At 48.1% G+C, this 70,183-nt stretch overlaps 5 protein-coding genes across 6 annotated transcripts in view; 3 read left to right on the forward strand and 2 right to left on the reverse strand.

Annotated features, from left to right (window-relative positions):
• The window catches only part of LOC144118724 (uncharacterized), a 13,733-nt gene extending 13,670 nt beyond the window's left edge, over nt 1-63 (forward strand). The window contains exon 4 of the mRNA XM_077651570.1: nt 1-63. This exon is cut by the window's left edge and continues 420 nt beyond it. The gene's annotated coding sequence lies outside the window, so the exon portion shown is untranslated.
• Nucleotides 64-3,500: 3,437 nt separating this feature from the next.
• LOC144118725 (uncharacterized) lies at nt 3,501-21,092 on the forward strand. 2 transcript variants are annotated; one of them, XM_077651571.1, is made up of 5 exons: nt 3,501-3,539; nt 15,041-15,082; nt 16,651-16,801; nt 19,586-19,603; nt 20,702-21,092. In XM_077651571.1, the coding sequence occupies exons 1-5, from the start codon at nt 3,513-3,515 to the stop codon at nt 21,076-21,078; spliced, it is 615 nt and encodes a 204-aa protein (XP_077507697.1). In that variant the 5' UTR covers nt 3,501-3,512; the 3' UTR covers nt 21,079-21,092. The 2 variants fall into 2 exon arrangements, with proteins under 2 accessions (XP_077507697.1, XP_077507698.1); XM_077651572.1 differs by lacking the exon at nt 19,586-19,603.
• A 3,626-nt stretch (nt 21,093-24,718) lies between these two features.
• On the forward strand, nt 24,719-36,893 carry LOC144121501 (uncharacterized). The gene is made up of 11 exons (XM_077654733.1): nt 24,719-24,851; nt 26,218-26,406; nt 26,785-26,901; nt 27,986-28,089; nt 28,178-28,239; nt 30,996-31,099; nt 32,024-32,133; nt 33,356-33,451; nt 35,174-35,217; nt 35,466-35,559; nt 35,867-36,893. Exons 2-11 carry the CDS (start codon nt 26,291-26,293, stop codon nt 36,100-36,102), a joined length of 1,083 nt encoding a protein of 360 aa, XP_077510859.1. The 5' UTR covers nt 24,719-24,851; nt 26,218-26,290; the 3' UTR covers nt 36,103-36,893.
• A 1,609-nt stretch (nt 36,894-38,502) lies between these two features.
• On the reverse strand, nt 38,503-51,867 carry LOC144119822 (T-box transcription factor TBX6-like). Its single transcript, XM_077652352.1, has 6 exons — nt 51,602-51,867; nt 46,592-46,865; nt 44,530-44,676; nt 42,829-42,893; nt 41,588-41,643; nt 38,503-39,089 (listed from the first exon to the last, which is right to left on the reverse strand). The coding sequence occupies exons 1-6, from the start codon at nt 51,865-51,867 to the stop codon at nt 38,503-38,505; spliced, it is 1,395 nt and encodes a 464-aa protein (XP_077508478.1).
• A 12,460-nt stretch (nt 51,868-64,327) lies between these two features.
• LOC144121502 (2-phosphoxylose phosphatase 1) lies at nt 64,328-68,948 on the reverse strand. Its single transcript, XM_077654734.1, has 3 exons — nt 68,696-68,948; nt 68,385-68,549; nt 64,328-67,238 (listed from the first exon to the last, which is right to left on the reverse strand). Exons 1-3 carry the CDS (start codon nt 68,793-68,795, stop codon nt 65,992-65,994), a joined length of 1,512 nt encoding a protein of 503 aa, XP_077510860.1. The 5' UTR covers nt 68,796-68,948; the 3' UTR covers nt 64,328-65,991.
• Between the last annotated feature and the right edge of the window lie 1,235 nt (nt 68,949-70,183).

A 70,183-nucleotide genomic window follows, 5' to 3' on the forward strand; every position in this document is an offset into this window, starting at 1 on the left:
TTTGCGCACAATGCAGCCTCTGTGATGAATGTTGTGTTTAGTTATATTCCCAATAGGTCTGGCTGAGAGCACCCAGATGTGCGCGAGAATCTGATTTTGTAATTTTTTATGTTTCTCACGGAACATGACCTGGCCTGCACAGCCAGAGACACTTCTCCGGATGCCACTCTAAGCGCAGTGCCGGGCTCGTTCGACCCTTCATCATCCCACATCTACGTCATCCTGATTCAGTAAGACATCAGCATGCAGTCCGCTTAAAGGGAGGCAGCCACGACATTTCAGTCACTATAATAAAGGATATGATTTGTTTCATCAGCGTATCGGAAAGCCTTTAAGCGGGTTTCAATCGCCGCGGTGGCTCAGTGGTTAGGGCGCTCGACTACTGATCCGGAGTTCCCGGGTTCGAACCCGACCGCGGCGGCTGCGTTTTTATGGAGGAAAAACGCTAAGGCGCCCGTGTGCTGTGCGATGTCAGTGCCCATTAAAGATCCCCAGGTTGTCAAAATAAATTCCGGAGCCCTCCACTACGGCACCTCTTTCTTCCTTTCCTCTTTCACTCCCTCCTTTATCTCTTCCGTTAATTCGCGGTTCAGGTGTCCAACGATATATGAGACAGATACTGCGCCATTTCCTTTCCCCCCAAAACCAATTATTATTATTATTAATAATCGCCAGCATTTAGCGGAACGTAGTGTAATGTGGTTTTCAATAATGGCCGACAAGCAGCATGGACATTTTTATCTGCACTGACAATGCAGCACTGAAGGAAAGTGAAGGACACTGCACTGAAGGACAATGCAGCGAGCTATGGAAAGAAAAATGATAGACGTAACGTTAGGAGACCGGAAGCGGGCAGAGTGGATGAGGGAAGAAACGCGTGTTAATGACATCCTGGCCGAAATCAAGAGCAAGAAATGGGCATGCGAAGGCGAGATAACCGATCGTCATTAAGGGTGACGGAGTGGATTCCAAGAGAAGGTAAGCGTAGCAGGGGGCTGCAGAAAGTTAGGTGGGTGGATGAAGTTTAGAAATTTGCGGGGATTGCAGCTGGCACAGGGCATGGCTAAATGGCGAGATATGGGAGTGGTCTTTGCCCTGCAGTGGGCGTAGTCAGGCTGATGATGATGATTACTCTATGCCATCCTCGGCTGCGATTTTCTTCAGGTGGCCGGTTACCAGCATCATATATGCTCCGCCCGAATCAATTTCCTCGTCTGATTTACAATTTCGTTTGGACTTGGTCACACATAGCGCAGTGGACCAGTTTAGACAGACGAGAACAATAGAACAACCAACAGCACGGGCGCTAGTCCTGCTGGTTGGTCGTCTGTTTTTTATCGTCTGCTCGTGCTGTCCCGATGCACTGTCAATTTCCTCCTTTTTATATTAGATAAGATATCATTAATGCAACCCGCAGTTTACAACAGTCATTTCTGGGAGAAGCCGAGCCAGTAAGAATGCCAGAAAAATTTTCTCTCCGCTATCACGGAGAGCGGACGCCGGCGTCGAGGCGAGTGGACGCATCCTATGTGCACGCGCTCCGCAAATTTTCGATGTTTTCGTCGGTTTTGTCGTTTGTGCTCGCAAACTACTGAGCTATTTCAACGCCGGAAGTCTTCGCGACCACCGGGATACCACTCTTTCGGCAAGTGCAGCCCTCTTTTGCAATTTCTACAGACTTTTGGACTCACGCCACCCGGCCAGGCTGCTAAGCCTAACCTGGTGAGCGGCTCTTCGAGCCGCCCGCCGAGCGGACGCACAGGCTGGCTTGTCGCGGTGTAACTCAGCTGCGCCATGTCTCGCATGGAAGTAACTGTGGAAGGAGAGAGTATCCAGCCTGAAGAGCTCCACTCTCAAGTAGGTTGGTTTAAGGTTAATTATTCCAAAGTCAAGGCCCTCTCGAAGACAGGGGAGGGAGAGCAAGCTGGCTACCCGACCCGAGATGGGAGGCAAGACAAAGCTTCAGCGCACATAATGGCGATAAAGAGAGAGGGAAGGAAGCTGGCGAGGCAATCTGTTGGCACGCAGCAGACGCGCCTCTCCCCCGAGCTTCATAAAATAGTGCTCAGACCGAAAGGGGGTCTCAAACTGATCATGGAACGCACTGACGCAACAGTGGCGGACGCGGTGAAGATAGCGGCAGGTTTTAAGCCGGCGGAAGTTAAGGAAGATATCGTGCTCGTCAACCACAAGCAAAACTCGATTCTCATAGGCACTGACAGCCAGGAGAGGATGCAAAAGTACCTGAAAATCGGCTCCATTCCAACGCCAAAGGGACGCGTTGACGCGTTCGTCTACCTGGCTACTCCGGACGGCTGTGGGAAAGGAGTTATACATAGAATTCCGGTCTCGCACACCGTGGAATTCATTCAAGATATGTTGAAGTGCACGCGTAACCCGGAGGTGATGGGAGTCAGGAGACTTGGGCGTGAGTCTCGCAGCGTGTTGTTACTCTTTGAAGATGAGACAGTGCCGCACTGGACTCTGTGTATCTCTGTCACTTTATACGTTTCCCATTGCGGGATATTTTACTTTTCATTGAATTTGTACGCGCTCCAAGTGTGAGCTGTGCTCAAGCAGGAGGTGCATTCTAATGAAATATAAATCGCGACAAATGGGCAGGGCATTAAGCATTTTTTCTCCACGTTGGACTGTTCATTTGTCGGCTTAGACCGGAAGTGGAGGGGGCGGGGGAAAATTTAGAGCTGCAGTCGGAGGGCAGAGGCGGCAGTTTCTACGAGCTATATGCATAGTGCATGTGGCCAACGTCATAGCACACAGTAGTCGAAATTATGCGACTTTTTGATAACTAAACAGACTGTCTTAGTGCGTTCCTTCTTTCGGGAATACCTGCAGCGTGTTCGAGGCGAGCGCAGCTGCCATATTGTTATGAGGACATGCCATCAGCAGACACAGACAGGAGCACAGAAGAGACAGATTTACAGAATTGCGTCACGGCCGGTCCAATCCCCGTTCTGAAGAAGTTGGCCCGTTCCCCACACATCGTCCAGTGCGAACAGACAAACTATATCAGACAAGCGCAAGTTCCCTACCCTGAGACGTCTACAACCATTGCATACTCAACTGCTCAAGACAACCCCCCCACCCTCCCCGCTGTCGAATATGCGACGTTGTGACGTGAAAAGAAAAAAAAACGCATACGTAGTGCTGAGCATGTCACGACACTGCCATCAAGACAACCTCCTGCCGTTCCACGTCCGTTATTCCCGAGAAAGCTGGATCCCACCACCTGATCGCACCTCTTATCGCTGTGGTTGTTGGTGACTCGAAACACTCATGTTTAGGTAGCCACCTAACCGCCCTGACTCCAACCACAGCCCACCTATACTAAACTCGGTTACCCGGACTTGGGGCGTTAATTAATAGTTGTCCTCTCTCCCCCTTCGTGGTTGCATGCGATTTTTGATAAGGTTGTAAAAACGACCAGTCCGCTTTGCGTGGGCTCGAGGCAACCGTGTCTGCATGCTGTGAAGAAGACGGAGAAGAGGAACATGTCGGACCACATCGCCAGCTTGGAGGTACGTCCCTCTGGAAAACTCTCTGTGCACCCCAATTCTTGGCCGAGCCCCCTGTGTGGCCATGTGCCATTGTGAGAGGATAACGACAACAACTACGTCTTCCTGAAGTGTTGAGGCCCGGCTGTTTCCGCCACGTTCGCATGCACAGATGTATACGGAGGAGCTATCAGCAGCGCCACTTGTCGCAGAAGGCGTGATGATTTCGCCTTGTTAGTTGCCAAGCATGGTGCAAATAAGCATATCGGTAGCAAGTATACCGACTCCGCTCCAAACAATAACGGGCATGCTATATGCGAAGAGATGCCGTCCGGGTTTTCCCCGTGCCTTGCAACGGTGCTTTTATTTCAAATTTTGCGTCGACACCCTATGCGTATGTTGAGAACCGATGGCTTCTGTACTTGCTTGTTCCTAAACATTCTGTACGGGTGGTATCACTTGGTCCTTTGAGAGCTTTTATACAATACCCCACTGCCGGCATGCGTTCGGCTTGACGTCGCATGCGGAGGAAGCGGAATGACTGTCGCACACTGCTACGGATTCGACAAAAGAAAAAATTCGGGTTATGAAAGAAACATGCGCGTACTGCATGACGATAGTCATGTAGATTGTGACGCAACTAAACGCTGGATGAAAAGAGGCTTGCTTGTTAACAATGCTTCTTCTTGGCCCCGAAATGTCTTGGAATTTTTCAAGTGCCGCGGCTTACATTGTTGTTTCTTCCGAAACAAAATAAAGAAAACGAAAGTAAAGAGTAAGAAATATCTCAACAGCGGCTTCTGGCAGTGGCTGGTACAGGAGAGAAGCCGTGTCAGCATAGACTGCTTCTCTGTACGTGGAATCCACCGACCAGTAAGGTGGCTGGTAGATCTGAAACTGGTGGCATATAGTGAACCGAGCCTACCAGCCCGGAGCGCTAAGTGAGAGCACATATTTACCTTTTTGAGAAAAAAATTTTTCGTTGTGTAAGCAGTGCCAGTGTCACAATGCGAAAAAGCCGGCGTTTGTCTGTCTGTCTGTCTGTAGCCTAGGAAAATGAAGCCTCAACCCTCCAGAAGCTCCATCCACTTCCCACACACCCACCACCGCCAACCTCGATCCACCTCCTCGCCCCACCCCACCCACTTTCACCCTACAGAGGTGCCATCTACCACCCAGCCAACCAACTAGCTCTACATTCCAGAAGCGGCATCTACTACCAATGAGGCAGCCCGCCCACCCTGACACTCTCACCCAATGAACGGTGCGGCCTATTGCTGCAGAGGTACGTGACTGCCACAGCGTTGTCAATGCCAACGCATGCAGCGCACATTTGTCACTACCGCCACGTAGCTTAAAGCGCGACTGAGGCTTCCACTGACCCAAGGAGCCAGTTATGCGCCCTTCCGTACCTCAAAACCATTGGAATCTGAAATATGGTCAACGCCAACGCCACTGAACACAAAGAACGCCGACGGCCTATAGAAATAGAGGTGAGCGCTCGGTTTCGGCGGCGGCTGAGTGACGTCATAGCTGTCACCTGGTTTCTCCTCGGTTCTAAGTCAAACTCGAGCACATGGCGAAGAAGCTAGGGGGGAGAGTAGTAAAGATTTCGTTTTCAAAGATATGGGTGCTGGACGCGGGCCTGGTGGCTTCCTGGCCTTACGGGGCTAGGATCTAGGGGCGCTCACACATGTGGCGAGGGCTCCTTGTCATCGGGGGTATGTCTTGCTAACCCGTCGTCGTCGGCTCAAATGACGCGCTTGTTGGGACGCTCCTCCTTTCTGTCAATCTCTCACCTATCTCTTCCACCTCCCCTACTGTCTGCACTTGGCAGCGATAGTGGCTCAGCTTGAGCCCGTGCAGTTTAATTTTCGTTGTTCCTTCAGTCGCACATTTATGGCAGACGGCTTGAAGCCAGATGAGCGGCGACGGCCAGCGAGCAACAGCTTTCAACGTTGCTCCCGGCCCGTGCTTGGTACTTCCTCTTTTTGTAAGCGCCGCTCTGCGATGGCGCTACAGAGCTCCCACCGATATAGTCACTGGAAGCTTTGAAATTTTTACCAGTGACTACTCACCGAGACAACATGTCGAAAAAAAAAAGAGAAACGAAGGAAATGATTATCAAATCAGAGGGAACCAGAACACTAGGAATAAGAATATATAGTCATGTCTACGGATGTAGTCTGTGCCCGTTCGTACTCCAATGGTCAAGCAGGCTCGCAAGAAAAGGGCTTGTTTCGTAGGTCGCGGTTGGGTAAAACGCATTGGCAGGGGAGGCGGGTCTAGAGCGAGCTGAGGAGCTGTGAAACGTAGCGATGCTGCACCCGAACTCGGTACTGAAACGGTCGCGACGCTGCACGAGCACCAAGGATGCGAGGTGCTTATGCCGACAGTGCCGCCGGTGGATATTTCGTATGAAGAGACTATGTTGCATGCTTCCGAGGTCATCGGCTAGTGTGAACGGTGCAGGGCAGCTATTGTAGAGATACGCGGGTGTTGCCGGCTTATGTGACGTCGATGCAGCGTAGTCGTAGGAAGTCTTGACGCTGTAGGGTTCACTGAAAGAGGGCGAATAGCACGGCGACAAGCCCGTGACGTGGAGGGAACGAAGAGGTGGGCAGTGCGCGATGCTGCGCATGGGGCGGGTGCGGTAGGTGCGGTTGGAGAATTCGTAGTGGTGCAGCCATTGAACACGAGCATTGAGGTATGGATGAACGAGGGGCTGCGTTGCGGCGCGTCCAGGTGCCGAGTGTAGGGGAAGACGAAACAAACACCGAGGCGACGTGAGTCGCCACCGGCTCGACAACACGTACCAGAGAGGAGGTTGCGTTGCATAGATGACCGGGTCTAGTGACGTTGGGGTGTAGAACTCGACTGACGCAACCTCGCTGGCAAGCTAATCTGAGCAGATGGGGAGCACCCTTGCGGCAACGAGCCGAAGGACTGACACGAGACCAATGCTGCAGACTCACACAACTCGCAGGTCAGCCCGTGAACTACGCTAGGGCTTGGGAAGGGCGTCGGTGCTTCAGCGACTGCACACGGGGGACGGACAGCGCAGGCTGCGCTCCCTGGGATGTAAGTAAATAAGTGGTCTTTAATAAAATAATAGTAAGGTGGAGGAAGGGGATTTTTGCTGGCCTGGCATCTGCCATCGATACTGGGGCACCTGAGCTGGGCCAGCGGAAATGGGGGATAGCAGGAAGGGTGGAGGGGTGGAATGAGGGAGGTGTGGGGACAGGAAGAGAATATAGGGGGTAGGTAATATTCATAAATTATTCACACAATAAGAAATGTGTTCAGGTTGTGTGCGTGATTAGTTCAAGGTGGAGCAATAAAAACACACGCGCACGGCACTATGTTGATTACAGCTGCAGTGGCGCGTCCAGGTGTTACTCCCCTGGTTTGTCGAAGAGTCGGAAGGCGATAAACGAGTGAAAGGAATGCCGTAGAAGGCAATGACAGCCGCCTTCAGGCCAACGTCTCTGAGGGCGACTCTGGCTGTGGCGTTGCGGCCGCCGCAGTGGCTCAGTGGTTACGGTGCTCGGCTACTGACCCGGACTTACCGGGTTAGAACCCGACCACGGCGGCTGCGTTTTTATGGAGGCAAAACGATAAGGTACCCGTGTGCTGTGCGATGTCAGTGCACGTTAAAGATCCCCAGGTGGTCGAAATTATTCCGGAGCCCTCTACTACGGCACCTCTCTTCGTTTCTTCTTTCATTCCCTCCTTTATGCCTTCCCTTACGGCGCGGTTCAGGTGCCCAACGATATATGAGACAGGTACTGCGCCATTTACTTTCCCCAAAAACGAATTATTATTATTTTCCAATTTGGCTTTCTGGAATTATCTGCAGTGTTCGCGCGCTATTTGGAACCGAATTTGGTTGCATATCTACGCTTATATCGAGCAGGAAAACAGTTGTAAATATCACGTACGCTACAATAAATATTTACTGTCTTGTGTGAGCGCCTTTAGAGTCGTTTAAAAGAAATCAAGATGTTTAACAAATAAAAAATGCCTAATACTGTATGTCAGTATGGCTATCTATGGAAAGCGCCAGTCGCTCGACCACAAACGTAGCCAGGGAGATGCAGCCTTTCGCTTTCGACCAGGGTTAACCAAAGCGAAACCACCAGCAAATTTTTGTTAGTTTTTAGGCCCAACCTCCTGCTCTACCTGTCTTAATTATCAATCTTCGCAGTTCATCTCCTCGGTGAATTAGCAAGGTAATGTTATCAGCGAATCGCAGATTACTTGGGTATTCTCAATTACCAATTCCATATATATGCGCATTAGCCGATAAACGCTCTCACGTCATACCCTTAAGGCAGAGCTTAAAGGTCCTCCCTCTTTATTTTGTTTTTTAAATTGATCACGAGTTAGGTAGGTGGACTCCTTACTTCAGGACTCTGGTGGCTCTCGCTGATATCTGGACCCGTAGGTGATTTCACTTTGACCTTTTAGACCATTCCTTGTCAGGGCTGCCTCCCACTGCCCGCCGCCCCCTCCAATGTTTTCTCTCTCGCCGCGCAAAGCATCCAAGTTTCCAGCCGCACTTACTATGACATTTCATAGCACTGGCAGTGAGGCCAGGACAGGTATTCGTAAGTTCCCGTTAGTCTTTCTTTCATTTTTCTGTGCGCACCGGCGGCAGGCTCAGTGGCGTGGTGTACGTTGCCGAAATGCTCACTTTTGTCTTTCACAGAGAAGGAATTTGACAAAATCAGACGAGTTTTTGCATAATGAGTGTAGCCCGATTGATATGGGCTCACAGATCAACGATGCTGCTTTCTAGAAAATCAGCCTCGGCACGGAAAATCGAGCCACAGAGGTTCGCGGTACGCAAATGCCGCTCGGCAACGTAATGAATCATAGAGGCGTGGCTGACGTCTCTACACTGCTCATTTCACTCTTCTTGTCTCAGTTATCTTTAATTTGGCGAGACATTTCTTGCCTGGAGCAGCGCACGATGTGAGCAATAACCAACAAGCACAAGCTGTCCCCTTTGCCATAGTCGCGTCCTTACGCGAAGCGTAAACGGCTGGTTCGGTAGAAAAGCTGTCGGCGTAGACGCCACCGCGTGGCGGAAATAATAATACAAAATAATACAAAATAATAATATAAATGATAATAAAAAGAAATGTATCTAATTTGTGGTTCTAGTGATTGATGATTGATTGATGTCTAATAGGCGATGACGAGTTAGCGAAATTACTGAAATTAATTAATTGATCAATAATTAAATAAAAATAAAAAATTGAAAGAGGGGCTCAAAGGTTCAGTTTAGAAGGTGTAATTGATCAATGAAATAACTGAAAAAATGAAAAATGTTTTCCCGCCGAACTTATCACACGCGCAACCTGTACACATTTTTGTTGCGTAATACTGTGCAAATAGATTTTGTATATGACCTCTCCCCCTATCCTATCTTCCTGTCTCCCCTAACTTCAGCCCGTTATACTTAGTGGCACGCGCAGGCACAATTTAAGAGCGTTAGCTCTTACTCATCACGTTTCGACAATTCTTGCGCTCTGCTACCACACTGAGATCACGGTGCCATCTGTGGCAGCAACTAGAAAAGAGCATATATTGCATGCAGACTTGTAGCGCCATCTACAATACCATTGTACAAACAACCCCCTGCCGCGTACCAATGATGACGTCTCGGTGCAATATGGTGGATAGGGGTGGAACTATGTGAAAATGAAGTCAGGCGACGAAATGGCGGTATGGTTTCGGTTCCTCGAATCCAGGATGGCGGCCATTAATACTGGATGTGCGCTCCCATCCCTTTACCCCCTCACCTCCCAAAAATATCTTAGAACGGGAGTAAAACTCTCCCGTTACGGGACCGCTATATATTCCGCTCCTCTACATATACTCAGACAACAAGGGCACCCATCCGGGGACACTTGTGTACCGAATTTGGTAGACAAATAAAACCCTATGGGTTGTGGTGTAGAAACGACCACAAATAAATAATAGGTAAACATTGCATACATTCAATTACTAATTGAAGCGTTACCATATCGCACCTCAAGCCAAATTCTAGGCCCACCTTGACCCCCCAGAGAAGCAAGTTCCATTTGGGACATATCTTGAGGGGGTGTAACTGGACAACGGGCGCGTTCTTCTTCGCTTTCTTCGTCCAGTAAACCAAACAGCTAACGCTCTTCAACGCCTTCCAGACGGTGGCGGCGTGTTGAAAAGAAAATCTTCGCTACGCTAGTCAACACTGCGGTTCGCGCGAGCCGGCGTATGTCGGAGCACGAGTGACGTCATGCACGGCGTAGGTGGCCGCCCCCGACTCCGTCGCCTGACCTTTCGCCGCTGCCGCGCGTGAAGTCACGCGCGGCGCAGGTGGCAACTGCCGCGCGCTATGCGTCATCGTCTGACGTTCGCTGCAAGCGCGTGTTTATCGCGGAGGTGGACTACATAACTGTTTGCCAGAGAATAAGCCGCGGAGCGGCCGCTCGCCTTGGCAGAGGACGCAATGGAGGAGGAAGACGCGGCTGGTGGTAGGTTTATACCCCTGCCACACGGCGAGTTTCAATGGCCATCGAGTCGAGGGTTTTCGAAATTCTCAATCGCCATCGAACTCGAAGGAGTTGTGTCGCTGCTACACGGCAAATCTCAATGGCCATTGAAATGGCTCTCGTGTCTTACGCCAAGCTTGTGTGGCGCCACAATCGCTACTTTGGATTTTGCAAAAATAACAAAAATATTTGATAAATGTATACTAAACCTGAAATACACGCATACGCGCTAGTCGTTCAAAACCCTTTTCGTTCAAAACCCCATATGCAGACACTGTTGTCGCCACTCTAATACAAGACGAGCCAAAACCAAGCCTGTCGATTTGCGTCGGAGCGCTGCTTCGTCAGGCTTACCTGGGAAATCGCCTTGATATCTGAAAAACAAGAGCTATTGGTCTCTTGAAACTTTATGCGAGGGTAAGAATGGGCAAATCGAAGGCCAATACAACAGCTTAGAACACGATATTGCTTTTAGGGATTAACGACGAAGCTGTTATCGCTGTGAAGCGGGCGGGCTGCTCACCGCCATGTTGTCAACGCTAAGTACACAAGCAACGCAAAGACCGCAACGCCAAATTAATGCGCTTAATGCGCTTAAAACCAGTCTGATACAATTTTAAAATTTTTGTACAGACTGACTGCATTAAATTTTAGGTGAATAATGTTTGTTCATGCTTTTGTACTGTGAATGTGTCGTGTACGAAAGTGCGCTTGGTGCCGCTCGAAGCAACGCTAGCAACCTTGGGCAGCGCTCCAAGGCCCTCGAAATCTCGATGGAGCTCCGTGCTACTCCGTTGACTCGATAGACTACTGACTCGATGGCCATTGAAACTCCCGTGTTGCAGCGCTCGATCGCCTTTGAGTTGATAGACTATCGGTTAGAGGGCCCTCGAAAGTCTCGCGTGACAGAGGTATAAGACGCTTGGTGAGACGTTCTTCATGGATGCCTCGGGCGTCTCCGGCACGCGCTTAGCTCTCCGCTCTTCATTCTAACGCAGACGGGCAGCCTCACGCCACGCAGTTACTTCGGAGTCGGTAGCAGCAGCTTCCTGTAGGCTCTGAAGATTCCGCATGCTACACACGTGGCCACCAGCCGCGTCGTCGTCATCCATTGCGCCATCTGCCGAGGCGAGCGGCCGCGCCGCGGCTTATATCCCTTCCTTTTCTCAAAATCATCGGCGTCTAGAACGTTGTCAACGCCAATGAACACAACGAACGCCGACAGATTTCGCTTTGTATATCCTGGATTAGCTGAGCTAATCCACATTCGTTTTTTTTCGTTCTTTTTCCGTCCGGTAATAATTTCTGTCCCCCACCTCTTTCATTTCATTTCTGATCCGGAGTTCCCGGGTTCGAACCCGACCGCGGCGGCTGCGTTTTTATGGTGGAAAAACGCTAAGGCGCCCGTGTGCTGTGCGATGTCAGTGCACGTTAAAGATCCCCAGGTGGTCGAAATTATTCCGGAGCCCTCCACTACGGACCTATTCTTCTCTATCTTCTTTCACTCCCTCCTTTATCCCTTCCCTTACGGCGCGGTTCAGGTGTCCAACGATATATGAGACAGATACTGCGCCATTTTCCATTCCACCAAAAACCAATTATTATTATTATATTATTTCATTTCATTTCTCCATTCTGTCTGCTATCCTTTATTTCAGCTTCGCCGGCTCAGATGCTGGGGTGTCGATGGAGGCTGCCGGGGCTGGCGAGGATCTTGCCCTTCCTTTTTATTATTATTTTAATAAACCACTACTACTACTACTACTACTACTACTACTACTACTACTACTACTACTACTACTACTTTCCGCTGTGGTGGCTCAATGGTTGGGGCGCTCAGCTACTGGCCCGGAGTACCCGGGTTCGAACCCGACCGCGGCGGCCGCATTTTTATGGAGGCAAAACGCTAAGGCGCCCGTGTGCTGTGCGATGTCAGTGCATGTTAAAGATCCTCAGGTGGTCGAAATTATTCCTGCGCCCTCCACTACGGCACCTCTTTCTTCCTCTCTTCTTTCACTCCCTCCTTTATTGCTTCCCTTACAGCGCGGTTCAGGTGTCCAACGATAAATGAGAAATTACTGCGCCATTTCCTTTCCCCAAAACCAATTATTTTTATTATTATCTCCACTACGGCACCTCTTTCTTCCTTTCTTCTCTTGGTCCCTTATTTATCCCTTCCCTAACGGCGCCGTTGAGGTGTCCGCCGGTATGAGAGACAGGTACTGCGCCATTTCTTTTCCCCAAAAACCAATTTTCAATTTTTCATTTTCAGGGCCCCGCCGCGGTGGCTCAGTGGTTAGGGCGCTCGACTACTGATCCGGAGTTCCCGGGTTCGAACCCGACCGCGGCGGCTGCGTTTTTATGGAGGAAAAACGCTAAGGCGCCCGTGTGCTGTGCGATGTCAGTGCACGTTAAAGATCCCCAGGTGGTCGAAATTATTCCGGAGACCTCCACTACGGCACCTCTCTCTTCCTTTCTTCTTTCACTCCCTCCTTTATCCCTTCCCTTACGGCGCGGTTCAGGTGTCCAAATATATACGAGACAGATACTGCGCCATTTCCTTTCCCCAAAAAGCAATTATTATCATTATTATTTCACAGGTGCCCGTTACTGCTGCTGCTGCTACTGCTGTCGGGAACAGTGAAAAGAAAAGTGCACTGGCCTGCCCACTGGCTCAAGCTGAGCCACAACCGTTGCGACGTGCTCAAAGTAGCAGAGTCTAAAGATAGGAGAGGAAAGGGGAGGAAAGACGCGCGCGCGCAAATATGTCCCGAGCCGATCCCGGACGCAGGTGCCCGTTAAAAAGCAGCTTTCGCTCTTTAAACGAGCTGCGCAGTAGTTAAACCGCAGATAATTTTTTCATACCTCCAGATGTAATCATTCTCTATTTTGACAAAGAACGTGGTGCACAGACTTGAGCTTAGCTTCTTGGAGGATACGCAGAAGTCCTTCGTTTGAATTTTGAGAGTACAGTGGCTAGAAATACTAGCTAGTTCCTCGCACCTGTATGCGCTCAAAACAAGAGTATGCAGTTTGAAAGAAACTGCGCTCGACTTGATTCGACACTTTCCTGATGATGTCGTTTAACGAGGCAGCAGGCACGTTGTGAGGGGGCGATGTATTTGATTGTTTCGGTGTTATATACCCATCCATGATTCTTTAATGTGAACTGACATGCAAGCAAAATCTAATATTTGCCTCGAACGCTTCGCGAGTTCTACCTTGAACGATTAATAACTGGACGCCCCACTCCAGTTGTAACCAACACAGTGCTGTGCGCGTGTGTGATTTAATTCCTCTAAAATGAACTAATCACACGCACAACCTGGACACATTTCTTATTGTGTAAATAGTTTGTACATATTACTTCTCCCCTATCCTCTCTTCCTGTGCCCTCACCTCTTTCATTTCATTTCTGCATTCTGCCTGTTTTCCTTCATTTCCGCTGCCCCAGATCAGGTGCTTCCATATCGATGGCAGATGCCGGGGCCAGCAAAAATCTTTTCCTTCCTTTTTACTATTATTTTTAATAAAACCACCACTACCACCACTACCAATCTATCTACCTGCACCCTTCACAAGGCCTCCACCCACTGAGTCCGGCAGCAGCGGAACTAAAAAGCAACGGTGAAACCGAATTCAAAGACGCTGTGGGAAAGCCACCTGGGGATCTTTAACGTGCACTGACATCGCACAGCACGCGGGCGCCTTAGCGTTTTTCCTCCATAAAAACGAACCCGACCGCGGCGGCTGCGTTCTTATGGAGGCAAAACGCTAAGGCGCCCGTGTGCTGTGCGATGTCAGGTGGTCAGGTGGTGTGCTGTCAGATCCCCAGGTGGTCGAAATTATTCCGGAGCCCTCCACTACGGCACCTCTTTCTTCCTTTCGTCTTTCACTCCCTCCTTTATCCCTTCCATTACGGCGCGGTTGAGGTGTCCGCCGATACATGAGACAGATACTGCGCCATTTACTTTCCACAAAAACCAATTATTATTATTAGTGGGAAAGCCAGTTGCCCTCAGGAAGCACCACACACCTGCCACCTCATCACCTCACACCCACACAACGCCGCCCTCAACCCACCTTCACGCTGCAAAAAAATTCTGTCGCCTGTGTGAAGCCTGGGCTAGTAGTAAAAGTATTTTCATTAGAGCAAAATCATTGAGGCAATCATCGAGGGTTAGTCCAACTGCTTTCGCACGTCATCAAATGTCTGATCGTCCCGTAATTTTTTTTCTCTCTCTCTCTGTCTCTCAACCGCACGTTCCCACGGTGTCGAGTCCGCCAAAGAGGAAAGATAGATGTGAAACTGTGCTGAATAGCGCAACAAAACCTTCATCGCGGCTGCTGCATCGTATAATCACGAGCTTGGGATGTACTCAGGTGATTGAACCATGCAATATAAGCGTGATGACCAAAATAACATTATTGTCGAGAGCAAATCGTACTTATAGGAAAATAGGCAAATAGAAAGGGGTGGGGGGAGAAAATAAGCCATAACTGCCTGTAGTTAGAACAGAAAATATTCCCATTACGCAGCGCTTCGGTCGCTTCGCGGAAATCGCTGTGTACCACATGGCAAGGCGCTGGTCGGTGCCGGTGGCCAGAGCTGACCTGACGCGCACATACACACGCACGCACGCATGGTACACACGCACGCACACACGTACACGCACACTGCGCTTAGCCACTCTTCCCGTGTGCGAATACATTCAAAGCGCAGTGTAACTTGAGCACCTCTGGTTCCCCGTGCGGAAGCACGGCTCTGCGTGCGCCGTGTAAACGCTGCTCAGTCTGAGATGCACAATGTGTACGTACAGTGTAAACAAAAATTCCTCTTTTTTTAATTTCTATTTTGTTTGTACTGTGCACTAACGCTGTGCGCTAACTGCCCACACGCTCGAACATTCCATATGTGACCGCGAGAACTACAAAATAAAACTGTCTTATTGCACCGCCTGTTTCCTTTCTCCTCTGGCGCAGGTGCGCCACGATGCGCCCTCCGTCATACACAACCTGCCTCAGGTAAGAGAGCCTATCTTGGTCCTGTTGGCCAGGATCACTCCTGGCGTTTAAATCAGCACTGTTCTTAAATATTATTAACGAAAAGCATCCTTTTTTTGGCTCCTTTCATGTTTTTAGTATTTAGTATCCCGGTAACCCATAAACCACGAAATTCATTCTTTAACCGCCCCGTTTGGTGGGCTAGGTGTCCGAAAGCACTCTCGTTGTAGAGTGCAACACTCCGAGCACTGCTCGATTCTCCTTCGTTTGTTACCGACAAATCCTTCTTCTCACCTTCTACATATCGCCAATGCAATCGTGAATCACTAACTTACGCTCTGGATAACGATGCCTGGCTGCAGCTGTAGGCACGGCAACTGTATTAGTCAGGGGCGAAATGCATCATTGACTAGAAGGGCCCAAGTTCCCCCCTTTCCCCGAAAGGTATCCACCGAGCAGCCACGCGCGTGGCAGCTTATCGCGAAATCATGAGTTGGAATCACGGCCGTTGCCCCGCCGCGGTGGCTCAGTGGTTAGGGCGCTCGACTACTGATCCGGAGTTCCCGGGTTCGAACCCGACCGCGGCGGCTGCGTTTTTATGGAGGAAAAACGCTAAGGCGCCCGTGTGCTGTGCGATGTCAGTGCACGTTAAAGATCCCCAGGTGGTCGAAATTATTCCGGAGCCCTCCACTACGGCACGTATTCTTCCTTTCTTCTTTCACTCCCTCCTTTATCCCTTCCCTTACGGCGCGGTTCAGGTGTCGAAAGATATATGAGACAGATACTGCGCCATTTCCTTTCCCCAAAAACCAATTATTATTAATCACGGCCGCGGCTGTATTTCGGATGGCAGCGAAGCGCAAAATGCGTCCGAGTTCTGCGCGATATCGGTGCACGTTAAAACACCCCGGATGGTCGAAACAGTTTCCCTCCACTGGATTGAAAGGTCAACACTGCTAGCTGCAACCAACAAAAACTCGTCGCTGCTGCTATAGCGTGCTCTTGAGTCTATACGGCTCTACCTGCCGCATTGCTGGCAAAAAAATAAAAAGGAAACGATGGTCGACTTTTGTAGTTAGGCCAAATCCAAATTAGGTGCACTAGCACTGCGTGACCATTGTTTTGCAGTGTTTATTTTCCACCTGCCACATGTGACGTCATCACAACCTCCCAGGTATACACACACACACACACACACACGCGCGCGAGCGCGCCTCGCGTGCGGGCACACACACGCAAACGCCCCTGGGCAGGTTGCCCACAAAAACTCAGTGGGCAGGTGAGCAGCCCGCCATAAAACTGGCCTCAGACACACACACACAACGGCTAAATGCGGGGAATGGCCACTGTAACTGCTAGCGTCCTAAAAAAAAAAAAACTCTCACAGGGACACCTAATTCTATTATACGTTGGCAATTCGATAGCATATTAGCAGCTGTTGATGCCTTTCCCGGACGTGACATCGCTTCCGGTCATGACGTCACTTTCCTCCAGCCAATGGTAATGCTCAGGTCTGACACGTCACTTCCCTCCAGCCAGTTGTATACGGCCGACGGCGCATGTTGGCCCCATGGCACTTCTCACTACAGGAGGAGCTGCTGTACATGCGCATCAAGGGCCTCTCCTGGAAGGACGTGGAGGAGGCCGACAAGGCCCGGGCGCGCAGGAAGAAGGCGGCCGCCTACGCGGTCTTCCTCATGCTCAGCGGGCTCCTCTGCTTCCTCTTGGTCAGGGCATACCGTGAGTGTACTGCAGCTACCGGCCGCTTTCTTCGCTTGCATGGAGTGGAGGCGAAAAGTGGGAGAATTTTGCCTTCGTGCAAGCCCACCTGTCCTGTCACCGTTTCTTCGCATTCCAGACCACTATGTGCACACACACAAACCAGACCACGTAAACGCCCCTACTCCGCAGGTGGACAAAAAACGCCCTCATTTCCGCTTTTCATCTCTAACGCTCTCCCCCTCAGTTTGAAAACCCTCTTCCTTCATTACTCTCATGTGAAAAAATTTGGTGGCCGTACCTCGCCCTCACTTGTGGCAGTTTTAACGGCGTCCGAGTTTTTTTTTCTCGTGTCCGACAAATTGGTTAATTAACGAATAACTGTAGTATATATAATACATGTCTTCAACACATCATTTGGGCGAATGAATTTTGAACTGACTGGTGACGCTTTTATGGTTTATAAGAGCTCATACATATCGGAGCAGCGGTTAATCCGACCATATTGCTTGACTCGTAGTTTTCTCAATTTCGGAACCCCAAAACATGCTCCGTCGAGTACATGATGTAAGTGAATATATATAGGGCTGTTTCGATTCTTCGTGCGACCCCCCCCCCCCCCTCCCCCTTTACCACACTGTCCTCCATACCATCACCTCGTAATCTCTGCCCTCGTCAGCGATTTTAATACTGTAGCATTAAAAGCCTCATCGGAGAAAAAAGCCAGGCGTCGTCCGGCGTCGTCTGACATTAAATTCGCTGGTTGGTCCACGAGGTGCGTGACGTCCTGAGACCACGTGACATGGCCGAGTTGGCAGGTGCGCTGGTCACGTGAAATGGCCCAGCTCGGTGGCGGGATGGGCGAATTTTGCAGGCCCGCTTGATTGTGTACAGACGAGTCTAGACAGCTCCGCGTATCAGGCTGGTATGGAGCAAGAATCAACGCCGCGTGTGTGTACCGCAGTAAGAAATCCCTGCAAGGGGAGAGCCGACCATGTAAGTACGTCGCTGTTGATGCAGTATCGGTGGCTGCACATCTAATTTTCAACGTGCCATATAATTAAGTGTCCCCTTCCTTTTGCTATCGCCTCTCGCTACCTCGCTCCTACATTTGTGCCTTAATTTTTTCACCGCCCAGGCCAGGTGTACGAAGCTTCACTCACCTCTACGCGTGAGGATTAGGCCAGAAGAGGGCGAAGACGTCCTTAGTCTTTTGGAGGAAGAAGGTCAACTGTGTACTGAAACCCGCCCTTAAATTGGTAATGCATGGTATGTCGCGTGATCAAGAGAGCCGTGTTTTCCAATTTTTACATATGAATGACTTTTGCCGCTTGTTTACTGAAACTGTTGTATTTAAATATAAGTAGCAAAAAGATTTTTGTACACCATACGCTACCGTTCGAGACTTTCGTACTCGCTATCAATTTACATTACATACACTACTCACCACTCACTAGTTATGGCGAGTGCCAAGTGTTCTGAGCCAATCATCTAAAGAAAGTCTTTCTTTCACATTCGAAATAAAACGAAATCATGACTTGTTAAACTGCGGTGTTAATTTCTGTATTTGGTTTGATGGCATGCATTTTTTTTTCATGACGTACGTTTAATTTCTTTGTGTGTCGTTTCTGTTGCAGTTTTAAAAAATTTTTAGGCTTCGCCAGGCGCGCATATTTTTACACAGGAAATAAGCATTATTATTACTACAATGATGAGCTTTCGTGGGTATACTGTTATTCATAAAGACGCATGAGCCTCGGTCTCTCTTCCAAATAAGGCAGTTCAACGACGACGCTTCAAGTTCAGCGACGCCATTCACATGGCATAGCTACTATAGGGCGCCATTGAATCAGAATATCGCTGCCAGCACCTTAGTTTCCTTGCAGCAGCTTCGTTTCCTCACCATCTGCATAGAGGTCAGTACAGCGGGCTACCCTGCCCCATTCATGAATCAAGCATACACGCTCGAGCAGCGAGGTCCTGCATTCGCAATATTTCATGCCTAAAAAACTCAGCCTAGGATCACTCGAAGACAATGAATGGCTGGAAACTCAGTGACCACAGCGGATGCTCACAAGATTCCTAAATGATATGTTTGATCGGGCGCGTGAGTGGGTAGTGCCTGATGACGTGAAGGAATGCAGACTTTGAAAATACAGGATTAACAGACAACTGTAAGAACTCGCAAAATGCGTTGTTATTGATGCGAAAAGCTTCACTACGCTAGGTAAAGCAGTCATCGCGTAGGCCGGAGAACGACCTTGAACGAGCTTCAGCCCAACCAAGGATAGCCGTGAATGACCATATGTGGTACATTTACGGTGTCGAACCCTTGACCCCTGACCTTGACTCATTGCGTTTAGTTGACCCTTGATCTCTGACATTTGGCGACCTTTGGGTTGATTTTTGACCTTAAGAACATCCGATAGGGTGATGCGAAGTCACGTGATGACGTCCGATGGGGGTGTCGTAAGACCATGTGATACTACGTCATAGCCACGTGGTCGTGTGGGTATATAAAGAACGGCTGTCGAGAGCGTGTAGCGAAGCTGCCATGGACGAGCCTCAGACGCTTAGCAAGCGTCCTTGCTTTTCGCTGAATTCCAGGGTTAGCCAAGTTAAGCCCCTGCCAATTTTTTATCATTCCATTCATGTCCCATTTATTTTTTCTCCTTCAGGAGGTATGGGTTGAGGTAATATTTTGCTTATATTTTAGTCCAGAACGCTGAGTTTGTATGCCTGTAACGTGTGGCGCTAAGTTACAAGGCACTCTCATAATCATTAATTTGTTTTTTTTTTTTGCAGAGCGTTACCAGGAGCTGAGTAAGTGTTTGTGAAATGTGCTCTCCTTTAATTCTCTCACTCTAGAATGCGAAAGACATCAGAAAGAAGCTCGTACAATGACTGATTTTCACTGCTCCACTACAACGCGTAAGCGGAGCAGTGTTTTAAAGTGGGGCAGCACTTTCCCTTGGCGTATCTGCTGGCAACGATGTTTGTCTTGCGAGTCCTGTAATGAAGCACAGTTTTAAGCCCACTCTCGTCGTGTGTGCCTGCCTTTTTGTAGTCTTTCGTCGTTTCTGAACGGTGTCTTCTCTGGCGCAGAGCCATTGGCTGAGATCTCGTATCTTCTGAGATCTCTGCCCAAGAGCACCAACAATGACGCAGTGACTACTCATCACCCTTAAAGAGCCCCCGTAGGCTCGCTACACACTTTCTGCGCGCTAGAACGAAACATTCCGTCGCGCTTCTTCTCACGCTGCGTTTAGACAGTGTTTAAGCGTAACAGCCGTGTTTAGACGTAACAGCTGAGTTCAGGCGTAACAGCCACATCAACACGCAATAATCGCAATTAACTCAGGTTCACGGGTTCGTATACTCTCCTGAAAGCTTGTGAAGAAGACCCTGGATTGAAATTTTATGTCCTCCCCACAACTCGTCATATCATGCTGTTCATTGATGAGCATCTTCGTGTCCAAAGGCGAGAATGGCAAGGGTAGCGTTGTATTTGGTCCTTAGAGTAACGGCTGGCTATCAAGAGGCGTCACCATAATCTCTGGTTTATGGGGGTTTAACGTCCCAGAGCGCCTCAGGCTATGGGGGACGCCGTAGTGAAGGGCTCCGGAAATTTCTACCTCCTGGGGTTCTTTAGCGTGCCCTGACATCGCACAGTACACGGGCCTCTAGAATTTCGCCTCCATCGAAATTCGACCGCCACGGCAGGGATCGAACCCTCTTTTTTTTTGGGGGGGGGGGGGGGTCAGCAGCCGAGCGCCATAACCACTGTGCCATCGTGGCGGCTGATAATGTCTGCTACCACGGTTAGCAAGAACGTGGAGAAAGTGTGCCGGGGCGGGCGACTCTGTTTTACGCTCGAGAGTCAGTGTGTTGACTGTATGGCCCTGCCTCCACGCACTGCAGCTGCCGACGAGACGACGAGTCCGTCGAGCGAGTTCTTCGTGTCGACGGACAAGCCCGGCGTGCTTAACTCGACCCACGAGTGGCTGGACGCGCGGCCCGTCGGACACAACGAGACAGCCAGCAACAGGTCCAGCTCCGGCCACGACTCCAGGAGCAGGTCCGGTTCTGGCCGTGGCTCGGACGTCGACTGGGACTCCGGATTTGACCCTGGGGAGGAAACCCCACGTGAGGACCAAGATGGGCTTGGCGGTCATGGAAGCACGCCTGCTCATCCTCCTGCTCCGTCGACTAGGAGCCGCTCGCGTTACTCAACGACTTCGACGACGAACGCGAGTGCTTCGGCGAACTTGACTGAGCCCGACTCGGACTATAGTTAACAGAGGGACTTTCATCGGGGACAAATGGAATTATTGGGATTATACTTGCTTTGCGCACAATGCAGCATCTGTGATGAATGTTTGTTGTGTTTAGTTATATTCCCATGCAGTAGGTCTGGCTGAGAGCACCCAGATGTGCGTGATAATCTGATTTTGTAATTTTTTATGTTTCTCACGGAACATGACCTGGCCTGCACAGCCAGAGACACTTCTCCGGATGCCACTTTAAGCGCAGTGCCGCGCTCGTTCGACCCATCATCATCCCGCATCTACGTCATCCTGATTTAGTAAGGCATCTGCATGCAGTCCGCTTAAAGGGAGGCAGCCACGACATTTCAGTCACTATAATGAAGGATATGATTTGTTGCATCAGCGTATTGGAAAACCTTCAAGCGGGTTTCAATCGTCAGCACTTGGCGGAACGTAGTGTAATGTGGTTTTAAATAATGGCCGACAAGCAGCATGGACATTTTGATCGGCGCTGACAATGCAGCACTGAACGACAGTGAAGGACACTGCACTGAAGGACAACGCAGAAAGCCATGGAAAGAAAAATGATAGGTGTAATGATAAGTGACCGGACGCGGGCAGAGTGGATGAGGGAACAAACGCCGGTTAATGCCATCCTGGTCGAAATCAAGAGGAAGAAATGGGCATGCGAAGGCAAGATAACCGGTGGTCATTAAGGGTGACGGAGTAGATTCCAAGAGAAGGTAAGCGTAGCAGGGGGCGCCAGAAGGTTAGGTGGGCGGATGAGGTTTAGAAATTTGCATGGAATGATAGCTGACACAGGGCATGGTTAAATGGCGAAATACGGGAGAGGTCTTTGCCCTGCAGTGGGCGTTGTCAGGCTGATGATGATGACTCTATGCCATCCTCAGCTGCGAATTTCTTCAGGTGGCTGGTTACCCGCATCATGTATGCTCCGCCCGAATCAATTTCCTCGTCTGATTTACAATTTTGGCTTGAACTTGGTCACACACAGCGCAGTGGACCAGTTTGGACAGACGAGAACAATAGAACAACCAACAGCACGGACGCTTGTCATGCTGGTTGGTCGTCTGTTTTTTTTCGTCTGCTCGTGCTGTCCCGACACACTGTCAATTTCCTCCTCTTTATATTAGATAAGATATCATTAATGCAACCCGCAGTTTACAACAGTCATTTCTGGGAGAAGCCGAGCCAGTAAGAATGCCAGAAAAATTCTCTCCACCATCACGTGATCACGCCCCAAGGCGCGCCGCCAACGACTCTTCTGCATGTTAATCGGTGCTATTTTTGCTCCAGAGCAAATAAATAATGTAATTGAAGCTTGCTAGCACTTCGTGTCCCCTGGACCGCAGTCGCGTGGCGAAGTGTTCAGATTTGCATATGAACACTTCTTTTGTTTTTTTTGGCAGGGAGAGAATAAACATTTAATTGTAAGAGTTTTTTTTTTTTGAAAGTATCAGTCACAGATAACGGCACTGTTCATGCATTTCGCAACTGCACGGCGTGGTGCCGCCATGGCAGTATTTGCATCAGTGAAGCAAGGCTATCTGACCTTTGCGACTTTTTTAGATGTCTAATCGAGACCAGGAAAGACGGGTGTAAGCACGCACATGAGTTTGAATTAGCGGGAGCTGAACATTGCGAAGAGGTATCTGCTGACGTTGCGGTGGTGTAACGAGCCGCGTAAATGTACCAGCGACAAAGCCGACGGAAGAAGCGATACAGTGCTGAGGCGTATGATAGCTGCGTGTAATATGTGTTTTCAGAGTAAATCTTGTCGCATTTTTGTATGTGTGTGAATACGTGCGTCTGCGTTGTATCACTACGCTTATGAAAATGTCATGCTTGCATTTACTCTTTTACAATGTGCATAGGATCTCTTCACTACCAGTCGACAGGAGGAAGTTCATAGGCGTATCAACGAACTCGTGAATGCGTGCTTTGGCTGGAGACGAGTATTGGCTTTGGGCGTTTAATTAACATAGCGCACATAACTTACCACAGACCGTTTATTTTTTTTAATAAATATTTTTTTAAATTCTCCGACCACGCATGAGCGTGGGATGATCGTTTTGTTTTGGCAACGGGAGAAATGCGTTGTCGTGGACTTGAGCATCTTGTCGAGCAGCGCGTTTGTGGTCAGCGTCTCGAGAACGTTCGTCCTCTGCTCGATACGCGGCACGTTTGTGGGTCTTGTCTTCCGCATACGTGCAGCGTCCAGAGCACGACGATCCGCCTCGGCCACATCCGTGGCCCTCCCGCAAAGAGGCTAGTGTTGCACGTCGCCACTGGCGGCTTCATCTTAACTACGGCGGCTGTTACTGCAGGCGTAGGCGCTCTGGACGCCACGCCGTCTTGTCATTGCAGGATGTATTCGTGAGTGGCGTTTCAAGGCACTTGGCGGCGTCTTTTTCGCACCATGCGCCTCACTTGATAACGACGAAGTTATCGCGAGGCATGGGCAGTGCGTTCGAGGTGGTCACGTGATCGCGAATGCTTCTGAGCCCGGTGGCGGGGGAAGCTTCGCAGCTGTAACATCTACCGCTTAAAACACCGCTTCTGTGTTGGCGGTCTTTTGAAAGTCTGGTCAGCGAGCGGTGGTACCTGAGGCAGGGTGCCCGTTGAGTGCGGGTTTGAGGCCGGGCAAGCAGGCGGTGATTTGGGACGTAAATTCACCGCGACGCAAACGTGCAGCCGATCGGCCCTCTATATTCTCTCTGTTTTCGGCACCGCGGAAGTCAAGATGGAATATGGCTCAGGTCTTCGCTTCTGTTCCACCATCACTTATTGTTACGGAGGTGTACAGCAAAATTAAATCACCAGTATGGATCCATCTATACATACCTATAAAGTTATGCGTGCAGTTTTATGCACGCCCTATATAGTTGTGGATACAGTTCTATACAGACCTATTCATTTGTACAGTCTTTGTCAAAAGTATACAGCCCAAGGGGTCTGCTTCTGAGCCCTGCAGCACGGCTCCTCTTGCATAGTCAGGGACCCTAATCTCCCGAAGTCCTCAACACTCCCAAGCTAAGGACTGTCAAATATGCTCAAGAGCCTCGCTATACGGCTTGCAAGCAAATTCCTTGGGCTGTATATTTTTGACAAAGACTGTACATTCAGTTCTTCACAGATTTATACTTGACATACTGTTCTTACAGACCTGTACAGTTGCGTCTTCAATTTTCTTCAGACCTATAGCTTCGTATGCAGTTATTTTCGAACCTATATGCGGTTCTGTAGAAATTCGTACATTTCGGGGCGAGGTAGACTTACTTGCTTATAACTTATGCGTCACTAAGCTCTACGTAACAATGCAGGCAGGGCGTTATTAGTGCTTCCGGTCAGAGCCCTCCATCCACACCTGGACAGAGCGGGGGGAAACCCCGTTCCAATAAACTCGGCGCCAGCGTCGCGCGCGCCGCAGACAGCGCAAGGAAGCCCCCCTCCGGACCGCGTCTGCTCGGCGCAAGGGCTTCTTCCCATGCATGGAGAGCGCGGCGCGCTTCCGCCCGACGTCAAGGTTCCGCGGCAGGCGACGGCGATGACTCCTCGTCGCGACGTCGTCTCTGCACAGCGTCAGACGAGGCACGCGTGCCAGCGACATCTGGGTGGCACTCGGGGGAATACGACCCGTACCCCGCCCCGTTGGCCTTCTGGCTGTGAAGGCCCGCCACGGACAGCGGCTCGCACTTCACCCTTTTTAGATTCCACGTCCCGCCGGGAGCGACACGCAGTCCGCAGCGACCGTCCAGAGCACGAGAGTCCCGCTGAGACAGGTAAAGGGCCTGACTTCATTCGCTCGTCGTCTGCTAGGGCGTCATGAGCGCTCTGTTCGGGCTTTAAGGAGTAGTTAAATCTCGAGGTACCATATGAATCATGGCGCACTAAACTAGGAGATACCTTTCTGACACTGCGGCTGGCGCAGGTCCTGCAGGGTTGACTGGGGAGAGAGGCATTTGCTCTGCAGCGGGCGTATTCAGGCTTACGATGGCGATGATTAATTTTCTGAGCACTGGATGCGTAGTGTGCTAGCCGTCAGCCCCTATAGATCTGTAAGACTGTCTCGTGAGAGCGCGAGAACAGTGCACTTGAGGAAGTCGTCGCCACGCGCTCGTAACTGTGTGAAGTGCCACGGAAGAGGTAGCAGATGCCCCGCGTTACTCTGTCTCCTTCCGTGCCCCTCGCCCAGTTTTGTGAGGAGAGGCTGTAGTGCTTCACTGCGGAAACTTCGTGCAGTATAATTTTTACCTGGCTCATTACTGGCTAGGCACTGCAGGCTGTTTCCTATATACTGACAAACACGTACTCGCACGCGTTTCACATGATGCTCTTGCAGCGCGAGATAGACAATTCAGTCTGCAAGAATCGGAGCTTATAATAAGCTGGATGTCGTCTGCGTTTCATAGTGAGGCAGGCATAGCCATGTATATGTGCCATTACTGCTTTCAGGTCGCTCAGCCTTACTAAGCGACTATGTTGGTGGCTTAAGACTGGGTTCTTCCCCTGCCTTGACCCAATCGCAACACAGCCTTCGTCTCATAGTTTGTTTTATTTTTACTTGCTTGGGTTTTACTTTACTGCACTGATAATGAACTGGAAGGTACGATTGCTCTAAGTATTACCTAAATGCTCGACGTCTTGACGCATGCAATGTGCGGGTGCCAAAAAGCAATGAGCTAGAACTTTTTTAGTTCTTTCGTTTACTTCTTTCGTCAAGTTTTTCGATCGTTAATTTCTTTCGTGGATCATGGAAAGTCAATCAAAAGCGCTGCGCAGTGGTAGCTCATCACTGGTGCAGCGGCTCCGATACTACTAATCGAGCCCGTCGCAAAGCGAACAAGTTATCTGAACGCTATATTACCAACGATAAAAAAGAGAACCTTGCGGCTGTCTGGCGTGCGATATTCCCATTCAAGCCACCAATTGCCCGTGCTTAGAGCTGCGTTTTATCTGTGCTCAGTGCGAGCGAAAGCCCGGCGATCGAATGCGTCACTCAGCTCGTTCACTGTCACGCCACAAAATCTGACATCACACGAGCGCAAAGAAATACAAAATATCAAAAACCGAAGGTCATTGAAAACTTCTTTTTCGCACGGTCTTCTTCCTTTCCTCGGGACGACGACGTGTGGTTCTCGTAAGAAGGCGGGTCCTAAGCGCCGGCTGAGACCGTGACGACGACAAGGGACCAGCGCCCGCTGCCGCAGACGTCGCCGCCATGGCCATCTCCAAGACGACGGCACTGCTGATCTTGATGACTGGACTAGCAACCATGACAGTGGCTCCGGCAGCAGCCGCCGCCGCCTCGGACAGGGTGCTGCTGCAACGAAAGGGGTCAGTCCTAAACGCGCCTGCCGCCTCGTGACTTCGATTCGGCACGATGTCACGTGGTATTCGGAAGGCTTGCCTTGCATCAGGACAGGGCGTCTTGGACCAACTGTTACGCGTCTCTCGATCGTCTGCAAGCATACGCAGACGGCTAGGAAACCAGAAAACTCTAATGTGGACGACACCAAATGGAGCTTGCAGACGACGTAGACTATAGCTGATGATCGAATGATTTGCATTTGAAAGGGGAGTGAGGGATGGGGACTAACTAGGGGACTTCTCGTGAGGACCGCGAAAAGCGTGGATCGCTTACGCGATGGCTGAGCCAGATGAGCGACTGCTATACGAGCTGAACCGTCCTTCGTATTGTGCCTCTCGCTGCAGGAACATGTGCGCGTACCGTGTGATCCACAACGTGACCTGCCGGGAGAGGAACGGAACCGAGGTCGTCCACGTGAGGACCAGGCCGGAATGCCACACCGGAGACTGCGGCGTCTACTCGTAAGTCGCGCCGCGGTGGTGCAATGAATAACCTGCATGCCTGTGCCTTATCGAGCGCGCACAGCTTTACAATGGTCTCTCTTATCGCCTGCGAGATAAGTCTGAGCTTGCCGATGGAGCTGTACTTTCTGGCAGCTGAACTTAGACAAAGTGCACACGCGCAGAACTTCATGCACATGCTCCTGTCGTAAAGCGCTGCATGTTGTGTTATGGGCTGGTGCTGAACAGCGGAACGTGTTATTAGAAGGTTTAAGCATAAATACGCTGCCGCTTACCGTAGCAGCCAGTCATAAATGCGCGCGCGCAGATGGCTGTAACGGGCCGGAGCTTGGGGCTGCCTGCGCATGTGCATTGGTGGCTGGCGGTTCACAATGATGGTTCGTGGCACCAAATTACGCTACCGTTATCGCTGTCGCAAGAGCGATGTTTAAACGTGTTCCGCATGCAAGCGCAGTCACGGGAGCACTTTAGCTGACAATTTATAAGCGGACTACCGCTTCAGCCCTGGAAATGATTGCGCTCGCGCCTGGTAGACGCACTACGCCAGCGCCCGGCGATAGCGCGTTGTACAAAAGTTACTAAAATGTTGTCGCGCTAGTATAGGGTGAAAGGCGACCGTAAAAGGGTCACCGTGTGTACTAAAACTTGAGTCGGTTGTCACGTCTGATTGGCGGAGGTCACCGGTTTGATTTACGCCAGCGGGGCAGAAAGAAAGAAATAAAGACTGTAGGAAGCATATTGGCCCTCGTGGATTCCTGTGTTTGTGGCATCTTTCTTCAACTGAGGCCTAAATCAAGCCTTAATGAGCATCCTGATCGTTACACTCAGGAATTTCATATTGATATACCATGCAGTTGCACATGAAACATGATATGTCACATGGGGTTTTCTTTTCTTTATGTACGAAGCGATACTCTTGCGATCATTAGAGAGACGCGTGGTGGACCGGTTGTCTCTGACGGGCGGAAACAGCCGAAATTTGCTTGAAGGGTGACAAGAGCGCGAATAGTTGTGGTTAGTTCGCTTCACGCTCTTCTGTTTCTTACTTGCACCGAACGTTGCCGTCGCTTCGTATTCCACCCAGGGTGCCGATGAGGCGTCCCGTCTACGTGACTCGAGTGCGGATGCAGCAGAGGATCATCTGGAGCTGCTGCCCCGAGTATTCCGGCCCGACTTGTAACGTACCAGGTGCGCAACACGTTTAGTTGTCTCGGCTGCATTTATTTAAAGCGACGACAGGAAACAAAGGCGGCCATTAATGCGCGGCCTCTTTCAGTCCTGCAGGCGCCTGCGGCGACTCCAAGAAGGCGTGGAGGAGAACACAAGCGCAGCCTTCACGTGAGGATCTCTCGGTTATTTCAGTGACCGCGGTTGCAGCTAAGGCTGTAACTCAGCGAACCTGCCGTTTCTTCAACAGCTGGCTTATTCTATATGGCGCCACGACACTCGCAGACTACTTTCAGGTGCTCACGGAGGCACTAATTAACCCTTTCAGACGCTATATGTATACCGCTGTACTGTCGCGATCAAAAGTTTACGGTATGCGAGTGTGCGGGGAAAAAAAAAATATTTCGGCGCAGTCACGTGATCCAGCCGCCTGAAATGTGTCACGGTATGAGGCGACGTACGCGTATATTTTGTCCACTGGTAACAATACAATGCTACTGGGCTGTGAGTCACAGCTGCAATAAACGTTTTTCCAGGAAAACGCGGCCCGTAAAATTTTGATCGTGATAGCAATTATTTATTTATTTACTTATTCATTCATTTATTTATTTCTTCATTACAAATATCTCGCAGGGCCTAAAAGGGGCATTGAGCAAGGGGGACAAAAAACGACAAAAAATCAGATGAACACCTTGTAAAATACGCCGCTAAATACGATCTAGATAAGAAAGGAAAATGGAAAGTATTGTATAGGGCCGAACTTACAGGCGAAAACATACATAGATGCAAGGTACATATTGTTATAACACAAGAAGTAGTAAGAATGCTTTGCGAAGTACATTGCGAACCTCTAGCTTTTTCTGAGTGTGCTACGAGTACCAGTGATTTCTTTGTTTTAGACGAATTTAGTACTCATCACATCTCTACTGGAGTTTTTTTTTTTACCTAGTGAACAAAGTAGATAGTATTTCCCGTAACAGTGGGTCTGATAGCTCGTGCTTCGACATGGTCTGTGGACATAATTTGTTCTCCTAGTGATATTCTTTCATCATTGGCTTCTATAGAGTCATATGCAGGCTCCGAAAAGGAAACATGCCGTCCCATTATCTCCCCATTCCTCATCTGACAAATCTTGGCGTTTCGGTGCAACAATTTCCAACCACTCGAGCTGTCTCTTCTACATTTTGTGCACGCCTCCAGAAAACTATAGCTGTAAGTGCTTTTGAGAATTGGGATTCAAATCCCATTGGCTAAGTCGGAAAATTGTTCGTTGGAAATTATTTTCTGCGTCTGAAATGGTTATTACGTTCGTGCATAGTGTGAACCTTAGCAGACACGCAGCTACACGGCCACACCGATGTGGCCAGCACACGCTTTGCGCTGTCTGCTTCTTTTCCGTAGTTCGTGTCGTAACATTCATGATGTCTTCGTTTCTGTGATTGAATATGAGTTGGTGCGAGTTTCCTCAATGCGCTCCCCATGCTACTACAATCAGCACCCCGAATTTTTCTGTCTTACCGCTACGAAGTCTTTAGGTAGACAGTGAAGTGTAATGTAGCATCGGCCGCATGACGGCACTACAACTGGACAGGAATTGCGAACTGGGCTAGTCGGCACGGATCCATTACTGAAGAAATACAGCGCTCTGGACTAGAACCGAGAAGATGCGACGCACAGAGCTGAACACAGGACTGAACTTCAGTCAAGGAATCTTACAGAGCATGCCAACTACGCGTGTCAAATGAAAAAGAAAACGAACTTACAGAAAGAACCCGCAGCGGAGCCTCAGTGGTTAGGGCGCTCGGCTACTGATCCGGAGTTCCCGGGTTCGAACCCGACCGCGGCTGCTGCGTTTATACGGAGGCAAAACGCTAAGGCGCCCGTGTGCTGTGCGATGTCAGTGCACGTTAAAGATCCCCAGCTGGTCGAAATTATTCCGGAGCCCTCCACTACGCCACCTCCTTCTTCCTTTCTTCTTTCACTCCCTCCCTTATCCCTTCCCTTACGGCGCGGTTCAGGTGTCCAACGATATATGACACAGATACTGCGGCATTCCCCCCCCCCCAAAAAAAAAAAAACAATTATTATTTAACTTACAGAAAGAGAAAAAAAGCCAGACGGCCGCATGTTCGCGTGATAAATCTGTCGACGAAGACAAGTTCTTTTTCGTGAAGCTGGTCGTGTGGAGGTCTTCTATTTGCCAGTCACCCAAGACCGCTGAAGCTACGCGTTAGACACGCTTACCTTCGCGTGTGGTCGTGAAACCAGGCGAGGCAACAGCAGTTATCACACATGCATATACTCGCCTCACGGACAAAATGAAATTGGCCTTTCGGGAAATGAAATAGCGCAGTATCTGCCTCACATCGCGGCAGACACCTGAACTGCGCCATAAGGGAAGGGATGAAGGAGGGACTGAGAGAAGAAAGGAAGAGAGAGGTGCCGTAGTGCAGGGCTCCGGAATAATTTCGACCACCTGGGGATCTTTAACGTGTGCTGACATCGCACAGCACACGGGCGCCTTTGCTTTTCGCCTCCATAGAAACGCGACCGCCGCGGTCGGGTTCGAACCCAGGTAGTAGGGCTCAGTTGCCGAACGCTCTAAGAACCACTGAGCCACCGCGGCGGGTCGCCTCGCGGTCGCTGTTTGCAAGATTCGGAGGCTTTCGTCCTCTCTATACAGTATACGAGAGCGAAGATGATCTGATAGAGCTTTCTTATTCGCAAAGGAGCCCAAGCTGTGTCGAAGTAGGCACCCATGCTGCGCAAATCGCGTGAATTCGCATGGGCTTGGGCGTATTCCCCGGAAATTCTGAACATGATGCGAAGACGCGGTAGTGAGAGGCGAAAAATATCTCAAAAGAAGGCTGGGCAGCCGTTCATCAACCATTGCTTTTAAAACCTGGGCGTTTCGACACGGTGCGCAGGGTGTACCGGGAACGCATGGAACGCGGTTTCCTCTTCCGCAAGATGAGCCGTCGACCACGAGAGCCTGTAACTGTGGAACCAGAACCTGCAACTGCAGAACCAGGTGAACAGTGAACATGTTTTTTTCTGTTTTTTTACAGGGAAGCTGTATACCTATACCGTCTAAGGAAATTTTCCTGTTGTCTTCGTCGTAAGCAAAAAACGCCAGGCTATAAAAATTGAATGCTACCCCGAGTGAAACAGTGCCCAACAGCGTAGAAATCGTATATCATACTGATCATAAAGCAGTGGTTATATAAAAAAAAATTAAAAAATAAACAATAATTCATAGTTCATGCATTGATTTAACCGTAGCAAAGAATGTCTCTACAGTTAGAACTGAAAATCTCAGTGTATATCATACTGATCATAAAGCAGTCGTGAATGTCGTTGTGAAGTAACAGAGGGTAATATAAGTGCATTTTTCTTGTCTCTGGTTTCACTCTGTATAGAGCCACGTGTGTGAATTTTCAAGTGACGTCGCAAAGCATAATTGGGTGTCGTTTTACAGCTTCGCTGCCCAAACACCTTCACAGCGTGCATTGGAGCCACATTTTTTTTTTCTTTTCTAAAACATGGGCTTAAACGCTTTAAAGAGCCGAGGCTTCACTGTGCACACGTTATAGCATGTCACTAAATGAAAAACCAGTTGCCAAGCAAGGACGCTCTTCCTCGCTGAATCGTTCGATTGAAAGAGACGACGCATTTTTCGTCGACTAAACGGGCTCCTGTAGCTGCTCCAAGGTGGATGCTACTGGCTTGTCAAGCTGTCTGCTGGCAAGTTTTTCACGAAACTCACCGCGTTCAGTAAATCCAGTGAGTGGCGAAATAAACGAGCTTGACCGGGGTTCATTTGATTCTACAGTGACCTTGATTTTCATTCGATCAGCTACATGTGCAACTGGATCGTATAACACCACAATACAGTTGCTCAAAAGGTGCGCAATTCCTTTGTTTATAATGGTATAGCACGTCTGTTTGCGTTCAGGGTTGTTTCGGGACCTCCGGGGCGGACGACGGCGGTGAGTGGCGCATCCACCCCTGGTCCGCCTGGTCCGCCGGGTGCTGTAGGACCTCAAGGACCACCAGGACCTCCCGGTGAGGGGCGCTGTGCGCGGTCATCGTACCTTGCGCGCTCACACTGCTCATAGACACCCTTATGGAGCCGTGGACTGAGCCAGGCGGAGTGCAGTTTCTTACTCGCTGCATTCGGCAGAAATATTCAAAATTCGTAGCTTTTCACATACGAAGAAAGAAATAAGAAATAAGATAGCCGGATTTTGATTCGATGTTGCGTAACTGGTAGAATTAAATGACTCTTAACTTGAACGGCTACGTATTACGCTTCTGCCGTTGCCGCTTGAATTCCCGCTTGTGGGCCTCTTGTTTGTGAAGGTGGTCCTACGGGCCGGTACACATTTCCTGATTATATTTCTCGCCAGAACTTTGATCCGCTTGAAGGCCGTGATACGCGCAGCGAACGAAGAGTTTTCGTGCTCCACTTCTAAACGCTGAAGAGTGAGCAGCAGCCGACGCGTGTGCGAAATTAAAATGTCGCCGCAGATAAACACGTGCCTACGTCTGTAAACAGGGTAGCCATATTATATTAATGAACTTGGCGGTGCCAGCCGCCACGCCGAAAGCACACTTACATCGCTCAGGAATTATAGGCTCGAATTTCTGTTCTGAGAATACAGAATCGCAATAAGAAACATGTGGTAGTGAAACTCACTGGCTTACTTGCGTAGCTGAGAGCATCTTTTCTGGTTAAAGGGACATTGGAGGGGGAGGAAGGAGGGTCGCTGATATAATTGCTACTGCGTGTACATGACAAAAGACGAGCAATGAACTAGACAACTTGTGTCAGAAGGCGGGTTGCTTGCTGGACGTGACGCGCATTTGGGCCAATTTTCACAGGGCGCTCTTAAATAGTCATAATATGCATCCAATCATTGCAGGAGGGTTGTTCGTAGAAGAGGAGGAAATCGGACTGCTTAACTGTGCATAGGGTAGTGAATGGAGGGGGGTTGCCTCGGCTGTTTCAGCACCAATTTTGTCATCGTTGCTATAGTTACGTACTCCAGAGTCGTTCTGCTTAGGAATAAGTCTGACTACAGGACTGTCTATCGAACAGCGTCGGAGCAGAGTTCCGCGAGAAAGCACTGACGCTCACTTGCCCCTTCATTAAACCATTGGCTCGCGACTTTCCAAGCGAACACCGTGTACTCGGGGCCATGTCGTGACGTTGGTTTCGATGCGCGGGAAGAGAGAAATAAAAGATTCCCTCCCTCTGAGTGAAGAACGTCTCACTCTCGCGCAGGATCTCCTGGAAGAGACGGCGCAGCAGGTCTTCCAGGCGCTCCCGGTCCAGTGGGGCCTCCAGGGCCTCCCGGACCACCGGGTGGCCCTGCCACTGGTATGCCAGTACTCATTATAATCACTATAGTGGCATCGAATGCGTGGTCGCGACTGCTATCTAGACTTTGCCACAGTTGGTGCGAATGCGCGTTAAGCTTCTTTTCGTAGTTATGCAGTTTTAGAGCGCAGCAAAGATACCGATAGTAGCGGCGAATATATAACGGTTAGAGAAAACAAAGGTAACAGATCGTCGTCAGTATGTACCCTGTGATACCAAACCATTTATCAACATATCCGGGACACGACAGAATACCAGGCCTGATTTGGGGTGAGATTTAGCAGAGAACGTCTTGCTGCTTATTATTATTATTATTACTATTATTAGTGGCTCTTTATTAATAAAATAGTAATGGAAGGAAAGGATGTTGCTAGCCGCGGCATCCGCGCCATCGAAACCTGAAGCACCAGGGGTGCGACTAGCGTGAGTAAAAGAACAGGGGGAGGACGGGGAAAGGGAAAGAACGAGGGAAGCGATAGAAAGAAATCATGGGGGTAGGGTGGCAGTATACACTATTTACAAAAACAAAATATACAAAAGTTCACGTGGGGTGCGGCAAACGTTCGATATTCCGCAGGTCTCGGAGACTGGAGAAGCCTTCGCTTGGATCGTACGAGCCTGCACTGCCACAAAACCTTCCGAGGTGGCATGCTTTATCGCTTGAGATCTACGTGTACCGCATTTGTCCAAAGACGTGTCGCTAGCCCAAGGGTATCGCATACGTGTTTAGAATGCTGCGCGCTTGGACAGGGTGTTCGGGCGCTTATGATATCGACCCCAATAGGTACTTCAGTAGAACACGTTCTTGGGCAAGTTGGTTCATAGCTTGAGTAGATGAAGCGCACAAAAACACAGCACACAGGAAAGGAAGACACGAGACAGGCGCTTCTCGGAGCAAAATATTGTGAAAAACTAGTTTTCTTTTACTGCAACATTACCTTTGTTAGGGGCTTTCTCCGTAGTCAACGTCGGCAACGTCGGCGCAGGGGATCGTAACAGAATATGCTTACGTGTGCACCTGTTAACCAAATGTTACGCCAACTACATGGTTGCGCGCCCTCTGAATGTTCCCTGTGTAGGTCTTGAGATCCATGTGGATTGCCCAGGACCCACCGCGCTAGCTCGGTGGCTAGGGCGTTGTGCTCGTGAGGCTTAGCTTCTCTTTACCACGCGTTTTCTTGGTTTTGTGGGAGCTGGTTATACCACGCGTTGATGTGGCGCAAATCGACTGCAGCAGAACAGAAAAACACTAGGGACATGAAAGACGCCAGCTGAAAATGCACAGTGTTCAAGACCGGCGTCTGACGCCAATAAGCTTCAGGAGCTCGTTTCAAGGTCAACAGAAGGCTAAGAACTAGAGAAAACGTTCGTTGGAGGTGACAGTAATAAGGTGCACGGAACTCGGCTTGCTGCATCCCAAAAGCTTTCGCCTTTTACTCTGACCTCACGTGACCTTACGTTGGCTACTCTAGATCTGTCTTGCGCCCTGTATCAAAGAGTCCCGCTTGTCAAAGCCTATGCCTGCGGGTTCTGGTGCGCCCAGAGCAAGCAACACTAGCCAGCCAAAGGGGCCAAAGGCTCATCAGGTTGGGGTAAAACATATTGTCCCTTAGCTCCTTCTTTACTTTGTAGCGAAAAGAAATCAGTGAATAAGTGAAGTGTCATGCTTCGTATTTGCAATTTTAGATACAGTTGTACAAGTTTTTTTTTCTCCCTTTGCAGCTGAGGCTGATTCTCGAGATTTCATCAGTCATGACCGTGCTATGGTAAGTTCTATTCCATCGTCAGAGGCAACCGGGTACAAAAAAGAACGCATTGTATCTTATAGTCTTTTAATAACGCTTTATAGAGCATCTCTGTTGGGTATAGAGTTTAGGACTTCTGCTAAAATGACACGTAAAGCACTCACCAGTGACAAAAAAAAAATTCGTTCACGGGTGCGTGATGTGATTCTCTGCCTTGATTGAAAATATGACCGCTTCTCATTCAAACGATCAACACATGGCGGTTTCAGAGCATCTTGCAGACCGTATCAAGGCTCGCAAGCGACCTCTCCGACCTGGATGAACGCGTCGACAAGCTCGAACGAGCCTTAAGAAGACTCACAGGTAACTCATTTCAATTGTTCACGTTTCAGTTTATTTTCGCGGAGTTGCTGAATTTTCGTCATTTTGGGAATTCCCATGTGCTGTGTGTTGTCAGTGCACATTAGAGAACCCCAGTTTGTCGAAATTAAACCGGAGCCCTATACTACGGCGTCCTTCATAGCCCATGTGCAGCTCTAGGGCGTTAAATCCCCGATACCATCCATTTAAGTTTGATTTTTAGCTACTTTGTCCGTTTCCTGCATCCCTCCATATTTTTCCTCGTATGTCCGTGATGACCTCACCAATTCGTTCTGACCTTCCTCCCCAGACTTGGACACTGGTCCCGTAGGCTTCGGCAACGATGACTTGGTGCCCGCAGTCCCGGGCACGTACGACCGTGGCCCCCCGATCGGTCACGCTGGACCAGCGCCGCCAGCACCCACCGTCGCCTACGAAGATATCGGCTATGACAGCGAACTTCCCGACTTACCCGAGACGACCACGACAAGCCCTGAATTGACTAGCCCGGAATATGACGTCACGGCGTGGCCTGGCAGGCACTGACCAATAGACACATACAGGAAGTAGAGACGAATAGAAGAAAGGAACGACGTACCAAATTGGCGTAACTAACAGACGTTGCTAACCATATCAGAAAAAGAAAAGGAGGATGGAAACGTGCTTGCTCAAGCACATAGCCTGTTCAGGCACGCCTTAGCGCCGCCCTTGATTTTCATGTGCACCAAGCGACGTGTACGATAAGCATCGACCCTTCTAAGCAATTTGCCAAATTCAAGTGCAATACTGGTTTCGCTTATTAGGATATAGTTAATGGGTCACTCTTTGAGCCATCGACGCGTGGCCACCGATATGTCCGGCGAATGTTGCCATCGTTTTAATAGCTGACCATCCCAAAATATGTTACATAATTCGCTCTGCGAGAAAACGAAGCATACAATCATTTTTGCGACGAAAAATGTTTACGTGGTGCATAATTGGCCCACTTGGCTCTAAAGAACTTGTCATTATCTTAATTAGCTCAGTGATGCTTGTGGCTAGATGGGCGAATAGCTCGTGCGTAATTTTTTTCAGCGATCTTATATTATAATGATCGCAGTAGAATTGCAGAAAATTATTTAAGGGATAAAGTCAAGGAACATAAAATTAGACAAACACACCTGCCAAGAGTATGGAGCACCCGCAAGGGCATTCGCGTATGACAGCGCTTAATCTGAAAGGCTTAGCAAGGACTTCCTATTATCTGACCTCGTATACCTAAATTTCGCGCCACAGAGCTGGGCTCTAAATGGAGGTGTAGGCCACACAACTTCCAGGAAAACATTCACTCAAGATACAAAAAAAAAATCCTAGACCTCGACATCATCGGTGGCTTTATTTCTTTGCTCGCAAGTTGGCGAGCAACATACTACATATATATATATATATATATATATATATATATATATATATATATATATATATATATATATATATATATATATATATATATATATATATATATATATATATATATATATATATATATATATATATATATATATATATTGTGTACGATGCGTGTGTTGGGCACCAAACAGACGAGCTAACAGCAACGTATATGTATAAAAAAAAGGATACTACGATAAATAAAATGACCTGAAATAACGGATGGAGCCAAGTGGTTTGAGCATCCGCCTCGCATGCGGAAGGTGCAAGGTTCGATCCCCAGTGCCGCCTGGTACTAGTCTTCTTTGGGATGAATGCTTGGGAAATAGGTCTTTTACCCCACTTTCTGTACGAGAAAACACATTTGTGACGTAGCAATGTTTGGCCACAGATGTCCGTGCGCCATAAAAATTTATCATCATCATAAAATCATGAATTTTCTGGTCTACGTCACAAAGCAGTGAAAAAAAAAAATTCAGTAAACGGTTTTATAAACGTCAATTCATGAAGTGATGCGAGTGGCACAAGTAGAGAAACAAGATAAAATTCAACTTGAAATGTATATAAATAATTTATTGACGACAATCGCGCTGTTAAAGCTCTTTTTGCGCGTATATATGATAAATATGGAAATTCAACGACAGGCAAAAGAAGGATAAAGAAACATGGGGAAAAATACGTATAGGCGGCATCGTCTTGGGTAGAATTACGCTTGTACTTGCTAGTGCTACGTACATGGGCGTGTAATAATACGTGTAATGCTTATTGCACGTGACCGAATTTGAGTACATACGAAACGAAGGCACATGATGGTCACAAGTGTAGTTGATTACTCTCGCAACTTTCATTCTAGCATGGTATTTCAAGTGTATACTCGTGAATATGAGGACACGAAAGGTAGCATCTGAGAACAATGACACTTGACGTGTTATAGCATCTGCTCCATGCAGCATATATTATTCTCTTATGCGTCTAAGTTTATTCATAGTAAGAGCGTGACATCAGAAAATACGAGACGTATGCGCAACTCTCAGAGTTGATATCTGCTTTTCAGTGGGAGTTTGGACGGAAAGCTATTGAAACTTTATCTCATAAGCAAAGAAAAAGAAGACGAAACGTAACGACGCTACCAAAAGGTCGGCAAGACATTGGCTTGAATCAAAACTGAACGCATTGCTTACACAATGAATGCTAAAGTTTGTACGTATAAGAGGTAGATCCTTCTGAAACATCTGAGATCTTGGATCGAACGTTCGCCCAGCAGTCATTCCATGAAAGCGGCTAAAAACAATACAGTGTGAAACAGTGTTCGCAAACACATTTCTCGTTGAGTTATTCATTCATGCTTCACCACTTATTTTTTTTTACACGATCGGTCGCTGTCACAAACATGAAGTGGGCAGTTTGTGCAGGCAGTTGGCATATCATGCATTCAGCTTCGTTTGATTCGTGCACACACTTGACTCGCAACGAAGGGACACGTCGGCACCCTACTGTTTGACACGCTTACAACTTCGGTCACAACGTGGCGTTACTCAGTGAGGGCTGAGACGCTGCTGTGCCGTCAGCAGACGATAGTGACATAATGGGGAATGAAGGTGTTGCCGACGACACCGTCGCCGCAGACGACATTGGTGAAGTCGCCGACGACAGCAGTGAGGTGGCAGCAGCAGACGACGCTGACAGACTAGACGTCACCGATAAACCGGACGTCACTGACACGGCGCCCACTGATTGGCTAGCGCTGAGAGTCGGCAGGTATATTGGTGGCAGCAATGAAGCCGTTGCAGCTGGGCTCAGGTACGGGGAAGGCACGTACGAACGGCACGGTCCGACGGCATCGGCGTAGCCGTAGGGCTGGTGGCCGAGGCCGTAGAGAGGAGGGCACCAGTCCAGACAGGTCGCGTACGCAGGGTACGAGAAGCAGGGTTGTGGGGAGTAAGGACAAGGGTACGGCGGGATAGCGGGAGAGGTCACCAGCGCAGGGCACGAGTTGAGGACGCGCTGCTGGGTCGCGGTCGTGGCGGTGATGTTGCGAGGAGGCGAGCTCCGAGGCACTTCGGGGCCGTCCAGGGAGATCAGTGGACGGAACTTGCTGCTGTTTCCTACGCAATGACAAAATAGAAGAAAAAAAGGCAACGAATTAGCTGCAGTGCATGCAGTTGTATTACAGAAAAATTTTTAACACGTTTGCCTGTACAAAATCCCTCCTCCTCCGATAAATAAAGGCGGCTATTCTAGAACTTGATGGGTGCTCAGTGTTAGTGATTTATTCAGGGACGATTAGGATGCAACTGCTTCACTAGTTCATTTTTAACGCGATTACGTTAAAGGCCCCGTTACGTCGAAAGTTGGGCGTCGGCGTTATCAGCGTTTTCGGCGTGGTGAGCGATAAATAGGGTGGCGTAGGGTGGCTCAGGCAGCCACCCCCGGAGAAGCGATCTAGGTGGGCAAGCTGGGTCGCGTGATCTTGCGAGGGTCTTCGCAACCTACCCATCATATTTTGGGCAAAATAACCACCGTGCCAGGTGGCAGTTATATTAATGATTAATCACGAGAGGTTTCTCGGGAAGGGCAACTTGGGTCGCACAAGCCACACCGTTGGCAGCACCTGCCATCGCGTAGCCTCACCGCTGCATCTCTGCGCCAGTAGCGGTGTGAGGACTCCCAGGGACATATGACTGCAGAGTTGGGATGACCAATTCTGCATATGTGGGCATTAACTCATTAACGCTATTGCGTCATATCCTTAAGGCGGAGCTTAGGTTTCCCCTCCGATTTTTCTAGGCTACTATTGTAGAGGTGTAAGCCACTCCCAAGGTCAGTGTGACATGTGACTTTCAGCATTCAGTTTGGTTTTAAAGTGAGTCTTATGTGAAAATGAGGCCAGTGTTTTCGACATTTAGTCTTTCCCTGCGGTTTCAACATTATTAGCAACAAGAATGAATGCTGCGCCAAGACGGAGAGCTTCTGCACGTAGAAACAGCGTTTGCAGTCAGTACAATACGCTGTACTGCAGGGAGACATTTCCAAACAAATCTGACGTCCTACACCTGCATTACTCTTCATGTATGCAACGTCTTAGCAACTTCCCAGATGCCGACATCGACCGAGAGATTGGTGAAAGGCTTTACTCGTTATGCAGGGCTTTCATTCTTTTTCTGCACATATAAAATATTTAGTTTGCCAACCTGTCATCTCTGAGACCCGAGGTTTCTATCTTCCCCAGACTCGTTCTGCATCACTGCTTTCTAACTGATGCTAGATGTGGTGGTGGTAACGAGAGCTGTGATTAAAATAGTGGAGAAATTCTCCATATATCTCACGTATCAAAATCTGGCACTCTGATTGGACTGAAGTCCAGGAGCCGACCGTCACGCCACATGTGGCGTTTACACGAACTGCTCAGACCGGCTCAAGTCAGAAATATAATAGAGAAATCGAAAGCTACTGCTGTCACCAATGGCTGGCTTTCCAGCTCATAGGCGGCGCCACCGTCCGTTAACGTTTGCGAAGTGGCCGTTGGGAACAGCCACGTTTCTCAGCGGTGTTTATCAAATAGTATGATTAAAGAGTTCCGGTGCGAACCCTCCGCGGATTCATTACGGTGCCGACATGACTGCCTGCAGAAGTATGGTAAGCTCAGTTTGTTCCCTTAGAGAAAGTTTGCACACAAAGATGCACAAAATTAAAGCGCACTGTTTCCACAAGCTTTGAAATCTTCTCAAATATAACTTTTACTTTTTTTACTTTCGGTTGCCTTGGTCTTAAAATCGACACAAAAATGACGCCTGTAAGTTTCATTTTTCTGTTAGTAGCGGCCATGGTGGTAAGTTAGAATATCCTGACGTGCGATGATCGACGTCGCCAGATTAGCACACCACACTTGCATTGAAATTGGTCCTCATAGCAGTGGCTGGAAATGAAGAGGCATTGCCATAATGGCTGCCACCGAGGTTAGCAAGAACGCAGGGAGGGTTTCGCATGGGAGTGTGGTCGCCACCTCCGCTATACTGCCAGTAAGTTAACTTACCCTACCGACATAACCATCACAGCCGTAGCAGACCACATACCAGGAGTGGGGGGATGGAAGTTGGTAAAGAATTTTGCGAAGTGTATAAATAAACGAATAATAAAAAAAGGGAAAAGTGCGAATGCTATTATCTCAGGAACTTGCTCCATCGCCTCCTTCTATTGAAAGGGTTGCTTTGCCGCAACGTGACCAATGCTGCGGAGAAGCGACATTTAACAGGGGCGCCAGGATCGAATCGCAAATGCGGCTCGAGCTTCCGTTGGGTCCCTCGTCTAGCGAAGACGTCGCGACAGCCCGGTGTGCGTGGAGCACCGATTTGCAGCGGCTAAGGCGACAGCGGGAAGAGGAAGACTCAGCGGTGCGAGCACCCGAAGCGGAGACAATGCGTAGAAAGCGCGAAGCTCAGGCAGAGTCGAAACGATTGACACCCTAGTGTCGCAGATTTGTCGCATCGCGTTGTATGATCGCCCGTCAATTTTTCTAAACATCTTTCTCTACGACTTTCAGTGAACTGTGTTAATTCCCCTCGCTTCATCGGCACACTGCGATCAGTAAACCTTCGGCACTCACCGTTAATATCTTCGTCAGAGGCTGATTCTTCTTCCAGCAGGCGCTTGAGGACACTCCTAAACGACAAAAAGAAAAGTGGAAGATTGTAAGTAAACGTAGTCGGGAAATCCACTGTTAAGCCCCGACACGCTGGGATATTGTTGGGCAAATCTATTTCTCTGCATGGGAGATGTGAATCTCACGCAAAAGACGCGGTGAACAAAATAATAAAAGAGCTTATGCAGTGGACCACCAGAGTAAGTTTAACAGGTTTACAGCGCCGCTGAGGATAAACCGAAGTTGGCTTTTAGCGATATGTTCATCATCATCATCAAGAGCAGCGGCAGCAGCAGCCTGACTACACCCACAGCAGGACAAAGGCCTCTCATATGTCTGCAATTAACCCCGTCCTGTGCTGCCAGCTGCGGTCACCTTATCCTCGCAAACTTCTAAATCTCATCCGCCCGCCTAACCCTCTGCCGCCCGCTGCTACGCTCGCCTTTCCTTGGTATCCAGTCCATTACTCTTAAGGACCAGCGGTTACCTTGCTTTCGCATTACATGCACTGCCCAAGCCCATTCTTTCTTTTTGATATCGGCTACACTCTAAACTGAAAAAAAGAGTCTAGAGGGAACAAGGAGTCCTCTTATGCACTCTCTTTTATGAAAGTGAGTGTGATAGAGGACGGTTAACTCCCTTTTTACTCCCATATAGGCGTATTCGTGTTTAGAGTGTAGGATGTCACTAATCCGCATTTGTTCCCCGACCCACTCGGCCCTATTCCTGTTTCTTAACGTCACGCCTATAATTTTTCCTTTCTATAGCTCGCTGCGTTGGCCTCAGTTTAAGTTGAACCCAGATTCACATTACAGCATTCACACGATGAAGACCCCCGGCAATCACTGAAAGCAGAGTTTTTATCAGCCAGAAAAAAGCAAAAAATAAAATACAAACGTTGCCATCACCGGTTCATTTGACAAGTAAACTGCGCGCGTCTACAGCGTTTTTTGACGCGGATCACTGATACTAGGCTACACCGACAATCACTCCAGACGATCATGGAGTCCATTTTGGTGTAGATATCACAAGTTTGAATCGAGCGGCGGGAAAATTCTTTTAAAGTAATTTTGTCAGCAATAAATTTACGTCTTTTGCTGCCATACAAACATAAACATAGCCAGAAATAGTCACAGAATGGATTTTTTCGAAAAACAAAACTTTCTTGGAGTTTCCTCAGCTCGAAGATAACTTTTTTTTTTTACCTTCTGTCGCCGTTGGTGCAGAATGATCTGGCGTACGGGTTATTCTGGATCTTCAGGGCAATTATCTGGAAACCAGAAAAGAAGGAAGGATTATATTGATCAAAATTTGCTCGATGCGTTGTATATAAAAGGTGATAAGGTTTTCTAGGTGGTAAGGTGGTCTACTCAGTTTTAAACTGAGTAGACTTGCGAAACCATGTGTCTAGCCTGTATGGTTCATGGTTTTGCTTTGCTGGGTTGTCGGCACGTCTGGCGACGATATAATGCTCAGGTTAAGCATTGATCGATGTTAAGCTGATCTCATCAGTTCGCACAGCTGATGGAAGTTGACGATGTGTAATGCACAGCACGATAGCGTGTTGCAGTTTAACACGAGGCGTGATCGGCTGCGGCCCTCGTGCAGTGGCCAGAGAAGTGGCCAGTGGCCAAGGTAACCTTCATTGTCAAGCTTCACACAAACTCTGTAAGCCGGTTAGACCTTGTGACGTAGTGCCCTCGCATTAAAGAACTGAGATGAGCGATAAACACACAGCTATATCCTAGCAATTCATTCATCGCGCTTATCAAATTTATTCTGCAAGAAGAGACAGGTTGGTCAAATGGTTCTTTATAATCACAAAGTGAACAAGAGGGGGGGGGGGGGGGGGGCACCTCAGGGTGCTTGCCAACGTTTCGGCAAGATGAAGACCAGTCCCTTGTCGAAACGTCGGCAAGTGCCCTGAGGTTTTTCCCTCCCTTGTTCACTTTGTGGTTATTCCGCAAAAGCAATTTCCGACCTGGAAGTGCGCACATTCCATGACAGGCAAGCTGCGCAATCATACGCAGGACCTTCAGATTACGTTCAGTTTTTGAACTTCATCAAAAACTTACTTTTCATAAACCATGCTCAATTACCACATGAACAGCGTGAAACAAAAACGGGGCAAGAAAGGGCACGCACTTCCAACTGCTGATTTCTTGATGAGGTACGAGTGAGTTGGTATGAACAACCTGCTCGCCAGACAAGCTTCAATTAGTTTTTAGATCCATCTCAAATCGAACTGATTCCACCTGTTACTAGAACGAGACATCTTTGCTTGCGCAAAGGGGAACACCATTAGTTACTAGCATATTCCGCGCTGTTATGCCCCGACCCCCTTTTAAGACTCTAGTAAGTAAGACTATGGTGGTTATTTACGCCTGCGATCCCCATTTCCACATAGATGATCGTTTATGGCAAACAAGTTATTCTTTCGCCTAAAGTTTGCGCTTTTTCATTAAGAAGTCTTCTCTCTGTGTCTATCTACCTCTCGCTGTTTTTCATATGGGCGACAGACTCTAAATTACGCGGACTTTAACTTAAAAAGCTTATAATGTTAAATCACGTTCTCTATCGCACGCACCGCACTTGACAATGGACAGCTTCAGCATAGTATAACCGTGTGCCGCTACCTCATAGCAACCCCGGCAGCCGCCTACGGCGCTGGCCCTAGCGGGGCACCAACAGCGCATGCTCAGCTGGACCGATGGGCCAGGTGCTGGCCAGGTGCCGGCGAACTTGGCCCCTTTTGTCCATTTGCATTTGCACTGATGCCGGCTGGCGGTAGAGGGGCATACGGTAGCGGTAACACTATGCTAAAACCCTTTTTAACACGCAAGTATCTCAGCCAGGTTTATGAGCTAACATCACATGCGCGATTAGTTTACGAAAAGTGCGCCCACCTGCTCGCTCTGGTAGGAGGTGACCGAGATGAAGCTCGTCTCCGGGAAGACGAAGGTCTTGAAGCGCCGGTAGTCGAGATGCTGCACGTCGCTGCCTGCGAACACGTGCACGCGGGGCACGTACTTGCGCATCGACTGCAGCTTGATCTGCAAGACATGCATGCAGGCACGATTAGAAACAGCGCAGAGGCGCCGCTCATAAAATGCAGCGGCTGCTTTTTTCCAAGAGACAGAGGTTCGCGAAGCAGGATTTCGTCGTATAAGTTTCAGTTTTCTCACGTCGCCGTCTTTTTTTTTTTTTAGTGTGAAAGCACTAACAATCCTGAAAAAACCGATGGCTCTCTGAGGCCTCGACCTTTGACCTTTCAGATAAAATGACCTAGATACGGTGTGCCTAGGGCAATATCGCGTGGTATGAAGAGCCGTATAATGATTTCGCATTAATAAAGGGGTCCGTTTCATGCTTTCCAAAGCTGCTATATGACGTCCAACCTTAACATGCCACCCTTATTTAGCGCCGCTAAATCTCCCGCTTCTTTTTGTTTCACAAGATATTTGATCGCTCTGCAGCGAACCTATTTCTCTACCATATCATATTTCATCTCGAACAGATTATGCTGATACGGCCGGCATCTCATCCTGCGGAACCGACACACTTTCTTCCAGTAGTTTTTACCGCGAACATCGGCGAGTGGAATGACTTTCCCGTACGAACTGCAACCACCGAAGACTACCAGCTCTTCGCGAGTGCGGTCCAGCTACTATATTGTATGACTAGACGTATCTGCGGCATTTATAATGCCAGATCCTTCCCTTTGTTCCTTTATTCTTTTCATAGTAACTACACCTGTCTCGAATTCATTTCGCGAAATAAGGAAATAAGTTAGCCATCGCAACCGGTAGAAAGAACCCTTTCAAACGCTTCCCGTTTCCTGTTCTAACCTCCGTGCTCATCGGCCACTCTCTTGTTGCTCTTGTCCTTTCCTTGGCAGTGCTGTTACTACATCTGGTGAGAGAAATGTGACTCACGGTGACCTATAGACTTTTATTTACACACAGAAATTTCCCGTTTTTTTTTTATATCTGAACCATAAACGAGAGCAACGAAGGCTAAGCATTCACAATCATTGAAAGAATAACATATTAACATCGTCTGTTTCGGATACTCAACTTTCCCCACTGGCTAATAGAGAGTGGACTAACCTGCCCACATGTGTAACTAGCAGCATATCTTTTAATAACTTCTTACAGTGATGTGAAACACGCCTTCGGGATGTACAGCGGTTAACTGTCATTTTACACTACGTTTACTAGTTCCTAAATCTAGTAGAATTGTGTATTGCTGCAGCTCAATCTGCGCTGCGTATTGTTGCGCTTTGTTTCCATAGTTTAGTATAAAACTGCACATGACCTCCCTACGCTGGCCATCGTTTTATAGGAGAGGCGGCAGTGCATTTAAAGAAATAAATATATTCGGTCAAAAAGCACCAATAAGACGAAGATGAGGAAGGGATGGTTATTAAACAAGCGGAATGTACTTCCAATACCAATAAATATTTGAAGAACATTAGAATAATTTTGTGCACCCTCTTTTAAATTCTTATACACTCCGACTGCAAGACCCCAACTTATGTGTGTTTTTAAATTTTTTTTACTGTTTTCTTCTCCCCTTCTCTCCAATTCTCGTCCTGGGTGCACAGCAGCGTGTGTGAACGGATTAAACACTCAGGCTAAAATATCTGCATTTCCGCCGAGCAGCTCACTATCTGTCAAATAAGCAGATAAAATAAAAAATAAACCCTATAATTCCCATAATTTTTGTTCTCGAATAGGAAGGGAATATACTACACACATCTTAGCTCGTTTGAGAAGTGCGGCTATTTGGACCGGTTAGTATACGTGATTTCAGGACTGAAAGAATGGCGCGAAAAACAAAAAGAACAGGACAGCAGATGACGCGTATGTGTCTTCTGCTGTCCTGTTTTCTCGCGCCATTCCTCTGTTCCTGTGGTCTCGTTTCCCCGCCTCGCACAGTGTTTGACCGCAGAGCGGCGCTGCTTGCCTGGTGCTGGGCGTTGTAGCTCTGGTTGGTGAGCTTGATGGCGCCAAAGTCGACCGGCCTGAGCTCCCACTGGGATCCGAGGCAGGGCCCATGCTCGTGCAGGTAGAGCCGCGGCTCGGCGCCAGAGTCACTCTCGGCCGTCTCCACGGGCAGCCAGCAGTTGCCCAGGAAGCGGTAGCGGAAGTTGTCGGCCGGAACCAGGTCCACCAGCAGCATGTAGTACGTGCTGCTCTCCATGTGGCTCACCTTGACTCGGAGCACGGGAAACATGCGCCTGCGATCATGGCGGCAGGGTGGGGCAGGTCAGTAACCCTGTACGCTAAGGCAATGGTTCAGTACGACTGAATATTGCGTCCATCTGCATTAGGAGGAGCATATTACGAGCGTATGCTGCCGCGCGTTATAATACGTTGTACAACTGCTTAAGGGATACGATTGTAGCTGAATGCACACAAACGCCTCCGGCTGCACCACACCCAGAACATGGGTGGTGCTCGGACGTTGAGCCCCGCGTGTCATGCCAGCAAGCACAAGCGAAGTGAACAGTTTGTTGCTGACTGTGTACGCGTGCACGTCCAGCGATTGAAACCTTAATGTGTCGTGTTTGTTCTCCTTCCGTCTTCGTCACTCAAGCGCTAAATGAGTGAGTGAGTGAGTGAGTGAGTGAGTGAGTGAGTGAGTGAGTGAGTGAGTGAGTGAGTGAGTGAGTGAGTGAGTGAGTGAGTGAGTGAGTGAGTGAGTGAGTGAGTGAGTGAGTGAGTGAGTGAGTGAGTGAGTGAAGCAAGGACTGGGGCAGTGAATCTGTTGAGATGATTTGTTTGTTTTGAATGAATTATTTATTGAGGTAATACAAAGTTTTTGCCCTTGAGGCAGGGTAAAAGGAGGGAACATGTCCACCTGACTAGGCCCTGGCCTCATAGGGCGCCGATGGTGCAGCAACAGTGGCGCGTCAGCAGTCGCTCCCCGCAATAACAGTTACATAACAACAAGCAACATTATCCAGAGTATTGTACTATAACTAAATGTACATATGAAAACATAATGTAACACTGCTGTGCGAAAAGCAAAGGAAAGTAAAAAAAGAGCAGATTTAGAGAGAACAGGAGTGCGCTTTCGTACAGAATCTTGTCCAGAGACTTGTACCGGATATTTTTCGGCAGGACCTTAAAACTAATCCTGGCTTATGACTGAACCCTCATCCCCCCACCAGGGGCCCCAAAAAAGTGCTCCACCAAACGGGGCAGCCCCAGCGCTATGGCTCTTCTCATAGAAGTACAGGAAGCGAGAGCCTTGAGACTGCCTTGAGAGGCGGCGCACGTTCTGAAAGTGAAATGGACGGCAGACGACACGAGACGGACGATGCCACGGGTGCTTTCAGCTGCAAGAATAAGTGACGATACGTGGCGCCCTGTGGTGCGGGAGAGGAAGGATCGTCAGCAGGGTCAGGGGCACGCGAACGACATGGAGTATAAGCACGAAAAATACAGAAAAAGAACAAAAAGCAAGCAAGCAGAAATAGCGAAAGCAACCGCCGGTTTTTCGCAAATGTAGCCGGCCTACAAAAGAGCCCTGAAAAACGACTGCGAAATCGTCCGCCTCATTTGGAGACCGGGGGACAACAAGGAGTCAGAGTGCACCGGCACGATCAAAAACATACACAAAATGCAATAACCGAGCAGAAGGGGAAAAAAGAAAAAAGAAAACGGGCTCCTGGCGCGCGCGAAGACGAGCCACTCGAATAGGGGAGTCGAAAGGTTTCGCTGCGGTCGTTTTCCGCACGTCGCTCGCTTTGTTTACGCCCCCGGTACACCTTTTTTATTTATTTCTTTTTTGCGTCCTCCGCCTTCCATGTCGGTGCGCTTTCAACGAGGAAAGCTCGTCGGCGTTTGGGGGCCGTTCAACCCTTTTCTGAACGGCGAATGCCACCGGAAAAACGACCCGCTGTCATCGCTGCAGTGCGGCTTTCAGCGAGTGTCGCCGCGCTGTGCGAGCACGTGCCTTCGCTGAAGCCCCTGCTTGTGCTGACGACGGGCGCCCCTTTTTTCGCGGTTCGCTTCCCCGGGGCATGCAACGTACAGGGTGTTCCAGCGAAGTTGCTCCAAAATTTAAAAAAAAGGCAACACGTTCTACGATGGTTCGACGAACACAACATTGTAAGCAGTCGTCTTGACCAGATCACCATAAAGTATAAACTGGATTGATTTGATAATTAATTGAAATAAATTAACTAACTTTTAAATCGTTAAAATAAAAGCGCAAATTTTTTTCAGTCGGGAAGTTGTACAGCATGTTGAGAAATGGCCGTTTTTTCGGTCGTTTGCTTCTTAGTAACTTGAATGTGGTTCCTTTTCTTTTTAAAACAGCCGTTCAGCCGCGAGATTTAAAATTTTTTGAAGTGACTATGCGCTGTCGCGCCGCAATGCTAAGCGCGCCCCTATGAAATGAGCAATTCGGTTACAGGTAGCCTCAGTGAATAAACAAGCCTAAGTTTCTTTAAATAAAAGTAAAATGAGCTAGCACAAGTGAGCCGGAACATCTCGCGCACGAAGGAAGCCAGCAGCTTTTGAAACTAAGGAGGGCACAGAGAGCTATTGCTATTTTTTTCTTTTTTTCTCAAGGCGGGGAAATAACTGAGTAATCATTTCAGATGGCGAATAATTTGGCAAAACATAGAAGTAAAAACAACATGCTCTCGGGGAGAGCGTGTTGAGCTCGGTGAAAATGCCAACAGAAATGTTTCGTGAGGAAAGGAAACTTCCTAACTACACGGTGGACACCCGACTCGCGCCGTGGGGAGGGAGGAGCGAAGGAAGGAGAAAGTGATGGGAGGCAGGGTGGAGTAAAAAGAGAGTATCCTGTCCAGATTACTCCCTGACACAGATTACTCAATTTTTACTCCTTTATGTTTAGAGTGTACAGTGGAGGGCCCCGGATTAATTTCGACTGCCTCGGGTATTTCGGAGCGCACCGATATCACAAAACAGTTGGGTGATTTTGCACTTGGTCCCCACACGGCCGCGTCGATCACTTTTTTACTACTCATTTTCACCTAGTGTGCGATTGCTCTGACCTTTGGTTCAATTTACGCGCTTCCAAGGTCACCGACTGTGGCCACATGGGAAGACAGTAAAGCATGGCTCATCACACAAGAATACATGTCTCCGGCGATACTGGGAAAGTAACAACCTATTAATTTTGTTGTTGTTAGAACGTCTTAAATATTTTGTTTTGAGCCCTTCACAAATGCTTATTGCGTTTTCTTACAGATTTAATAAGTCTTGGTAGTATCATAATTTCATAAACGTCCTGTAGTTTAAGGCACACGTTAAGGTAAGTGTATAGCGTCGCCAATCGCTACTCCTGCAGAGACCTCGCTCGGGAGGTGCAATGCACATAAACGGATTGGTGCATTTGAAACGACGTTTACCGAAATGGAGATAACACCGTCTTTTTCATATGCACCGACTTCGTAATTTTTAGGTTATCCTTTAGCTGTCCGTTATTTCATTCCTGTCCATACCGAGAATACTGTCCATGCATACCCTACAGAAAAAAGTTGTATGATGCAACAACCTCATACAGCTTGTCATACAAATGTCATACAAATATCCCTCAATCTTTGCAAAAAAAAATTCATTTCTGATACAGATGTCATACAGTATCATACAACTTGTACGAGATTTGTATGACGAAGCCTGTATGCGATTATTGCACCATAGAACATTTTTCAGGCGGGTATAATAATTACGAAGGCTGTAGTGAAGGGTTGAACTCCTACTGAAGAGAGAATGACGTGAAGAAGAGAAAGGTGTGCTAGTTCTCAATGTTGATAAAATACATACGTTGTGGAGCTCTTAATGTTGATAAAATATGCTGAGGTTTCCAGAGAAGTCCTGGATGGATCCCTTCTTTTAGGATCCGTTTCGGAAAGCTAGAGAGAGGGTTGAGTCGCCGAGCGCTGACAGCGTACCTGTTTTACGCGGGTGCACTTTTTAGTATGAATTTAATTAACACTCCTCTAGCATACGCAAAAAGCTATCAGTATTATGTAGCCCTCCTTTAGGCGCGTAATCCGCTTAATGCCCCTTTTTCGAGTTTGATGCAGAACTAAAAACCAATCTTGTTCGCAAGGACGAATTGAGCGTTGCCTTTAATACTGCTCACACTTGTACGTCCTCGTTAAAGCACGTGACAACTGCCGCTGTAAAGCAGCACGGATGTCATCCTTCTTTGTTTCACAAAACTGCCTATAGAGGAAAAAGAGAGGCGTCATCGTCTGAGCATTTTTTTTTCAAAGATCATCCACTACGGGAATCCTGGGTGTACTGTGAACTCAATATCTGACTTGGGTAGTGTTTGGAAAAAGAGAAGGTTGGGTTCGGCTTCTAAAATATATAGCTGTGCCGGTATTCTCCCCATTTAGGGCAAATTAAGGCCATTTTAGTTGTATGCTTTTTTTCAATCGACTACAAGAAATTTTCTGGACGTGCTAAATACTTGGTATTAGGTACATATGCAATTTAGCAAAGTATAATTCTGGGACGACTGCCGCAAGAAAAGCTCGCCGGTGTTCAGCCAATCAACAGCCAAGCCAAATATGACAATCCCACTTCCCGGCATTCCAAGGGTGAATAATAATAATAATAATAATTGGTTTTTGGAGAAAGGAAATGGCGCAGTATCTGTCTCATATATTGTTGGACACCTGAACCGCGCCGTAAGAGAAGGGATAAAGGAGGGAGTGAAAGAGGAAAGGAAGAAAGGGGCGCCGTAGTGGAGGGCTCCGGAATAATTTCGACCACCTGGGGATCTTTAACGGGCACTGACATCGCACAGCACACGGGCGCCTTAGCGCTTTGCCTCCATAAAAACGCAGCCGCCGCGGTCGGGTTCGAACCCGGGAACTCCGGATCAGTAGCCGAGCGCCGTAACCCCTGAGCCACCGCGGCGGGTCCAAGGGTGAATGACCGCAGTGCGGGGGGGTGGGGGTGGGGGGGGGGGTGCCCTCACCTTCCTGGCCTGGTGATGATCATCTCGTTGCCCGCGGCGTAGAACTTCTCCCAGAGGGGGCGGTTCTCGAGCGTCACCTGGACACCGGCGAGCGAGGCGCACGGCACCTGCGCCTGGAACACGAGCGGCTGCAGCGGCGCAGGATCCAGCCAGGGCTGGAAGCTGGGCGTCGGGCCCGCTGGGGCGGCCAGCGTCGTAACGGGCGACGACAGCCCGGACCTCAGCGGCCGGACGCGGGAGTCGCTGTCCTGGCTCTCCATTTTCATCGCTGCGTTATTTCACGGGACATGAGTTCATTGACCACGTGCCAAGCAACGTCACGATACGCTGGCTTCAAGTGCATGTTTGGCGGCAGTATGCGTATAGGGCCAAAATCAACACAAACAGAAGGAGCAGCGAGTGATCAGAGAAAAAAAAAATGACTGGCGGTTCAGCAGCGCTAAGGGCGAACAAATCAATCAATCAATCAGTCAATCAATCAATCAGTTTATTTTCACCATAAAACGCAGTTTTCTGCAGGTGGACACCATCACTACGTACCTGAAAGCGCGATTGAGGCGTCCACTGACCCAGGGAGACAGTTATGCGCGTCTTCAACTTTTTCATTTTCTATGCCAATTCACACAATGTACGCCGGTGGCCTACGCTCCAGTGTCGTGTTTCTGCAATAATGTTGTCAGCGACAGCGCGCATTGCTCTGATGCCGTGTTTCTGCCACCGCGTGGTCGTCCAGGCGGTCCGATTCGGTTATAGTGTACATTTATATATACCACAGGTGGCAGCACCTGACATCTTGTACAGCAGTGCTGCATCGCTTAACCGCTGTACCACTGAACCAGGAGTTGTATGAGGACTCCCAGGGATCTAGAATGTAAAGTCGAGAATGACCAATTCCGCATATATGGGCAATCATTAGCCCATTAACGCTATCGCGTCATAGCCTTACGCGTTAAATCCAAATTTTCTTGCCCCGCAGTTGAGTATATGTGAGAGAACATACTCTAACATTACTCAACTTACATTCCCCTCGCTGTCAAGCACTTCGCTCCCTTATGTAGTGCTGGTTGTCGTTGCCTGAAAAGAGCACATTTAAAGCCGGCACTGCTTAAAAGGCTTGCAGGTGACTTCATTTTGCATACAAAAGAAATATGAGTCCACGCATTTTCGGATACAAATAATAACGAAGAAAGTCGTAGCCTTCGGGAAAAGGCTTCTACTGCACATAGTGACGACTCGTACGAAGGTAAACATTCCGAGTGATGTGGACCTTACAAGGCGACAACGGGAAAGCGTTTTGCGAAACCTGTAAAGTCTATATGCTCTCTATAGCCAAACCATAGAGAACAGTCAACAAATGCTCTAGACAGTTTATAGACAATCTATAGATTTATGGTCATACACTTTTAGTAGACGTTTGTCTATAGACAGTCTGCAGACTTTGAATAGACAAAAAGAAATATCTATAGAAAGGCAATAGAGTCTATAAGAAGTCTATAGACTGTCTATAGACCACTTTGTAACGGTAAACACAGACACATGACGGGGTGCACATACCGATAGGACACAAGCGCAACTTCAAAATTATCCTGTGTCCTGTCAGCCCGTGTCCCTCTGTCGCATATGTTCGCTCTTGTTACTACGTCCATGCAGAGGGAGCGCCATTGGCAATGAAAATCATGAATTATGAAAATCATGAACTAACCAGCTGGAGGAAACGTTCTGCTACAAGTGACCACGATTTCGAGTGTACTATAGCGCCAAAATGCTATAGTTGTGATTTCTTGATTTTCCCACCGCTGGATGCGCCATCTTATGTTCGAGCCGTCGCTAAAACTTTGCTCCTTCTTTCGTTTTTTTGTCGACTAGCGCAACCTTTCAAAATGCTTTCAAAAGAACCGCTTCGGGAAAAGAAAGTGTTAGCGTGCAACTCTCAGAAATACGGGAAATGTTTAAGCTTTTTTCTCGGCAATAATTGCGTTTTTGCTGTCGGACAACCACGAACGTAGTCAGAACGACCAACACAAGCGCTTTTCCAAAGATAAAGAAATTGGATACAGTTGTGCTCAGTGTACCTTTAATTAGCCCGTTAAAATAATGCAAATGCAATAAGCGACCTGCAGACGGCATCTTCAAGTAGTGATAACACTGAAATTTACGGCGATACCAATATAAAGACGTAGGTGTTGCTCCTTCACTTAAGTGCGTCCGCTTTCTGAAGTTTGTGTTCGAGCATGGCGGGCAAAAGAGCACAATGAGCAACCCTTAATTGCATTCTGCTTTAGAAATGGCCACCCCTTCCTTTTTATCACAGGAAAACTCGACCCTGGAAAGCTTGAGGGGACTGAACTCTCCCTTGGACGAAGTCCATCGTGTGCCCTGAGGGCTGCCGACCTGATCGGTGATCAGTGTCACGATCACTCTTGAAGTATTTAGAAGACACCGGCCTTATGGAACAGTGGCAGCAACGTAATCATTTAAATCGATTACTCAGGCGGAACAATTGCCCACAGGCCGCTGCAAGGCTAGCCCCCTGTACATTTACACCACAACCAGCCCCGGGGCGAAGGCCTGAGAGCGATTGCTGTCAATCAATCAATCAATCAATCAATCGATCGATCGATCAATCAATCAATCAATCAATCAATCGTAATGTTATTACTTTCTTGGGTGTACCACACTATGGCGCGACGTGTATAATTGAATGTCAACAGCGAGATGTCAGCCAATCACTGACTGCTACTATTTTCTTTTTTCCACTGTTCTCGTTGAGTCCGATCCCCTTTAACTGGTTTTGGTTCCGCACTGTGTGGCATTTATTTTCTTTATAACTTTATTTCATTTCTATTTTATGCAATGCGAAGTTATTTCACTGGAGATATCCTCTTTCTTTTATTTTATAATTAGTCTAAGCCCGTTTTAATTAATTGCATGAGCCGGGACACTTCGTTTCTAATATATAACATCCACCCTACTAAAAGAAACAAAACACTACGGTGCTGACGGTTCTTACCGCGGAGAAAACTTCACGGCTATAGCCGAAATAATATATATATATATATATATATATATATATATATATATATATATATATATATATATATATATATATATATATATATATATATATATATATATATATATATATATATATATATATATATATATATATATATACATGACACGGAGTTTGTAATGTTTTCAGGATTAATACTATCAGTCTTCGAATTCGCGAAGAGCATAGCAAATTCTTATTTCTGGATTGAAGTGCAGAGGACACCACCCGTTTAGGAAAACGGTAGCGCTTTAGCTGAGTTCAGGTGTTTTAATTTTTGCGCAGAAAGAGCCGCTCTTCGAACGCAGCCAAGCCTCGGAAGACAGGCGTCAATATCTCAAGAAAGCAGCGACGTGGTGCCTGCTTCACGTGTTTTCTTCTCAAATACCCGCCCTTCCATTTTGTTCAATGCTTGTCGGCCTCTGGTAGTGAGCCATAAAAAAATATGTTGCAGAAGGCACGTCAGTTTTGTACATTATCTGTAAAAATGTTCGTTAAGCTCTTTAGTAAACAGCGCCAAGTGTGCGAGTCGAGCAGACGTCAAGGAATTTGTCTTTGTAAAATTATCTGCTAACGTGCCTGAAAAATATACGCTTATTGGTCGCTTTCTGCACCGACTATTTTGGCCGACCCACGGCGCTGGACCACCCGTCTCAACCATCGCCTCCTAGAGTCGTTGTTGTTGTTGTCCTCTCTTGGAGTGGCACATGCCCACATTGGGGGATTGGAGAGTCGCAGAAGTGACTTCTGTTTCTCCTCTAGTTACGCGAGCACCCCTAAACATGTGTAGCCTACCGAGACCGGACTGTGGTTATTCTACGTTAAAGTTCCAAACGTTTGCCCCGCTAATTCTGCACAGCGCTAAAGCATCGGAAAAGCATCTGTACTCACCTTCGGAAGATCCGGTGCCGAGTATTCCTTGCGCAGGTGGGTGTGTTGGCTCCAACTGTAGCATGACCGAGCGCTATTCTTGAACACGTTAAAACCGGAGTCCGCCCGCACTCGTTTGACGAAGGCTACCGACTGTCGCACACCATGTATTCGCTCTCTCCCACCGCAAGGGACTCACGATAAGACGAGAAACATCTTCCCTTTCCTCACTGCTACTTCCCCATCTCCCTCCACCTCCCTCCCCAACTGTAGCTAACAGCGCACCAGAAAGCAGCTACAAAGAGGGGCCCATTGACAAAAAGTGGCCGCGCGCGCCGCTTCTGTCGCCTGCCCGCGTACCGGTACCACCTCAGGCCACACTCAGGAGACAGGGGGGTTGAAAAGGGCACCCCCCCCCCTTTCGCTTCCTTCAGTTTAACAGCCCCCGCTCTCCCCGAACACCATCTACTTCGACAATAAAACCTATCAGACACCTCGCACCACTAGGAGAAAGAGGAACACCATTTTTCCTCCCAGAGAGAAGACGGCTTGCAAAGGGACGTGCACATCTCCCGCCAAGACAAGATGCCTTCGCGCCAGGGCGGGTGGCAGGAGTTCCTCCCTCTTTTGTTTCCCGAACGACCCCCTCGAGCCCGCAGAAGCGTCTCTGTCCCGTCGGCAGCGAATGGCCCACAGCTCTGCTACTTGCTGCCTCGCGGCACTCTTCAAAGGCGCGTGCGCCAAGGTACGTATACTCGTCCTAACGATGTGTCGACTTCCCCCTTTCCCTTCCCGACTGCCCGTTGAATCGCTTCGCGACCGCGTGTGCGCGTCCGTAGTGGTCCGCCTCGTCTTGCCAGTAGCTCTTCCCCATTTGCCCCGCAGTGTGCGCGCCTGTGTACGACAGACTGGCGCCGTACCGGATCAGCCCGCTGGCGTCGCCCGGTTAGCTGCGGAGCCTTCTTCATTGTAGAAGGAGAAGCCGCTGCGAAACTGGAATATTTGAGTACTTTTGAAACTTCACTTTCACTGCTCTAGTTGCCAGTGCGCAGTGAAAAGAGGTACCAGATTAGGAGATTCCGTAATGTACGCGTCTCGGACCATTCATACCGGACAGTAATTGATAACGACGGGTGCGCAGTGCGGATGAAGCGAGATAATGGTCTGTCTGTCTGTTGTTGCAAGGAAGAAGGAAAAGGAAAGTGCACAGGCCTGCTCACTGGCTCTAGCCGAGCCACAATCGCTACCACGTGCAGGTGGTAGGAGAGTTGAAAGATGGGATATAAAGAAAGGATAGTAAAGACGCGCTAAAGACAAGGCCGATCCCGGAGGCATCCTTCAAACTCTCCGCCACGTTTCCAAAAAAGTCCAATTGGACCCGTAACAGATACTCTACGGGGTCGATGGAGCGTAATGAAGCGAGGTAATGGAGCGATGTTGGCAGCTAGGGCAAGCGCTGGCCTACAACTAGCACTTGTTTCACACTCAGCGAGATAACCGGCAAATAAATGCGACAAAAATACACCACACAATGGACAAGTCCAACCAATCGAACTGCAGTGCCTTAGTGAATCCATTATACATAGAGTAGTTACTCTGCTCGCACCTTTCCACGAAGGTGCTACCTACAAAAGATTGGCAACGACAATGACTCAACTAAGTCAAGCTGTCTGTTGCTCTTTTCGAGCGTTTCAGATGGTAATATGTGAGGTTCGTCCCGTACGGTAGGCAGCTGTGTGGGAGATAGGGAAAAATGAATAGTTTGCGCTAAGCAAAGTCACGTTGGGTAGCATGGCTTCTGAGCGCGCTCGGGTTCCACTGAACGCAGGCAGTCGAGAAAAAAAAAAAGCAGCGGACCGACGGGGGGAAGCCATGCACACGTCGGGCTCTTTGTACCGACATCCCCAAGACCATGGACACGCGTCTGGCGCACGCCTCGCTTACGGCGATGGCTTTGCACAAAGGGGACACCCTCAAGTCGGTCTCCCATCCTATCACTTCCCCTCACCCCATCTCCAGTCTCTCACCGTGTTTTCCGCTGCGTAACTCGCACCGATGCTTAAGTCGCATCGCACCGTAAAATGATCTTGTTCTGGGAAATTTTCTTTCTTCTGTCGCTTTTTTTAACCTTTTAGCTATCTCTTATTACCATTTAAGTTACTTATAATGAAGGAATAGCGCTAATAGGTCCGCGTATGTATTACCAACTCTTCTCAGCACACGATGTGCATAACAGTGAGACTGTTTTCTTCTGCCTCCAAGCGCCCCTAACTAAATAACTAAAAGCGAGCGACGATTTCTAGTTATACTTCATGAAGAACTCAAAATTACTTTACCGTTCTGGTTTAATTTTCTCTATCTTGTGAAGAATGCAAAGGAGAGTTTAATTAGCCTATGAAACAAAGCTTCCCAGACAAAAACTTGAGGGAAAAAATGCACGACCTTAGAGCTATAAAATACGGTACTTCTGTTCCTTTATTTTTCTTTTCTAGCTTAGACATTCCTGCGTCTTCAAGCAACGTGTTCGCCTCCAAGTAGCAGCTCTCAATTATCGAGAAAAAAAATGAAAAAAAGGAGGAAAAACGAGCAGAACTGGGTTTTGGATAGGGAGCAGACAGCAGTGTCAGTCGGCTTTGTCGTCTGCGCTACGCTGCCGAAAGCAGACGACGAGGGCGCAAGGGCACGCGACCGCCATAAAACTTCACCGCAAAACGGCGCCGCCTCGATTTGGCAGACACGCGTCTTTTGTAGCACAACTGGAAGTTCGGCCCAGTTACCGCCGGCGGCATCTTCGGATGTGGTTGGTCTGCGTTCAAAGAGGCGCCGCCAAATAGCGCGGCACTTTGTGTCTTCGAGCCTCTGCGTCTCCAAACCTCCCGCGCTGTGCCACCCGCTGTATCTGTAGCTTTTCCTCAGAGGGGAGGGTTTGTCTTTACAATGAGTCCTTGTGGAAGGGCCAGAGATAGCAGACGCGTTCTCTGGCTGCCAATGAGGGTAAAAAAAAAAAGGAGTCTGCGACGGGGGCACTGTCACACCAATTTGTGCCACGTGGCTGTGTGCCTGAGGCTATGAAGCCGAGTTCGTGGGTGGGGCGCAGATAGGGGGATGGCTGAAAGCAAGCATGCCCCTCAGGCTCAAGAGGCTCTTGTTAGGCCATGCTTGTTGTCTATGACCACGGTGTCTACGACTACTGTGTGCAGAGTCTGCGGGGACGCAAATTAAAACGCTTGCACGGGTTTGTCAGGCACGCAAGAAGGAAATAAAACATGAGAGAACCCATGTCCATATGGTATTTGCCCCGCTCTTTCTTACACTTGGCGCAATTGCAGGACTTGTTTTAACGATTTATTCCAACACGTCCTGAAATTATATCTGGTCTGCAAAAGGGTCAGCCACATAGGTCCGAAGGCAGGGAGAAATTTTCTTTTCATAATGTTGGCAGTCAACTCTTTTTTATTCTTACCACCACACGATACACAGTCGTGAGCAATACGAGAGAGAACGAAGTTTGAGCATTCATTTTATGAATACTCTATAATTACCCGTGACAAGCACAATTTTTTTTCCCTTTTATAAATAGCTTTCCTCTTGGAGTATACTACCTGAAAGAAAATTTCAAACTTAGTGGGAAAATAAGCAGGAAATTTCTCCTATTGCTCAAGACAGCACGAGACGTCTGAGTAGTGTGTGAGAACCTGTAAGGTTCTTCGTTTGCGCTTGCCGGAGTAGTGATCCTTGTTCCCTGTTGAGCTTAGGCGTGCCCATGTCTCTCGATAAGGGGGAGGGGTGCAAAGCTCATGGTACCCGTTAATGTCATGTGGGTAGCAGGGAACAACATGGGGCACAAAATTAGCGCCCTCTTTCCCATGTCTATTAAGAAGGCCAGCCCCCCTTTTCTGTGCCCGTTTATGCTGATGAGTGATTTATGTGGAGGATGGCGAATGTGGCATGCAGTCGAGATATTGCCAACTGGCAATGTCCGGGGCTCAAATGACGTAGCAGTTCACACGCTTACATAGAAAACTAATCACGAAACAACTAAAAAGTTCCACACTTTTAGCCCTTCTCGTAGAACGAACAGGGCGCAGCGATTGTTTTGATGTTTTGTGCCTTGCGTTTCAGGCACTTTGCGAGCTATGAATTTCTTGTATTTTCTTCATCGAAAAAGAAAATTGGGGTTTTCATGGTTCTCCCACAAGATAAATTCTCGGTGATGGGTGGTCCCCCTCCCCGCTCCTTTAAATCCGACACTGACATAAGAGGTAAAACTCGTCGCAGTTACATAACCTTGGGACCTCCATTTGTGTGTCATTACCGGACATGTAAAAATGAAAGAAGATTTATTCATTTCATAGCTGTAAAGCAGCTCACCCCTTGCTCACCTGAGTGCATGCGATCCCGGGATCACCTGGATCACGCGACGACAGATGGCAGCACTTTCTCAAGGGCAAAGGTGACTTTAGAAGGCACCCACTCACCGGCTCACATGTCTTTCTTATGGTTTACACCCATCTGGGCAACATTAACCCTCTTTGTTCAGTACGAACGCGGGAGTTTTTATTTATAGATACTACGACCCGGAACACATCCCTATGATATCCCCTCAGTTATTAGCACGCTGCCATCAGATAAAGGGAAGTTTGCTAAAGGGTCACCGAGGACAACGCGGTCATTTTTTTTTTGTTAGTAACGATAGTTCGGCATTTTGTGGCTTTGTTGCCGCTTGTCCGACAGCGAAAGGTGCATTAATTGCTAAGAGATTTGGATTCGAAGTTGAAAAAAAAATTTTTTTTCCCGCCGCTACGATTCAAATCCGGGACTCTCTGATGACGAAATAGAACAAGAGCGACATAAAGCGGCGGAAAAGGAAACGAGGAGTTCGTGATTGCTGGCGGAGAGCGCTGCGCTCCCGCCTAGCAGCAGCCGAAAGGAAAACTACTGCCGGGCCGGACGTTGAAGTCATCTATCAGCCGTTGTCGTTTCGTTTGCGCTTGCACCAACGTTACGTACGATGGATCCCGTTCCCGGTTCCGACAAAGAAGTTCTCGCAAAGAACTGCGGCCTGCATTCAGCGACCTCATTCAAGCATTCGGCGTCTTCCTCGTGTGATAAAAGTGCACTAATGGTTTCAAAAGAAAACTTATATAGTACTTCAATATCGATCAGACACTTAACCTTCATGCACGTTTGTCAGCCTCAGAGATCTCTTGTTTCTTTTCTCCTATTTCATCATCACGCTTGTACTTGCGAGATTGGGCTGTGGCGGCGATACCCGTATTTTAGTTCTTTTTTTTAATTGTGACAGTGTGCCCGCTCGCATAAAAGGTATTTACAAATATAGGTACACACTGAACTCTCGAAGAAATGTATTTCAGTTCTTTCTGTTTTCTATCTTATAAGAGCTTTGTTTTCAGAAAGAGTGGTGTTTTGTGTTAAGCAGCTGGTACTCAATCGATACAAGCCAACTTAATTTCTCCCGAGTGTCCCTTCAATGTACTGCCTGTTAACTGTATTATGTGAATTGTCGGTGTTCGTAATTGTCGTCGACTTTTTTACATGCTACACATCCTAACTGCCTCATTTCACTCTGCCAAGTGAAGTTACCTACTTCATCACTGAACGCGAGTGTTTGGCACTTATGTGGGTAGCTGCCGAACCCCTCCCTAACCGGTTCTACCTGCTTTTCACAGACGTGACCGCCCAACGTTCTCTTTTCTGACATTCTTCGCTAAAAGATTATGTATGGTCCAGAGGGTAGTTGGGATTTGAGCTCGCATGAGTACTTATTCGTCCATCGCCCCGTACAGTCCGGGCATCTGCGGCACTCTTGGACTACTTTTCGTGCCACACGGACTGGCTGGCTAAAGTGAGGTTGGCATTTGACCTCACGCCTTCGCCTTCTGACTTTCCAATGTCGCCGACGAACAGCGCCGCAGCCGCTAACTGAGGCTGCTTATTGATGGTCTCGACTCTGAAAACCCGAATTCCTTCCTTGAGAGTGTGGCTTTGTGGGCACTCTAAAGGATCGGTTACACTAATTATCGTTTTATTCCTTCGTTTTGGGGTTTTATTTTTTTCTGCATAAGAATTGCGCACGCAAATCAAGATTTTCCAGCAATCATTCAACTCAGGTTTTTGGTGTTATTTATGTCAAAGAGGATAATTACTCATTATTACTTGTTTTCCTGCCACACACATGACTCCTTCTTCCGTGTTATTATTTTGTGAAGGACTTTGCGAATGGCAGCCTGCACCACATATGCACGGAATAGTATATTTCTTTTGTTTCCTATTTATTACATGCATTTGATTCCTTACGGGTGCGGATGTGAGTAAACGGTGTGTGCTATTCCTTTCTAAGTAGAATTACGCCTTTCCTATCGGAAAAAAAACAAGCACTTTGTCCACGAGAAAGCGCACGTGTCCACCAGCATGCCCGTAACACAGGTGCCAGTGAAAAAGTTTTAACGCAGTTGCGACCTCCTTTATGTCCGCGCCTGTACATTACCACCCTCATACGGCACGTTCCACGGCTGGATAAGCGAATCGCGTCGGTAGCTGTTTTGGCGATTCAGTTCTGCTAAAACCTTTTAGAAATGGACAATTCTTAAACGAAACCCGAAACAATTATCAACAAAATGAAATGACCGCTGTAGAATACGCTCAAGGGATCCGCTATAGTTCCCATGGTGATACACTCGGCTTTTGCGCTGAAAAGACACATTTTCTTGAAGGAGCTCTGCGCTTTATCGGGTAGAAAGTGGATTTAACCCGACTTTCACGAAATCTGCGCGGAGAGCTAAAAAAGGGTAAAATCGCGTTGTACCCGAAAACGAAGGACATACTCTGTTTCAAGTAAGCCGCTACAGAATGTCCCATGCACTGAACATGGTGAATTGAAAGTCATACTATATATCGGATACAACTCAAGAACGCAGCTGCCTCGCCGCCATGTAGCACGCGAGATCTTCAAAACGTTTATTTTAGAGATAAAACGGATAAAAAATATTCGACCAAAATAAACGCTTTCAAGAGATCTTTTACCGTCAGGATTCGATCTGTCCTGACGATACGCTTAAAAGAGGACTTTAGACGACGGGTCCTATCTCTGCAGCCCTCTCAGAAACGTCTTAGAGGCGACTGAAGTTTTGGCGGGAAAGGCCTCGGTATGGGCACGGGTCAGACGGCTGGTTCTATGTTAGCCCTGTTTAAGAGGCCTTATAGGCCACATAAGTTTTGGCGGAAAAGCGCACCAATTTGGCGTGCTCCATTTTGGCGGGCTTGAGCTGCACGGAGTTGAAGACGAGTTCTATTACTGCCCTCTTTAAGACAGGTAATAGACGACAGACGTCTATTATCTGCACAGGAATTTCGCAGGAACAAAATGGCGGCTACAAATCGTACTGCACACATCTTCTAAACTGCCTGCATACGTATAGAAAATGTCTTCCTGCTGCTCATTTCTAGACCTTCTTTTATAACATTTAAATGAGGTGATCTATAGACCACTTTTAGAAGTTTCTTGACTACGCTAGAAGACGGATTCAGAACGTTTTTTGACCCGGACATTACCCGTTTCCAAGCTGTTTGTTTCGGCTCGGATATACTTTGAAGATGTCTTATATCTCAGTTCATGCTACCTGGATCAAAGGACCCCGTTCCAGCCAATGGCGTCGGCCGATTCTGATGACCCTGCTAGAGCGACAAAGCAGGGATAGCCGCACAATGAACAGATGAGGAAGGTATCATAGAGGGAAGGGATTATCCGCTAAATTTCATCTACCACTCAATGCTTTGTCACACTAGCCGAGTCATGAAAATCGGCCGACGCCATTGGCTGGAAGGCGGTCCTTTGACGGGGAAAAGCAGCTGCGTTCATAACTTGTATCCGACTATAATCTCGAAATTCAGCCATCTGGCATCGCCTGTGGACGGTCAACGCCAGCCATTCACTAAGATGATGATGCATGGCACTGATTGCTTGTCTGGTACTCCGAGTTCCAGTGAAGTTTTTTAATTCAAACTTGACGCGCTAGGCTTCAGAGCTACAGATATGTCCCAACAATTGTGCTTGTGGCGCCATCTTTCGCTTGCTGAAAAAAAAACATGAGGAGCCTTTGGCGACCATGGGATTCTTGCCACGTTTTCGTATTACATGAATTGGACAACAGCGAAATTTTGTAAAGTGCTTTACGTAGTATGCAACGGAGCACCATGCTGAAGGCTATGCGAGGTTCTGGAGCCCCGTTGTAGCTGTGAAGAAAGTTCACTCTCCAGCAACAAAACTGTGATGGAGCACGAGTTTTCCATTATTAGCACAAGAGCAGGAGGAAGTTTTCTGGTTTGGTTTATGGTGGTTTAACGTCCCAATGTGACTCAGGCTATGAGAGACGCGATGCGTTAGTGTCGTGCGTGTTCTTTTCTCTTGTCTTAACCTTTCGCACCATTTACCCTTTTCATTCGTAGTGAAGGGCTCCGGAAATTTTGACAGCCTGGGGTGCTTTAATGTGCACTGACATCGGCACAGGCCTCTAGAATTTCGCTTCCATAGAAATTCGACCGCCGTGGCCAGGATCAAACCAGCGTCTTTCGGGGCAGCAGCCGAGCATCATGACCACTGAGCCACCGCGGTGGCTTTCTACATCGTCCTTGGCCTTCAGGTAATCCCCGAGTGCTAGAAAAGAAACCATCGCACTTGATCGTCTGGTTCCGTACAGCATCACAACAGAACTTCCAATGATGAATCCTTACATATACAGTGATTTCCCCCAGTTATGTTATCAATATAAATATGTGCCATGATGTATTTATAAAATTCAATTTTATTGGCATGTCTGTACATACAAGATATACATAACACATGAAAGTGTATGTCAAAAAGAAAAGCCTGACCAAATGTATCATGAAACATGCACATGATACTACATGTTCACATTTTACATACAAGAGCCATTACGAAGTCTAGAGGTGATCGCAGTGTTTTTTTACTACCAACAGAACACATTCCAAATGAGTTGATGCAAGTCTTACATAAAAGCAGGTTACCTCAGCCACTTTCATTTCATAATTGATAAAATTCATAAACAAGTCATAAAATTAAACCTGGACGGAAAATAAGAATATGTTATCAATATTGTCAATACGGTTTAAAAGCACTAACATACATTCATGAGAATATATAAAACCAGACTATACTTTACATTCAGTTTTAAATATGGGCTCAACAAAGCATTCAGTCAGTAATTTCGGTTAGAATGTTGAAATTCACGAGAAAAACTAGTGCTAATCCACAGAAAACTGCAAGACTGGTCTTTGTTTACAAGGTGTTACAAATTAATGCATTAAACATATCTACACAGTCGCCATTAATGCAGTATTTACAACAAAAAATTTGTTCAACTTAAACGTGGAGAACTCATGCACTTTTTCAAATCTCATGTCCTGTGGTGAAATGTATTAGGAATTAAAATACCAAAAATTGATTTCTGACTAGAAACAAAAGTAATGCTTCTGTCATTTTCCTGAGAACTAGTCTCGGGATAGGTCTTCAGTACAGCTGAAGTGAACAGTTAATATTCGCGAGGGGCCACAGGGACTACATAATCTCTCGAATGGCACACTCATAACAGAGCTGATGAACTACTATGTAGACCTCTCTGACAGCATAAAAGTTTGACTTGCAAGTGTACAGATGCATGATGAATGTACATATCACAGCATACCAAAATATAAATCACACAGAACAGGCAACAGTCTAGCCTTTAATGTAAGTAGCATTTTGGCAAGGTGCCAAAGCTGTTGCCATCTGCAAATGTGTCCTGTTCTTACCATGCTAAATAACGATGATTAGAGTAAATTACATAGTTCACATAGCTAAATTGTTTGTTGAAAGCACCCCAAACTCTAATGGCAGCAACAATTTTCTACAAGAAGAACTGGCAATGCAGAAAACCTGGAAATCTAATGGCTACACCAATGCACAAAGTTACTTGGGGAAAGGAGAACAATAAGCTCATGAATTGTTCAATATCAGTTTGTAAAATGCAGCTGCCCCAACTGCAAGCACCCTTGCAGTAATCATATTTCCTGGAACAAGATGTATTTTGGATGAGTTAAGGAGACGTGCTAATTGCACTCTCTCAATTGCATTACATTCGCACGTTTTTGTGTGCGCTACAAATATCTGTTAGCAGAAAGTGAAGAAGTAAATACACCGAAACTCGCGCACAAGCCGCATTAATTTGTTGCTGTGGCAAGCAAAAAATAGATTCCTTTTTATCCTTGTTTGACCACCATTAACAGCAAGCTGCAAACTTACAAGCTCACTTTAAATGCAATACCGTATACTTAGCTTACACTAAAGTAAGCTTACAAAGCCCTGCTACTCGCAACAATTTCAGAGAAACAGTGTTTAGTTAGGCCCGTGCAAATGCACCCCTGCAGTGTTTCCAAACTGGACTGCTTGAGTTCAGACACCATTGGTAGCAGTAGGTGTGGAGCGTGTCCCATCAAGACCGCAAGCTGCAGCAAAGCTCTGAGCTGAGAATAGCTTAAATACATCCTTTTGCAAAAAAGCTGTGAAATTGCCAAATGGACACAGCTCTGTATCAACACCGACACGCATATTCTTGCAGAAGTGTGTGTGACGAGTCACATCCTTGCCATTATACAGCACTCTCACAAACCTCTCTTTTCTAGCATTGCTGTATGCCTCTAAAACGATTCTAGACGCATAGGGAGGAATGGTGCCATCATCGAATCCGAGTGCTGATGCAACGGGGATCAGGTTGATGTCATGACCCGAAAAGAAAAAAAACTTTGTCTTCGACGCACCCTCCATGAAGTCACGCAAACCTCGATGAATTCGAGCCAGCAGGTAATGTGCCTTGAGAATGCTGCTCCGGCGAAAGGATAAGTCCTGAGACAGCTGTCGGCCCTCCCAGTCCACATAGGAGATGACGTTGCCAACGTGCTCCATTGTGGCACAGTGATGGTCGGCACAGGGCAGTGGCTTGCGCTGGCACACAAAGCCCATTAGTCCATCCATAATGGGCCTCGGTGCAACAAACTCCGAGTTGTTCCCCTGAGGGCTGAGCACTTCGCCCAGTGTGCCAAGCAGCTGCACGACGGCAAGGTGGTTCTTGAGCATGAGCTTGGTCTTGCGCGTGAAGAGCCTCTCGTACGTCTTGAGCTGTGGGCAGGCACAGTGTGGGCCCATGCAGAAATTGATGTCTCGCGATGGCACCAGGTGGAGCCTGTCAAATGAAAACTTGGGCAAAAAGCTGTAGAGAAACGCTAGAGCACTCTGGTATGTGCGGGAAAAGACGGTGCTATACAACTTGACGGAACGCGCATCCCAGTCATCCGGCAGCAACCTCCAGGGACCAGTGTGGTAGGCATCATGGAGGCTGGCTCCCATGTTGACGTGCTGCACTACACCGTCCCATGTCAGCTGGCCCTCCGCACAGTTGCTCTGGTTTGGGTGTGTGGCAATAGTGGCAAAGATGTTCTTCAATGGTAGCAACGGATGCTTTGTGACGTGAGAGATAAACGAATGCAGAGGGCTCTTCTTGCTACTGAGAGGTGAAGTTGTGCTCGGAGGTTGACGACATGCGAGAAGGTGCTGATTACGGACACGCCGCAGAGGCATGCGCTCTCCGTGTCGCACCATTATGGCGACAGCCTCCAAGGTGAAGTTACTGCTTGGGACTTTGCCTGCAGCGAAGAGCAAAACGTAAGGGCACATTAAATAATAGAGACATGGAATAAACTTGATGCATGAACATGGCCTAGTTTTTGTCAAGGATTCTAGTGACCAGAAAGAGCGGATTTTTAGTAATATAACTTCATAAATGACTTACACACAGGAGATTACACCCGTAGCTTTTATGATATTTCCTTACACTGCAGTTATGCTCGCCACATGAGCTCATCAACGAAACAAAGAGGCCCAGCCTTTGACACACTGAATGGCAACATTAGAGCCTGCAGCTTTTTTCTGAAAATGCCCATGTCAGGTGCTTGCCACCCACAGTATGCATAAAGCAAATTAAAAAAATTCGGCAGAGACACTTAGGAGAGCTTTTGTGTGTTCATACGAAAGAATTCCTGTCCCTGGGTGCACTGACACCCAGCCACACACACATGTGCATATGACACCACCCAGAACACTGTACGACAAACGGTTGCACCACAATTTTGATAAGAAAATTGGTTTTTGGAGAAAGGAGTAACTGTCTCACATTTTGATGGAGACCTCAACTGCACTTTAAACGAAGAGGTAAAGAGTCTGTGAAGGCATACAATTGAAGGTGCACATGTCATCGGTTCGAATCCCTGTCGAAAGCTAGCCTCCAACTTGGCTAGCCCATGTAAGCTATATGCAACGACGATAAATCGTACGACACCACCCGGAATGCTGTGCGACAAATAGTTGCTTCACAATTTTGGTACAAATGTTGTCAAGAAAACTGGTGCCACATTGAGGCTGGCCAGTGGGGAAGTATACATAGATTAACAACATGTATAAGATTGTCTGAAGTGGCGGGTCTAGGCTTGCTGTGTGCGCGTCATACGACCGCTTGATGGCGTCGCCCTATTTGTCTTGCCATCGCTGGGATTTTCTGCGCCATCTGCGAGTACACACACTAACACACGCCGCCGGCTTTTCTCGTAATGGGACTAATAATGCTTTCGCATTAAAGCTAAAAATGCCGCACTGTACTCGTAAAAAACGATGCAGCAGACTATATATGCCCTTAGAGTAGCCCTAGCCCCGAGATGCTAGACAGGGCCTGTGTTCACTGAGACTGCGATGTACACAGTCATAAACCGCTTTCAGATTTGTAGTCTGCTGCTCACCTTCTTGCCACAGGGATATACTGTTGTACGGGTTGCAGTATTTCATCGCTTTGGCCTTTGTGAGACTGTGGGACAGCTGCAAGTTGCGTTGCCCCGCATTGTAAAGCACTGCAGTGGTTTCTGGATACTTGGATTTGCCGTCATCAGTACGTCCAATCAAGCATACTGAAAAAGTTGCAACAGTAAACAAACACACATTAACAGCACTTCTGCAAAGCTTGCGCTGTGCGCATTCTAACACACTCTTAATACTCTCAGAATGTAGCTTGCTTTAAGTGCTAAGATGACAAAATTGGCGCTTAACTACTCACTGGTGATTGCCATGCCGACGATCCATATCACAATGAACGATGCAAAGAGGAGCCGTTGCCTCACTAGAAACTTCGTCACCCAAAGAACTAAAGACACCATTTTCACAACTAGCGTCAGATCAGCCCATCGAAAATAAACACATGGCAGGAGCGCATGACTTCGCTAAGCGGCGATTAGAAAGCCGCCAGAAAGAATGAGATTCAACACAAGGAACAAGGCCGCATCGAAGGGAAACACGAAAGCAACGCGGGTGCGTTCAAATTTTTTGGCGACGAGAGAAATGAAAACGCAATGACGTGTTTAGTTTATCGTAAAAGTGCCAAAGCACTTCGTGAGAACCACGGTGAAAACCATGAACTAAAAAGACGCTTGGCGGCGCTAGATTCGCCAGCAGTCAGTTTCAGTTTTTGTTTTCCACTTGGCATTTCATCTTTTCGCCGTTCTCGTCTTTTCCAACGACAATGCCTACCTGCTGCGCCGTCAATCGGACGAGAAGATCACAGAGTCTTTGGCAAAGCCGTTTCAAAAATAAGGGTCCATTGCATCGCAATGGGACGACACTAGCAAATTACAGGGCGTTGCACACACTGTACGTACGGAGCCTTGTCTGTACAGCTCTGTGTCGACCCATTGCGCTAGCGTCGTCAACTCTGCTCTTTATTGTGATGCACGTTCCCGCACTATAAGCCCGTTATGCCGTCAGTTGGGGATAAATTTATGAAAGAATAGGTGGAAAACCTTCACCAGGCAGCCGACGTTGCAGTGACCTTTACCGATTTATATGTCTCGACCGAACCGGAGCGAGGGCGAGGCTATCTGGGGAGGTGCCGGCGCTTTTCTGTTAGTTCACATTAGCGTCTCCAAAAGGTATGCGTGTTGCTCTTTCGACGGAGTGTATCAAGGACTGTTTCGTACTGTACCAAATTATGCCTAAACAGGCTTTTATTGTGGTGTCTTCGGCTGAACCGCACTGCCTCCGTGCCGGTGCTTAGGAAGTGACGTCAAATACTACACGAGTGGCACGTCCACTTGCACCTCAGCCGAACGTGCAATACATTCTCAGAGTGCCGTTGGTCTTTCTGCTCTCTGTTCACCGTGGCCTCTGAGACTTTTACAAATCACAGAGGCCATTTTTACGAGCGGCCGACGCCAACGAGTGCAGTCAGCAATTTGTACAGTTAGCAACAACCTCTTCAGTCACAGCGCGCAGGACCGGCGTTCATAGCGACGGTGGGCAATGCGGGAACCACGACCATGCTCACGAAATACTGCGACTGTGCTTGTGCAGGTTTGTCAGACATACCACAGCGTTATGCTTGCTGGCTTTAATGCATACGCTTTAGAGCAGCTAGAGTGACTTCCGAAAATATCTGCCGACGATTCTCAATCCAATCTCAGCTCCCCACATTGTCACTGTATTGACATATCTTTTAACCTATGCTCACGTTGACAAAAACTATGATGTCAAAGTGCAGGCGTGCGAGATG

This window comes from Amblyomma americanum, chromosome 2, assembly GCF_052857255.1.
Source record: "Amblyomma americanum isolate KBUSLIRL-KWMA chromosome 2, ASM5285725v1, whole genome shotgun sequence".
Lineage (NCBI taxonomy): Eukaryota > Metazoa > Arthropoda > Arachnida > Ixodida > Ixodidae > Amblyomma > Amblyomma americanum.

Excerpts from the sequence above, each read along its gene's own strand:
- LOC144119822 (XM_077652352.1), bottom strand. The coding sequence starts at position 51,867 with ATGAAAATGGAGAGCCAGGACAGCGACTCCCGCGTCCGGCCGCTGAGG. Across the intron at positions 44,677-46,591 it reads GCTACAACGCCCAGCACCAG|ATCAAGCTGCAGTCGATGCG; the intron begins GCAAGCAGCGCC and ends CATGTCTTGCAG. Across the intron at positions 39,090-41,587 it reads CTCTGACGAAGATATTAACG|GAAACAGCAGCAAGTTCCGT; the intron begins GTGAGTGCCGAA and ends GTCATTGCGTAG.
- LOC144118725 (XM_077651571.1), top strand. The coding sequence starts at position 3,513 with ATGTCGGACCACATCGCCAGCTTGGAG. Across the intron at positions 3,540-15,040 it reads ACCACATCGCCAGCTTGGAG|GTGCGCCACGATGCGCCCTC; the intron begins GTACGTCCCTCT and ends CCTCTGGCGCAG. Across the intron at positions 15,083-16,650 it reads TCATACACAACCTGCCTCAG|GAGGAGCTGCTGTACATGCG; the intron begins GTAAGAGAGCCT and ends TTCTCACTACAG.
- LOC144121502 (XM_077654734.1), bottom strand. The coding sequence starts at position 68,795 with ATGGTGTCTTTAGTTCTTTGGGTGACGAAGTTTCTAGTGAGGCAACGG. Across the intron at positions 68,550-68,695 it reads CGTCGGCATGGCAATCACCA|TATGCTTGATTGGACGTACT; the intron begins GTGAGTAGTTAA and ends CAACTTTTTCAG. Across the intron at positions 67,239-68,384 it reads TATATCCCTGTGGCAAGAAG|GCAAAGTCCCAAGCAGTAAC; the intron begins GTGAGCAGCAGA and ends TCTTCGCTGCAG.
- LOC144121501 (XM_077654733.1), top strand. The coding sequence starts at position 26,291 with ATGGCCATCTCCAAGACGACGGCACTGCTGATCTTGATGACTGGACTA. Across the intron at positions 28,240-30,995 it reads AACACAAGCGCAGCCTTCAC|GGTGTACCGGGAACGCATGG; the intron begins GTGAGGATCTCT and ends CACGGTGCGCAG. Across the intron at positions 35,560-35,866 it reads AGCCTTAAGAAGACTCACAG|ACTTGGACACTGGTCCCGTA; the intron begins GTAACTCATTTC and ends CTTCCTCCCCAG.